The sequence below is a fragment of the Mugil cephalus genome, chromosome 3, assembly GCF_022458985.1.
Source record: "Mugil cephalus isolate CIBA_MC_2020 chromosome 3, CIBA_Mcephalus_1.1, whole genome shotgun sequence".
Classification (NCBI taxonomy): Eukaryota; Metazoa; Chordata; class Actinopteri; order Mugiliformes; family Mugilidae; genus Mugil; species Mugil cephalus.
The window spans coordinates 14,849,783-14,921,871 of record NC_061772.1 but is presented as its reverse complement, the minus strand read 5'-3'; the positions used below and the strand labels follow the sequence as shown (position 1 = coordinate 14,921,871).

The 72,089-nt window shown below is 42.5% G+C and overlaps 1 long non-coding RNA gene across 1 annotated transcript; it reads right to left on the bottom strand.

The window, feature by feature from the left end:
* Positions 1-16,753: 16,753 nt before the first annotated feature.
* Positions 16,754-69,823, bottom strand: LOC125005693. The gene is made up of 3 exons (XR_007112474.1): positions 69,685-69,823; positions 67,131-67,224; positions 16,754-19,349 (listed from the first exon to the last, which is right to left on the bottom strand). It is a non-coding gene; the product is annotated as an uncharacterized LOC125005693 (long non-coding RNA).
* Positions 69,824-72,089: the final 2,266 nt, after the last annotated feature.

Here is a 72,089-nt window from a genome sequence, read left to right as displayed (position 1 = left end):
CTGAAACTTTTCATCCGAGTCAAATAAATATCTCTATGCACCTGTCAGTGTGTGTGTGTGAGTGTGTGTGTGTGTGCGCGCGCTTTTGTTTATCGGACACAGGAGTTGACCTTTTTACTGCTGCCCCTTTACTTGCTGCAGACATTGAACATTTATTATCCCGCATCTCTGGTGCCAACAACCGAGTTTTTGAATCCTGAAATACTGATTCTTGTGACAAAACTACGTACATTGACTTCTGGCCTGCAAGCAGTCACGACATAAGCCAAGTGGATGACGACCAAAATGATAAATTAAAAAAATAAATTGATGTCTGTGCTTTTTTTTTTCTTTTCTTTTTTGGGTAAAAAAAAGAAAAATTGGATCATTTGAAAAGTTACATTAATGATGTGCGAAATCATCCAAATGTAAAAGTTCCTTTGGAGAAACAGGTAAACAAAACATGACAAGACCCAACACATAAGGGCCGACATGTCACGAAGCGCAAGTTTAACATTTGATGTGTTGCATTTTAGGCTTGTGTGTTTCTTTGCGCAGATCTTCATCTGCATAGCGACTAGAGAAAAAGTGTTTATATGCAAGATAAGTATTGAGATTTTATGGAAGAGAGTTGCAGAGGGAAAACATAATGCATGTATGTGTGTGAGTAATGGTGCAGGTAGTGTTTTGTCCCCCCTCAGCACCTGCAGGCTGTTCTGCTCTGACCAGATACCAGAGTGTTGTCAGCCCAGGGGCATTGTCTCTAGGTTAGCCTAGTTTCAGCCCACCATTATGTTGCTGCTGTCACTTAGAAACATGTCCAGGACATGTATGTCCACAGACCCACTGTGTATCTGTGTATACCTCATATTTACCTTTTTCACTCTCTCTTTTCTATATATATATATACTTTTGCATAATATGACCAAGGCACCTAGTCCACTCCACTAGTAGAGGTAAAGGGGGACATGGCTCAGTTGCAGCCTTCTGTCTCTCTGATGCATGTTGGTGTTCTGTGTTATACTGATGTCAGTCTTGTCTCAGCAAATGCCTTTCAAAACAAATTAAGAAGGCCTCATAACAACTAATAGGCCTTTTATTTCATCATTAAACCAGGCTGACTTCTTGCTTCCTTAATGAAGATACATAGATACGGAGACTTAGATTTTGAACGACATGTAGAAATTTCAAATTTATATAAGTGTTGCATAATGAAAAGAAGCTAAAAATAAAACGCTGTGATTTCCAAGATGACTAAGGCTCACTGGGCACTTGCTTAGCTTTCGGTCCTTAATAAACATCCACCTGTTGACAGCTTGATTGTGGTGTATTAAGAGTATGTCAGCCTAAAGAGACTCATTCAGTCGGACATGACTAAGCCCTCGATCTGACCCTTGTTTTGTTCAAATTGCTTGCGGCTTGGCACACGCTCACACACACCGAAAGACATAAATACATGCACGCATGCAAAGAAAAATGTTTAGTCTCCTCCAAATGTTCATGTGTTTATCCAAAAGCGAGAGGTAAACACGTTTAATTATCCCGTTCCACATAGGTTCCCCTGACAGTTTATGCTAACAGACTGGGAAGAGATGATAAAGGTGATGTGTGAGGGGCTCACCGTAGCGGAGGTATAGGTAAAAATAACTGCGCTCACGAAAAGAAAAAAAAAAAAAGAAAAAAAAAGACCAATAATAAATAGTTAGGCGGTGATGTCACAGCGCTAATTGGATACACATACATTTGTGGAGGGGAACTTAACGGGCCTTTAAATTATGCATTAATCAAACAAAGCTTAATATGAACTGACAAGAAGCCTAGCAATCTGGCAGCCATCTGGAAGACAGGCCTGTCAGTCACAGAGAGGTGAGAAAGAGGGATGGCTGAACTCTGGGTTAACCCCAGAGAGAGGGAGAAAGGAGGGAGAGGAAGACGGCGAGACAGAGACAGAGGCAGAGACGAGGAACGAGGCGAAGACACTGAGGTAGAGGTTGAGGAAGACAATGAGAGTGGCCGGGTGTAAAGGTCACACAGACAGATATGAAGAATACAGGAGCTGATTGGGACGCCGCTAAAGATGCGGGGTCAAGTATCTCTGACGCCAGCGCGAGGTCAGCGAGAGGGGCCCGTTTTTGACAGCTTCGTTGAAAAGCATAGTCAGGGTCATCATATGTCAACTTTACAAATAACCACATGTACACATGCAATGCTCGATGTGCAGCGCGACTAGACGGACAAACACAACCCTGCGCACACGGCTATCGACATTAGCACTCTCAAAAGTCCACCTAAGTCACTGAACCAGGCTACACACACATTCACCCTGTCTTTTTTAATCACACAACACAGACATTTGAATTCCAATGTGCACAAGCATGTAATACGCACTTCACTTAACCCAGAAAAGTAAACTTCACAATAAACTTGTCTGACTGCAGCCTGTTCATCATGAACCTTGTTGACAAGCAGTTATTGTTGAGCGTGTTGTTGGTCGCAGCCTCGCGCTGCGGGTGAAGACCAAAAACCTACAATCACCAATCAGTTCTCCGAATGGCAAAGTCATACCACGAGGCTGAAAGGCTGCCATCTGCAACAGTTTCATTCCGCAGATGGGGACACAGTAACGAGGCGAACAAGAAGAAAACTGACAAGACTGTGATACAAGCAACGAACGATACTCCTACCAGCTCTCGCTGCACTTTGATTCGCTCCCTCCAGTGGTTAGAGTGATTTTGATTTTACCCGCCTGCATTGTACTTACACTCTTCCTCCTTTAAAATCTGAATCCGATTCCACATTGTTCTTCACCTAAGTTATGTATGACAAACGCCTGGGGCCAAATCACCATCAAAGCGGCGCGGCGCAGGAACACGGCGCTTCCGAGATTCTCAGCGATGACAGATGTCACTTTTGAAGCGAGCGAGGGGATGAAAGTGGTGGGGATGTGACGGGCGGCGCGAGGACAGCTTCTCCACCGCGACCTGCCATCATCAGCGCCGCCGAGGTGTAATGGGGAGAGACTGGAGGGGCCTGGAGGCTTCGACGACCGTCTGGGGGTGTCTGTCTTAGTGCCCAACAGGGGCCAAGTCTTAAATGTCATACCCACCTACCCTGCGAGCAGCCAGCACCCAACCTGGCAGCCCGTCAGGCAGCCGGCAAGGCTGCTAGTCAGGCAGCCAGCCAGCCAGCCAGCCGGCAAGCCATCATACCTTCATACCTCTGCCACCCATTTGGGATGGAAGTGTCTCCCTCCGTTGCACTGGCTGTTCTGCCAGCAGATTCGTCGGGGTATAGAGAGAATAGCTAATCTGAGGGAACCAGCAGCCCAGAATCAAAGGGCCACTGGCTCCTCTCTTCCTTGTGTGCAGCAGCGCTCACCTGGGTACTATCCCCAGTGTGACAGAGAGAGCAGCAAGAGGACTTGGTAAACAAGGCAGAGCAATGCAACTTTCAAACAGAGAGGCAGCTAGTGCAGGGAAACCAAAACAAACTCTTAACTCAGGAAATTCACAGAGCGTTTTCCCCCTGCCTTCCCCACTGTTCCCTGTGTCTTTATTGTGGCTTGATATGTCACCACTGTCTATATCTCCTACTTACTCAGGACTTCAAGTGGCTGTCTCTATTTTGCTGGGCCATAAATTATTCAGTGCCGTGTGTCTTCTTAGTATCTGCGCTTTCCATTGGGTTGCTATCTTATCCCTTCTTCTGAAAGAGGGGATGGTGCTTTGAGACAGAGTTTGCAAAAGGTAACACAGGAACTTCAGCACCGACAACCACTTTCTTAGTAGGAGCTCTTGTCAAGTACATATATTTGTTCCAGCACAAGGAAAATATGAAAAAGAAAAAACAAGAAAAAAAGTTGTAGCTGAATACAACATGGAAACCAACAAGCTGCAGTGTTGCTACTACAACAACTTGGACTGGTATCTGAGCTAAAAATAATAATAACAGTATTCCACACAGGAGTGTGTTTTGTTTCTCCCAGTGCATGAGCACGAGTGTGTGTGTGTGTGTGTGGTGTGTGTGCGCTGGGAGCCCAGGGAGCCACTGTATGTAAATAGCCATATGAGACTGCATAGCATTACTGTCCAGACATTGAAGAGGTGACCTGATCCCAATTAATCACACAATCCCAGGGAGAACTGTCACATCCCATCTCCATCAGCAGTACCATCCTGTTCTGTCTCCCTCTCTCTTGTCATCCTCTGTTCCTCCATCTCTTTTCCTCTCCCTTTCTCCCCCTCGCGCACACACACACACACACACACACACACAACAGACGCCGCATGCATACCCTACCAGGCCCCATCATCCCCTCACCTCCCTGCTTTTATTCAAACACGCGGGGTCTAGAGCTGACAGGTCAGCTGGCATGGGCCATTCGGTCCCCACCTGTCCCCTACCTTCTTCCCCCAGAAGGCAAAGTGCCAAAAGAGCGAAGAAGAGGCACTTCTATCTTTACAGCTGCCAAAACAGGATGCAGCCTGAAGCCTCCCATCCCCCCAAAGAGACGGAGTGTCTGCACTGCGCCGGCTTCCGTGGAAGGAGAGCTTCTATTTTATGGTTTATCAGTCTCTTCTACGAGAGTACACCAAGGTGAGGATGGCGACGAAAGGAGTTGACACGTATGTGTAAGGCAGTGTTCGAATAAAATTCAACAGGATGGTATCGGTACTGGGATGTATTCTAAACAGCAATACGTAGAGTGACCCTTCTTTTAAATTTGCTATGAAAGCAAATCTTTACTGCTCCATTGACTGACACACAGGTGCTTTTAAGGCTCGTAGCGACGAAAGTGTTGCATGTCGCACGAATTCACGCACAAGAGCCTTGGCTCAAGTGCATCATCAAGAAAATAACAAGTGCCACTTTATATTTACTCAATCAGTTAATATGTTTAGCTGATCTACGGTGCAACAAAATTAACCCACAAAATGTTCCAGAGGACAGATGATTTAGTCTGACTCCTGTGTGACCTGAAACTCTAAGGACTGGTCTAATGAGCCTTGTCTGTCGAATCTATCAGCAACACTAAAATAAAACATATCCCCTCCCTTTTATTTTTTTTTCCCCCAGACGTTGATACAAGCGGAGATCAAAACACCAGGCATGTCTATGAACGTGGCATACTGGGTACAGGAGTCATGTCGTAGCTTTGTCTTGATTCATCCTGATATAACCATTTTGAGTATTCCCTTTGAAAAAGGGAGAAGTGGCATCTTGTGAAATCACAGAAGAAGTCAGGAGACTACGTATCACATGTCGTTAAAGTTACATTGTTTCACCCATCTGTTAGTAGACTTTTTCATTTCAGCTTGCCGAAGCTGCTCCCCATTGCGCTGATACAGCTACAGGACTGTGACACGAAATCAGAAGAGCGCGGAAACACAGGGCGAGGCGGGGCTTCCTGTCCTCTCTCAGATCATATATGACAGTTTTGAAAAGTTTGCGTTAAGAAATAAGTCCCCTTTTCAGCTGTTGCTTGGCAAAGTTTAAGTGTAATGAAATGCAGTATCAAACGGTGGGAGGCATGTAAACTCACTTTTGCCTCGGACTCAAAGAGGTTTTATGATTAGCTCAGAGTCTTTCCTCTCGCACTCTTCCTCGCTGTCTGAGCAGTCTCTTCTGTTGGCAGTATGGTTCCTCATTAGGAGTTGTGTCTGTGGATGATGACTATAATTGTAGTTGCTGTAAAAACCCGAGTGTGAGTGCAGGGAATAAGAGCTGAGAAGCAGGGGCCACTGCAGGGCCCATGGAGGAACCCACAGAGAGGAATACCTCATCTTGGGAATCATGATGGTTGGATGTGCATTCCCAAAACAACATCAACTCCCTTCCTCTAACACTGTCTTGTATACTCCACTCCCCGTTTCCTACCATCTCCTATTCTCACAATGACATAGAAAAATAGAAAAATGGGAAAAGAAAACTGAACTGTGAGATCAGTTTTTGTGAAGGTAATGAGGCCCCACGTGACCTCCACCCTCTTAACTATTGTTAACCATCAGGTGAATGTGGGGAATCCACAAAGGGCTGGGGCTAGCAAAGGTGCGTGCAACAATCAGAAACACATCACTGATGGAACCTAATATCAACAACAGTACCATGGAGACATTAACTTTTACCAGAGTGGGAAAACCATCCTCAGATCATACATCGTAACATCTCGTCATATAGGACGAGATGTTACGATCCCTTGTGCCATGATCTGAGGCAAAACTCCTTTAGAAGCCCAGTCCAACTGGACAACCAACCAGCAGACCAGTGGTCAGCTACTAACTAGCCTAGCCACCAGCAGTAGGTAAGAAATGATGGGAATGTAAGCACACTCCAACCAAACATTTCTTCCTTCTGCCTGTATCAGAAATGAGATACAACCAGACACCAGCTACGTAGCCTAGTCCACAACTAGAAAACACCAGCTAATTAGCCTAGCCACCAGCAGTAGGTAAGAAATGATGGGAATGTGACCACACTCCAACCAAACATTTCTTCCTTCTGCCTGTATCAGAAATAAGATGCAACAGAATAAAATGAACTGAATTTTTCTCTAAAGAAACACCTACTTAAAAGACTGCATTCACCGCAGATGCAAAAGGAGAATGTTTCTAATTAATCAAGAAAAGTGTCAAAGTTCAACACTTGATCACTTCAACATTTATGTATTCTGCAGCTAAAGAGATGACAAGACTGATCGTTGGTACTTCCTCGGATGCTACACGTTTAGCTTCCTGTTCCCAACCAGCCATCTATGTCACTTTCTTTTAAACATGACCACAATTATTCTTCAACCCAGGACTACTATTGTATTTTCTTTGTTGCTATGGCAAACCTTAGCCAAGTGCTTATTTTACCAAGCTATTTTCTTTTAAAGATTAATCTACAAATGCATTTTATCCATTTTTGGCCTACTGGCTTATTTCCTGTATTGAACCCTGCATGGTCCAGCTGCTTTGACATATCTACTGTAGACCCAGCCTGGGTAATTATGAGCTACAAAGCTCACTGACCTTGTCAAGATCTCTCTACCCTTTCCAAGCTAGCTCAATGTATGAGAGGAGGGGGTACATTCTGCTGTCTGGTTTTCCCCCAACACGCACACAAACACACCCACCTGGACCGTGGCTGTTTACCTGCCAGGTTAAAGGGTAGAATTCGGTGACAGAAGGAGATTTAACAAGGAAGCGAGGAAGGTGGAAGAGGATGAATATGCAGGAAGGGTAGAATGTAGAGGCAGAGGGGCAGAGAGGAGGGAGGGCGGAAAGAGAATGACAGCGCGAAGCAGAGGGAGGGGGTGAACGGGGGTCACAGAGTGATGAGGGGGTTAAATGCCACAAATGCCATGTCTCAAGGCCTCATAAAGACAAGCTCTGCATTGCTCCCAAGGTCAGGGCATGCACACATGCACCTGTCTGATAGTAGCGGTGGTTTTGTGGGTGGGTGGGTGGCTAAGGAAGCACGTGTGAGAGCTTCCATGTACAATGCACGGTCTAGCCTCTCGGTGCATACCGTCTGGGACAAATGGCCTTACAAAAATAAACTGCACACCAAACTTAATAGGATTATAGCGAAACGGATGCTTTCGGCCTCGGGTGCAACAATTGACAATGGCAATATTATTGGTGGTATGAGGGTCAGAGCAGGGGGATGAGAGGAACAGATGATCTAAATGAGAGGGATTTAAAAATCAGCAGCACAACATATTTTAGTCTCCCTGCAAAAAAAAAAAAAATAAAATGTATATCAATATGCATTGGAGTCAGAAGCAACCAGAAAAGGTCAGAGGCAGTCCGCCTCTCCAGTGTGAGACCACCAACTATCGTAGTTAATACACAGGGTATGGCAGTTAGTAATGCCATGCAAAAAGATTTGTATTTCCACCCCGTTAAAAAAGCAAGTTGTTTGGGATTTAAACAATGCGGTAAAACATAAAACTCGTCATGCGTAATAGGCGGTTTAGACTTTTGCGCCGATCTGACGTATTTGCTGTGGCGACAGCACAGAAATGTAACTACGCGCCTTGGCGATGCAGAGCGCAAGAGCTGTTACTGGTCCACTTGGTAGTAGCATGTTTCCGCTTTAGTATTTCCAACTGTTTCTCCATCTCTGCAAATTTTCAAAGTGATTGTATTGGATCAATACAGATGGAACACATTGAGGAAAGGTTAGCTGAGGGGGGTTGAAGATGCAAACATATGTATGACTCAGCTTTGGCCCAGACACAGCGCCAACTACTGTTTGGTTTTTACAGAGCAAGTGAGACTGATGCTGTACAAGTGTAAATGGCTCGCATTGATGGCGTTGGCGACGTGCGAAGGTTACGGAGTCAAAGTCCTGCAGTACTTTAAATGGGCCTTAATGTCTGAAAATTGTGGAGAACAATCTTCCCTCTTGTGTGTGGGTGTGCAAGATTTGTATTTCCACACCCATATATATATAACTCTTTATACTGTCTGAAAATGGTCAGTTGTATTCCAACACATAAACCCTTTAGAATTCTAAAAGATATAGGTTAAGGGTTTTTTTTTTTATTATTATTATTATTTCATGTTCAAGTAATGTAATCTTCACATTACTTGTCTCCACAGCATATGTTTCAGAGTTAATACACAAAATCATTTGAGACTGTGTTGGAATGCCCCTGCCAAAAGACGATAATGGACAAGCCAAGTGGCAGGCTCAACATGCCAGCGGCCAACCAGCATGAACCAAAGTCCCTCCAGCAAGCCAACGAGAACCCCAGATGGCCAGCCAAACTGTGGTCAATGAAGTCTGCAGCAGGCGGCATTAAAGCAATCCACGGTTATCAAAGTCACCATGATCACTATGGTAACTCGGAGTTGTGGAATCATCCGCAGAGCCAAGTCCTCAATTAGGGGAGGTGGGAAGCAAAACCTCAATATGGGCAATCTCCTGTCTAACAGGCTGGGCAGCAGTGAATCAGACAATGGACGCTCCATATATACTCGTACAGTAACTTCTCCGCTTAGACCCAAAAACAGAAACAAAGTCAGACAATGAAAGTGAAATGGTTAAGAGTCTGATCCTTTGATCACTCCCGATATCCAGTAACTTTGTCACCTAAACCATTATTGTCCCATGAACTTAACAGGCAGAGGCAGCCTTTGGCCAATTACAGGGTGGCATTAGTGTTAGGCAGGAGCGTGTGTTATATGAGACAACCAATTAAAATCACTTATGGGCAGGGTAATATCCAGTGATTTAGGCCTGAAAAAACGGCTTTGGTGGGATTATCCCCAGCGTAACCTGATCTCATTCTCTTCCATTCAAACTCACACACATATTCAGGAGCTGACACTGCAAGCTCTGTAAAACCTGCACATGGCAGATGACAAGACAACTGGGCCTTGGGCTGCATTCATGTAGATGACTTTGTCATTCCCAGACAGGCAATAATTAGGCAAATTCAGAACTACAGACAACAGACACGCGGGGCTGTTTGCTGAGCCACAACTGTAAAAGTAGACATTTCCACTTGCATTCCTAACATGCTAGTCTCCCTTTAATCCATCTGCATTCCTTTACACTAAAAAGAATTCTCAGTTGAGCTTTTATAATGAAAAACAATACAGGGACACGATAATCAAATTGTATTCTCATGCAGAAACATTTCTTTAAAGCAGAATAAGCCCCACATGCACAACCTGTCGGATGGACAATGGTCGACCATTGTCCATCCGATGTGTAGACAAAGATCCATAAAGTCGGAAATACAGTCTTGCTGATGCCACAAAATCTCAGGGGATTTACTCTGTATGCTGAGGCCTCCCATCTAATCCACAACAGGGTTGGTTTTCAGGACTCGCGTCTGTGGTTTAAAATGTTTTTTTTGCACTCTGGTTCGACAGGACAAATGCCAGTTCTGAGTAAATTAAAGGTTAAGTATTGATAATACAGCTGAGCTCACTGCCGACTTTAAACCCATTTATAACCTCAGCAATAAACCCATCAAATGACATCATCATGTACTCCAGCCCAGAAGAACTGAGACAATCTCTTTCATTCCTGTGGTCTGGATGGCAAACAGCTATCATCTTCTTACCATTTACGCACAGCCTGCTGCACAGCCTGGAGTTTGCTAATGAGCTAATGGCTAGGGCTATATAGCCATTTGACTGACATGGCCAATACAAGCTCTGTTTGCCTTTCACCTACTTGTGGCTTCTCTGTACTGTCAAAGCTCCCATTAATTCGTCCCATGGGCGTTTTTTTAAGACATCCGAAGAAAACCATCGAAACGCAACCTAAAACCTCAAATGGGCACGTCAGTGTAGGCTAAGTTTAAACTGGCACAGAGGAGTGTACTTTCCTGCACCTCGGGACCACTGAAGCTGACCTCGACATGCAGGGAGATGGTTTAAGGGATGTGTTCGCTGATGTGCCTTGGCTAGATGTGCCCACTAGATCACTAACTGTGAGGATATGTAGCATTGTCAGGTTGTTGTGGCGGGCTTTGTGGTGAGACCGGTCCCTCACTCAGCCCCATTTCTAGCCGCCGCAACTGCATCTTACCGAGGCTCAAGACAGGAAAAGAAATATATTTAAGTAAGAAAAACGAGAAACGCTTTTCCAGGAGCTTGTAAAATACCCATGTCTGGGGACAAATTGTTTGACTCAAATCAGGTTTGGATGAAGAGATTTTGGGAGGCGAAAGCAACCCAAAATTAGCTGACAAAGGAAGAGATCAGTAGTTGTAAACAGAAAAAGATAAAAATAAAAACAGCTGACTAGCACTAATCCTTTTAATCTTGCTGGTTTGGAAATATATATAGCATTTCTGGCAGTCATTTAAATTCATCAGCCTAAAACAAAATCACACACTCTGCCAAAATGTATGACACAGTCACTATCCATGAGAACATTAGTCCAGCAATTTGAAACCTTGCACTCACAAATCACCGTACAAAGCACCAGAGGGAACAAAGCAAAACTGACCTTTCAAATGATTAAGCTGAAACATTATCATCATGTTCCCTATTTTTTTTTCCCTCCCCTAGATCAGAACAACTGGTTTGCCAGGTCAGAGCTGGCAGGGGCAAAGCCCCATCTATGATTTCAGTTCAGAGCTGCTGGGCTAAGGGGCCAAGCTGGCCGGTGCCCATCTGGAGCGGGCCAAGTGTCTGTTCCACTCAGGCTCAATGCACAGTGGTGATTACTGCGATGGTGCGGTGGCGGTCATGGTGGTGTGGTTATAAATATAAGCCCTGGTCTGATCCCTCTTGTTCATAAACAGAGGTTTGGAGCTGCTGTGGGAACCGAGCACAAAGGCTTGTGGGCCTCTGAGGGCTAGTGAGCTCCACAGCCACTACACTACCTCAGGTTTGTCTGGCCAGCTGGTGTTGTCTCACCAGCTGAGGACAGCTGGGCAGCGAATGAGGGGACTGAACAACAGAAAAAAAGGAATCGAAGCAACGGTTGGCACCGGGATAGATAGTGGCAGAGATGAAGGTTGAGACATGGGAGCAGACAGAGGCCAGAGGGCAATGCTTCAAATTAACTGGTAGATTCTGCCGCACTGGGCAAAAGAAATGAGGCTTAAAGATTATTTATCATGGACTCAATCTGAGGGGACTGAGTAAAGACTGGAAGGAAATGACTATACCCTGTCCAAAGGAAAATTTAATATTCAGAAGTTGTGAGCTCAGTTGCCTTATCGGAAAAAAAACAAAAACAAAAACTGACCAGCGAAAGAGTAAACGTTTAAGTACAATAGCAGCCTTTAATTCCAAACACATGATAGTTCTTACCCTTTATCGCATAGCGCTGCAAGTGCTAAATCCAACTGGTGGCACTCTCCAGTGAACTACAATATCTCTGCCATGTCGCCCACCAATCAAAGCCTAGATCAGCTCACCACCAGCTCCCCGCCTTTCTCAACCCCTGCCTGCCAATGGTCATATGGCTCATAATGCTTCCTCCATGCCCAATCCTATATTAGCATTAGCATCAAGGGTTAAGCCGCTAATGCTGCCAGCTGTGCATGGCCGCCCCTCCACACCAATCCCTTTTGAACAATGGAGCGGCGTGGGGGAACAACAGTTGGGGCGGGGTGGCATCCCCAGGGGGTAAGCATGGCTGCAGTGCCCTCTTGTGCCAAGTACTTGGTATTCAAGAGACCACACTGCGAAAACGACTGAAATATCACAGCAACAAATTTATTTATCAGTCAAGACTAAATGATACAATGCAAATTATCAGTCTGATAAACATCTAACGGTTGCAAAGTGATCTAATGTTATGGCCAATCGACTACATTAGCAAAACTGGTAACATTTTCTTCGACGTTTTAACCTGTAAGAAAGAGCTGAACTGTGCTGAAGATATGTATTCAGCTTTCATTTTAATGGATGGGCCCCAAAGTAAATGAAACCCTTAATTCAGACAGTGCCAGCGCAACGCTTTAGTAAAGCACGTCAAGACAGTACATTGGTGTAGAGAACAGCAGAGAAGGGCATGGCTGAGTTGGCGACACTGCTTTCTCAGTTAAGCTGATAATTGCCCTTATTGATGTATAAAAGATATCCCACAGAGCCTTGTGAAACACCATTAGCAGGCAGTGGCTGAATTGTTCATGAGCAGACTCCAAATGAGGAAGAAGGGCAAGAGGAAAAAAAAAAAAAAAAAAAAACTCTGAAGATTAATAAGACTTCCCCTGGAGTGTGATAATAACATGGTGTATGTGTGTGTGGGCCCATGTGTGAATGTGTGTATTTTCAGCCCAGCCTCTGAAGAGTTTCCATTACGAAAAGACATTATTCGGAGAAACTAATCTATTTTAAATCTCAAATTGAGGGGAAAGGATGTAATGTCATTTAGAATACAGGAAGGCTGGTGGTCATTATCATAAGGACCCTACTCGTTTTGACTAAGGCTTCTAAAGCCTAAATTATGACACTTAAAATGCCCCCAGAGCTCCACAAAAATGAGATGCTCACAGCAAATGTATAATAGTGAGACGCTGTGTGGGGCCAAATTCTACATGCAAATGGGTCTATGGTGAATGACATGAAACTAAGCGGCTCCTAATAAGGTGGATCCTTGCTTCCGTGGGCTCCTGATGCCCATTATAGGAATAAACTCGGCTAACAAAGACCAGTGGGCACTATACTGTGCGATGATACCCACAGAGGTGACCTCCATAACCACTGAACGGAGAGGAGGTGCAGTGTGCATAAAGGCTGCTGTGAAACTTTACGAACACAGTTTTAAACCATGGACTGTAATTTTAACAATAAAACCTCCCATAGAACGAAAAGGGTTGACACCTAATATAAGTAGCCGGACAGCAACTTATGAACTCAGCTTAATTACTAACTTGTCACAGAGAGCTTCCCAGTTGCAGTATGCGATGCATTATATCAGAGGTGGATATGCTTAAACTTTCTGCGCCGCACATGTTATTGAGCAAGAGCTTGGAAAAGGTTGTTGAAGGAACCCATTACAAATATTCATGGGCTTAACTAAAAAAAAAAAAAAAAAAAGTAAATTTGTTAAATATTAAACAGAGCATTGCACACTGTATCTAACGATTCCCGAAGTTTCCGTCTATGTATTCAAATCCAAACCTCCTAATTATTCAGAGGCGGAAGCCACGGAAATTCTGACGGGGCTTATCAATGAGAAATGACATCTTGTTAAGTTAGGAATTCTCTTTGTGTTAGCAAGGTTTCTCTAGTTAATCTGGCACCTTTCTTGATCTGCACCGAGGCAATTGGAATGCACAGTGAGGAACGCCAGCCGTATTGAGCCAGCGAAGAACAATGAAAGAAATGGATATCACAACAGGCGTGTGCTTTCTAATCAATTCTCTGACTTACTGTTCAAAAAGTAGGATTGTACTTTTTTTAATGAGGACACAGGGTCTGAATTTTTTCTGGCTCTACCAACGTATCAAATTACGGCGCCAATGAATTAAACTTTCACTTTGACGTCACGCGGACTTAATTCTTTGTTGTGGAAACTGTTTGTTGTTGGTTTTCCAGACAAAAGCCAACAAATGCTGACTAGATCACCTATATCCATCAAACAGTTAAAAAATGTAGCAAAGCCCGACGCCGAGAGAAAGATCTTAAAGTTTGGTTAAAGCGAATCCTCGCTGTGTGAATCTACTTGACGAGGTATTATCATTATGCGCGTGTGCTCATTTATCTGCTCGCGGGTAAATGTGTGCTATCCAGTCATCACACCCCTGGTGCCCTGGCATTAAGCAGAAGGAGGGTTGAGAGGTCGGGTCAGGGGCAGCCGTGACCTCTCCGTCTCCACGGCGCAGTGTCATCCGTTGGGCAAGGCAAACAAACAGGCCTGGCCCCTGGGCAACGCGGGCTCAGCGGGGTGGCATTGCCAGGTCAGGATATAGCCTGGGACAGGACAGGGCTGGGATGGCAGGGCTCTGATAGATGCTGCTCATTATTTTCACCCCAGAAAACTGCGACAATTACAAACAGAGAGACGCCATGGCAACTAGGGTACGGGGTCACGGGCAGAGGGCTTTTCATCGCGGCGAACTCGACCGTGTTTGTCAACTCGGACCGCACAGGACTGCACGCTTGTGCGCTCGACAACACCGAAGCAAAGTTTTGAGCATTTGATTGAGCAGCGAACTTTTGTGGCACATTTTGCGCGATACAAAAAAAAGAAACTTTCGGCCAGTTAGACTCTTAATCTAAGTCAGCATTGGATATGCATTATATATTTAATACAGAAGAAAATCATGTGAGGAAAAAGAACATGAGCCAAAAAAGTATTTTTCAAAGAACAACATTAAGACCCAATTAGGACTGAGCCATTTTTTTTAAATTATGTGTATTGTAATACCACAGTTTTTGAATTGGCATATTTCCAAATTAAAGCATCCCTAAAGCTCAAGTGAACTTGTTCTGACCTTCTCACGAAACCTATAGGTGCCCCTATAAAGTGAAAACCCTCCAAAAACCAAATGCAACCAAGTCAGGGAACTGAATATGCCCACTTCTTTTCTGTGATTTCTTTGACCTGCATATTCTCCCAGGTTGTTTTGTATAATTTAAAGAGACTGTAAGAGAATGAGGGGTGTGTGTCATGATGTCTCTCTGAACTACATATATTTACTACTGAAAGTGAATTCTTTATGAGAGCGCAGATATCAAAGACAGCGGGATCAAAGAAGATTTAATAAGCTACCTACTGTTCTACGCAACCTGAACTTTCATGTCACGCATTTTCCTTGGCTTCTTCATTTTGGGCTTCAGGCCAAGAACCTGACACTAAAGGCAAGCAAGCAAGCATATGTAGTCACATTGTCATTCTTTATTCCTTTAATTTGTTAGTCTGTAAACCTTGTAGTAGAGAATGTCCCAGCGGCTGGCAAGTGCTGATTTTTTTTTTTTTTAAACAGTGTCAGTTTTATGCACCACGTCAACTATCTGCTCCTATTGGTTAGTGTGTGTGTGTTTATTTTTTTCTTCTTTTTTTTTGCTTTTGCTTTTAGTTGAGGTATTAATCGTGTATGTGTATATGCATGCACCTGCAGGCGGATACATTTTCTTGTTACAGAAGTTATTGTAGAGTGATTGGTGTCGAAACAGATTTTTGGAAAAGACATGATAGAGGCGTTTCATCATTTTCACACAGAACAAAGGAATTTTCAGGTCGGATTGATAACTTTGTAACCTCAAAACAGTTGACTTAAACGTGAGAGCAATTGTCATCATGAAAGTAAAATAGAGCAAATGGCAAAACAGTCACTTAACTTACTTAAGACATAGAAGTGGCAGCCTGATGGAATATGAGACTCACAATTAGGGCTGCACGATTCTGGAAAAAATGAGAATCACGATTATTTTGCTTAGAATTGAAATCACAATTCTTTGTCATGATTGTTTTTACAAAATGTTTATTGCACTGATGAATTTTAACAAAACAAAACAAGAAAAAAAATTACAAATAGTCATGCAAGTTGCCTTGCGGTGCTGCAACGAGGGCAGAACACACTTTGCACTGCACCTCAGGCCGTTTGTTATCATCTGGCTTAAATCCAAAATACTTCCACACCGCCGAATATGAACCTTTTTTAGGGCACGAGTTCGGTTCGGGTCTCTGGGTGACTCTCGCGACTACCACCAGGGGTTTCCTCGCAATCCATTTAACTCTCTTTACTGCTGACTTCTCTCTGCTTCTGCAGAGGCAGGCTTCCTCCACTGACGGAATCACGTGTTGTAAAGACGCTTTACTATAGGTCGAGGGAGGACCTGTGGTAAGCGCTTGAAAAAATGCGTAAAGAAATGGGAGCATTTGTTTGTGTTGCCGCTTGTGAAATAAAATGCTTAAGAATTGTTGTGTTTCGAAATGAGATCACGTGTATGTGTGAATCTAGATCGCGATTTTTTAACAATTTATCCTTTATCCATATGCAGCCCTATTCACAATCCAATGCTGTTATTAAAACCAGATTTGGATTTCAAAAAATGTGCTCGTTTGCCTTCTTGCCAAGGGTTAGACGAGACATTTGACTATGGCCAGGAGACAATTAACTTGCTTAGCTTCTCATAGTGACTGGATGGCCAACATATAGTGAATACAATTACAGATTTTTTTTTATTTAGTTATTTAAGGCAGTGAAGTGAGTATTAAGCCAAGAAACAGAAAAGTGTGTCAAAAATTATTCACAGCTTCAAAGCTTGAAGCATTCCTGTTATCGCTGTTCCGAGCAACCAGGAAGACTCCAGGAAGTCAATGAGCCAGGGCAAGACATAATCCAACACATGTCCTGTGTTATATTATTACATGAGGCAGAGCGAGTCAGTTAACGGTTTCTCACACCGGCCTTTCCTCAGATCTTTAACCGGTTAATTTTTACTGTATTGTGTGGAGGACATTTATTTCTTGACATTTATTCTCTTCTTTGTTATTCATTTATTTATTGCAATAGACGGGTGATTTCAGCTACAATATTAACTCATTTATATGTCTAGGATTTGCTAGTCTAGGGATAGTGACATAAAAACTGCTGCGATTTCATGCATTTATGCTGACAAGCAGAGAAGCACTGGGTTCAAGGGTTCATTGTATCTGAATAATTGTTTCAACTCCACAGATAAAAACACGCAAAAAAAAATGATTCACAAATGTTTAAGAGAGATATCGGGTCAAAAATATATAACCGGGAATGTGACCCATGTAAACAGATAGAGGCCAGAGCTGAAGCAGTCACTGAGAAAGAGCTTCAAAGGGGATGAAGAGAGGAGAAGAAAACAAGTAGAAAGGTCAACTATAGTTTTGAATTCTCATTTTTTAAAATACCAGTGCACACAGTTTAGTCTACGAGGCATTGTTGTAGAAAGGGGCCTTTGTAATTCAGCTGTGTAGACATGGCTTGTTATTAGGATATCCATGACAACGGACCACAGAACTTCACCTGCAATAACATCTCATTATCTTTCGCTGTTACATAAGAGACTTTATTTTCTCGCTGTAATTTGCCGTGGACCACATTGTTACGGTGATTACAGAATTGTGGCTCTGCAAAAAAATAAAAAAAACGGGTTTATTTATATTCATTTAGTGTGGATTTAAGAAGCTGTCATCGTCCCACTAAACGATTCCCTTATTTAAACTAAAGTACAAAGCAGTTCCACAGACGTGTGTCTCAGGTTAATTAGTGGTTCTAAATCGGCCATATGTGTGAACTGTCTCTCTGTCAGCCCTGTGATGGACTGAGTTTACTCTGCCTCCTGCCCATTGCCAACTTGGATAACATATGATATGTGTTTTCAAAACTTAGAATCATTGTAAAGATTCCACTATGCCTGCCTGCCAACAACAACAGGAGTGTATTTGACACTGTATACACTGTGTGTTTGTCACTCTGTATAATTTTAAGTCAGAACAGCAGAAAGCGTGTTTTTCTAAGTAAGACCGGTTTGGAAATCATCAGATGGCCAAAATTTCTATGTGGAAAGTACAGCACTCCCCTGGATGATGCACTTAATCTAATCTTTTGGGTCCCATGAGGTGGCGGCCCCCTGAGAAGGATCCTCGCAAGACACTCTGATGTCATCGAGTCCCAGCTCCGTGGCGCTGTGTGTTCAGCGCCCTCCTCCCAAGAGGATTACAGCGGCTCACCGTACTGCTGTGTGTGTCAACGCGTGTCTCGCGGCACCGACACATAGCCACCGCGCCGCAGCGCGCACACGGCACACTGTATTCATCATTATGCCGAGGATGCGCCGCGAGGAGGAGGCGACACTGCAGCACAATAATGCAGAGCAAGTTCTCCGAGGTGAGCTGCATATGCAGTGGCATGTGTTGACTTTAGAGCACAAAAGTGCAGCTGAAGTTGCGGTAATAAGCCTCCCCGCTGAGGACGCACGTGCTGCTCCGAGAAGTCAAAATGCTAATGTTTTCAACAAATATCTACACAACATGCAGGTTTCATGCTTTCCTCTCTCACGCGGTATCTTACGCGATTCGAAAAGCAACAGCCAATTACAAGGCGGACGTCCAGTATATGTAGAATATGCTGAAATACATTCTAACAACTTAGACGACAAGCTGGCCGGTTGCATGGGTGATTAACATTTAATGTTAATGGTAGGCTTAGGTTCAGGGCAACTGCTCTGGGGCTAAGTAATGATAATAGCAGAGTCGGCCGCACCACATATGTAATAACGCTGTCTGCAAAGCGTGATGTGATGATCGTGAAATTACTACTCTGCGCCGTTTACGGAACATTCAAACAGACAGTTTTACTGTCAAGCCACCTGGTCACATCGGCATGCGCACGCTGACGTCGTTCACAGGGAAATGGAGCCGAGTGTATGAAAGAATAAAAAAAATAAAAATACAATGACGTTACACAAAGAAAACATTGGCAAAAAGGGGGGATCCAGCAGCACAACAAATAAAAACAAGAGTGAAAATGTACAAGATGCTATTATTGTTTTGGAACAATGCTGAATTCAGTCTGAATCACCGAAGCTGTGGATGATCAGACGTGGTCTTCATTTATTAAGCGGTGTTTACTGAGACGATGAAACAACATCATCAATCATTCTTAAAGACGAGTGCTCCGATGGGGAGAATTAGAATGCATTACAGATGTCACGCATCATCAGGCTAAACATCTCATTTCCACCTCGCTGTGCGCCGTGTCTGCTCCGTGTCTGAGGCTTGGATCTAGCTCCGTCTGCGGAGCATTTGTGTGTGTGTGTCTCTGTGTGTTTACGGTTAAGTGCTCTTGTGGCCGTTTCTCCCTGGGGCAAGGTATCCATCACCGTCCAAGCAGCTTCTGACTGGGTATGGCTGAGGCCCTCAAGCTCACTCCGGTCCCCTCAATATCTCCCCTGGGGTACCTCTATGTCAAGGGATACCACCTGCACCAAACACACACACATGAACTCACAATACAAATCACTGTGACCCTAACACTCCTCTAATGCCCTCATTAGGTGATTAGTCCCAGAGGTGGGACTGAACTAACATTCCCCACTCCCAAATATCCAACTTTGCCTCTGGGTGTAAGGCTGGAATAAGATGGGGATACCACACACACAAACAGACAATAGGCTGGCATTTATATATTGTGGTTGCCCTGTCAAAGTGGCAGTCATTTGATATTGTTTCTATTTATTTGTTTTATATGTACGTATGCTGATATGCCACTGTGATGAGCTCCTGCAATTTTGTTGTATTACTAATACAATAAAGGCACATTCTGTTGTATTTTCTTATATTGTGTTGTACCGGGTAAACTGAGAGCAGCTCACTCCTGCTGCCTTGGTTTTCTCATCTACTGTGACATTAATAGCAGCTACACAGTGCGAATGATCGCTCTGGTGAAAGATTATTAGGTATACAAATTTAAAACGGTTATTATTCTATAACTAGGGACCCCTAGGGGTTCCGGGGACATAATGCAGGGGGAGGGGTCGCAAAATCTTTGGTTGATTAGACTTTTATTTTCATTTATTTATTTATTTGTTTTTTTAATTTTACCCCACAAATTTAAAGAGAGCCTATTCAGTTCCCAGATGAAATCCGATGTATGTATGAATGTATGTTTATGTCAACTATGTTTATGCTTACAGCAGCTGCATGGCCACCCTACTGTTGCACATGTTTAAAATTAAAAAAAAAATATATATATATATATATATTTGAGCCTGTGCATTAATTGAATAGCTTAATATTCAATGCTAAATTATGATAATATTGTGTATTTATAAATAGCACTAGTTTAATATAGAACACATATAGTAGGTAGGGGGTCCCTACTTAATCTTTCCATCAGTTTGGGGGTCCATGGAGTGAAAAACACTGAAGACCCCTGGTTTAAAATAACCAAATGCATGACTTGGAAATGACATGCATAACACATTTTGCAATGTATCGCTTAAAAAAACGCTCCAAAAAAACAAATTGTAGCCTATTTTAGGTATATTCTGGCTAAAGAAGCTAAAAGTTGAATTTTAAAAATGAAAAACAACGTCCTGCCCAAGTCATAGTATGAGGTAGAATTACCAGTAGGCTTTCGAACTAATCTCCCTATGTGTGTGCGCACGTGTCCATATATCTTTGCATGTGTGCTCAACTTCATGCATAGTGCATGCTTGGTTGGACAGGAGGAGCAGTTGGACTATCCATATCCCTCCATGGTTATTAATTCATCCGACATTCCTCCAGCCTGGTGTGTCACAAACAACAATAGGCTGTAGAAACCCACCACAAGCACCTCTCCAGGAATATTAAAGTCAGTGGCTTTGCCGTCATAATTAACTATGAAATATTGATGTCTATAACTTCTTCTGTGGTCCCTGTGAGCGAGCCTTTAAGACACGCTGGGAAATGGAGAAACTGTATGTGTCTGAGAGCTTGCAAACCTGAGTCACCGATGAATAATTGACAGCAACATAATTAGCTTGGTGCTCCATTGTGTTAGCACATTTTCCACACATCCTACAAGCATGTTCTGCTATGAAGAAAAATGTCAAACACCGGCACAGAGAGATCTCTGAAGATGTATAATTAAAATTATTTGAAAATAGCACAAATAGTACGATCAAATAATCATGATTAAATGGAGGTTGTTTTCAAACACAGCAGGAAGGACCATCTGTAGAAATGTGTGAACCTTGGGTTTCAACTCTTTCATGTATCCTCACTGAAGAGACAGTCTTACATTATGATAATTCCGTAACTCACATACTGTTTGATGCACTATACTAGGGTTGGGTATCGTTTAAAATTTTTGATACCAATACCCTTAAAATGATTTTTTTTTATTTTTTTACTTCATTCAATATTAATCATACAATTAGAAAGCAATCATTTGTTTAAATGTCACCACTCCTCCCCATTCAAAAGATTTTTACACAAATACATTTGAATGTGATCATTACTGTACAAACCTGTACTATAAAGTCTACTATAAACATCACAACCATGAACTAATATTCTCTAACATGATGAATCACCTCATCAAACACAGGGAATCTAGAGTTGATGATTAAGTAAAAATGAGTGAAAACCGCAGTGTCGATACTCTGTATTTGGTTGTTTTGAGTACTGATAGCCAGCTCTACACTATTATTTTGGATAAGTCAATTTATCTTTCACTTATCCAGGCTGATGCAGAGATGATGCAAGATGCAGAATCAAATGAATAAATAGCTAATCCAAACTGAAATACCATGACTGAAGTGGCTGTAGAGATTTTTTTTTCTGATATTGAGTGATGAATTCCTTTTCTCATTCTTATTTAGATTTAAGTCATTATTTTCTTGTTAATGATCCTTTCATGTGACCCCGCGTTGCAAAGCAATTTGTAAAGCCTGTTTCCATATCAGCCCTATAGATTAATCATTGATCACCCAACATTTTAAAATGATGATTGAGACATTACTGATGGTTTACAGGTACATGTGATTAATTAGTTGTGCAGGCACTGGATCAATCCATTTATTAATGACTGTGGGAGTGGACCTGACAATTATGCATTTGTGCCAGTTGCCACTAACTTATTTTGAGATTTATAAACAGAATCTGGTGCACGTGACATTCTATTGTTCTGCTCCTACGACGCACAGTTGGAAAACCAATGGCTGAAAGTAGCCAAAACCTTTGTTTGTCCAAGAGTATTTTCTCCACCAACGCCTTAACCATGCAAATCAGTGCAAATTATTGCATCCAGAGAGGTTACTTTTTTTAACATGTACTGTAGAAGTGGCCGTTAGCATGTAAAGAAGCTGTTTTCACAAGCCCATGCCATTTTTGCATTTGCCTGCCGTAATTACATTTACCAAACTCCATGATTATTTTGACAGCTGTGAAGTCAAACTTCTGTATATTCTTGTGTTACGGTTATTGCACATTATGCTTTGGGGATTGTTCCCCAAACAGTTTAATTTGAAACAGATCAAATCATTTACCAAATTTTATGCAGTCAATATTTCAATATCGGCATGAAATGTGTCGTTAAACCAGACACCAGGCTGTGCATATGACCATAGCGTCTGCGTACTCTTTCTAGAAAGGGGTATACTGGATAAAAACCAAGCTTTTTGGAGGCTGCGTCTTATCATAACATTTCATATACAAGAAAGTAAAGATAGCTTTACCATACCATCATACCATGTGATATTTATTTTATTATTTTTAGAGGAAAGTTAACGAAAATGGTTGCATCCGTCATAATGGAGCATCAACTGAGATACGATCAATTCTAATGATGACAGGATCGCCTAGTAATCTGAAAGAGGAAAATTTATGAAAAATCACAAGTGAGTCGCTGGAAGCCCATAGATCCGCAGCTAACCGAGAGCTGTCTGCTCAGTACCGTCCTCATGCCATGGAATAAAATAATCCCTCTCATCTGCTCGGACTTGTTAACAAAGCTGTCAGCTTGCTTTTACAACCAAACAGGCCTCAGTCAGACCCTCTCCCTGACAGTGGAGAAGGAGCAGAGTCTGTGCAATGCTTCAAACAGCAGCAGCAGTGCCCCCAGTACCAGCGCGCACACACTCACACACACACACACACACACACACACACACACACACACACACACACACACACACACACACACACACACACACACACACACACACACAAACCCCGCTTCCCGCTTTCTCTCTCGTGTCGACTAAATGTCAGTTCTTCTGACATACAGCCTTGTTTGCAGCCAATGATTACCTCATAGCTAATTAATCCTGATTCAATCAATGTGAACTGTTCCGATATTGTGTGTGCGTCTGTGTGTTTATGCTGCTTGTAAATGTGCGAGTGTGTGTGAGAGAGAGATGGAGTAATCAGAAGGGAGGACCAGTAGGTTAGATGATGATGGATGGCACTCAGTGAGAGGCCTGTTCTAATCAGCAGGACCTTTTCCCTGTGGTAGAAGAGGTGGCAGCAGAGAGGATGGGGAAGGCTGATTGACGGTGGATAAGTGTGTGTGTGTGTGTGTGTGTGTGTGTGTGTGTGTGTGTGTGTGTCTAGTCTTGTTTTTATTAAGTCATGGGGGTGAATTTTTCATGGAATACCAACAGTCTGGGGCAATTCTTCTTTTAGGGCCCTTTTTGGATGATCCCCACTACGTTTTGAGCTGGTTGAGGTGGTTATGGGGTAAAGATTACAATAAGGTTACGGTTGTGGTTAGGGTCTAGGGGGCTAGGGAATGCATTGTGTCAATGGATGTGTGTTCTTGTTTTTATAAAGTTATGTTTTTATTAACTTTTTGACGGTTAACACATTTTAAGACCTTGTTATAGAATGAGGTTAGAATTAGGTTAAGGCAGTGGTTTCCAAAATGGGGGCTTTGTCAGGAACCCAAATTCAAAAAATTATTGTTTTACATGCGACAGTAAAACGATATGAAACGCAATTATAACAAATACAACTGCACACAAGTCGTAAAGATAGGATACTGTATCATACGATTGCAGCAAAGAAATAGAAATAAGATAAAAAAGAAATCAAGTGGAACTGATGTGACATTCACTGTCCCCACCACGCCCCCCAGAGCGGGTCAAGTTGCAGATCAATTAGTGGCAAAACAAGAGAAGGAGAGAGAAATAAACACAAGTGACACAGAAAGAGAAAAAGAAAAGAGATAGGAAGCTTACAGGAAAAGATTAGGAACCAATGGGTTAGGATTAGGGTTAGAGGTGGGGTTGGGGTTGGGCACTTCCTAGAGATGCTTAGGATCCGGTTAATGGGCAAGAAAATGTATTACATCCATGGAAAGTAATTTTAAATATAGAAACCTTAAGAAACACATTTCAGAAATTTTGTATATTTAGAAAAATGACCAATCACACTCCGTATTTTAAAAGACACAATTAAGAAAGCAAAGTAAAGGTAAAGAAAACACAGATTTTTGTACAATGTTTGCCTTCTCATGAAAGTGAACGCCACGGATTAAGGCTCTGACGCCCCTTTCTGTCCCAATTCTCTCCAAAAGACCACGTGTCAAAGAGTTGCCGTTACTTTGGCATGCGTACTGAAGACAAGCTGCATCTAATAGCTGCTCCTTTTTATAGTTTCCCCTCTGCACTGCACCAAACCACAGAGGGTCCTGGCATACATCTTATATCAAACAGCCAAGGCCAGGAGAATTAAAGAAGAAAACATGTTTGTTGTCTCCCTTCCTCTGTTCATTAGCAGCACTCGAGGAACCGTCCCCAGGTAGTCTCAATTTGGCTGTTTTCTGGAGTGACTTTAGAGAAGTTTTACCGGTGGCATGTTTTAAAGATCATTTGTAGATATTCAACACAAACAAACCAGCCTCATTTAAAATGTTAGGGCACAGTCTATTTGCGGGTCTTGTTTGCATTTGAGGAAACATGGTGGCGTAAACATGTTATAAATATATGAGTGCACTTATTAATGTGGGATTTTCTAACATGATTAAAAGTAATTAGTTAACAAGCATTAATAAGTTAAGCAAAATCTGTCGCATTGCCTCTTTCACGTGACACTGAAGGGGGATAAAAGCCTGACCCAGATATACTGTAAATATTAAAAACTATCTTCTCAGACAACTTGTCAAATGTTACTGAGGGATGGACGGATGGAATTTGAAATGTCTGTCATTATTATGTATCATGGTGGCAACAGCATGATAAATAATTCCACAAGGTACAAAAATAATGACGATCCATAGAAAAAATGATTTTTGTCACACAGAGGAAGCTTTGTCTCTACCGTACTCAACATTTTGTCAGAAGAGGTTGTTAGAACAACAAAGAAGCGAAGTCAAGTAGTTCAAAATAGCAACATTTTACGTTCACAAAGGTTTAGCACACTACTTAAGATACATTACCCAAGTTAAAGTAACAAACACAAGAGCATAATTAATACATAGTTGGGTTTGCACCTTATTATTTAAAAAAAAAATGGCTTTTTTATCCCGTGATTCTAGTTACATGGACCCATCACACATGTAGTTTGTAAATTTCCCCAAGGTTACAAACGGTCCTAATTTGAATAGTGTTTTAGGTGGAAGTCATCATTGAGTCCATTTGGTGTCATGGTGTTTTATTTGACATTAGGAGTTAAGCAGTGGGGCAGTAGGTTATCTCACAGGTCTTGTCCCATCTGTGTTGAGTATCGCAAAATATGTTCAATGTGACATCTCATTTAAAAAGGACTCGACAGCCAATGACTTTGCGTAGACTCTAGATTTGCAATTTTAATAATATTCACCTCCAAGACACCGGCAATATAATTTATCCGTCAACTATTTAAGGAAGGTTGATTATTTCACTCTACACCAATTGATGCAAAGATACTATGGTTACTACTCGTTGTCCAAAATGCTGCTGTCTACCTGTATATTAAGAGAGTGAATGACTGAACATGAGAATAATTTTAGATTGAGCTCTACTTCTCTTGCAAAAAAAAATTACCCGATCAACATATATGATGGTTGACAGTATAAGATTCACTCACAGACAAGAAAACATTAAAAATCCATAAGTTTTTCTTTTTTATCTGATCATACACACTTTCTCATGTTACAATGCGTGTTCTAATTATTAACTTAAATAATAGTTTCACCATAGTTTAATGTAACATGCGTACTTTAGTATTCCTTTTGTATCTTCTGCTACAAAGAAACAGATACCAATAATTTATCGGATACCAATAATTTATCTATTAACCCGCTGTCTAAGAAAGTTTAACCTTTTATTCAAACATGATTTCATAACAGTTTCATATGAAATTTAAGAACGAAGGAAGCATTTCAATTATTAAGTTTTACTCATGACGATACTGTTCAACACAAAAGTTAAGATTCACCATCATTTGATGGACATTTTGTTTTTACTGTTAATATTAAGGCAGATTGAGACTCTTTTTTTAAGACTCATGACTAAACATCTAAGACAATCTGTGGTTACTGAGCTTCTGAAATGATCATGATCACTCTTCTCCTTGCGCGTACCCACTCTATTCTCTCTTTACTGAATACCCCTGCGGTCATCTGCCTGATGCATGATGACATATGTGGCAACAGAACAGAGTCTTGAAGAGTGTGAAGAATCTTTTTGGATCGGTGCGCATTTGCGGTAATGTGTCACAAACCGCGTTAGTGGCGCTTGTGTGTAGCATCACCGGGATCAAAGGAAGTGACACACACTGCCAGTGATGATCAGACTGTCGCAATTACCATTCATTAGGTAGAGTAAAAAGTACGGGGATGTTTCAACACCCGCTCTGCTCCCCATGGACCAGGTTCTGGAGGTGGCCGATTACGCGCACACGCACTAATCACCACGGTCCCAATGCTAACGCACGCAGAGGTCTACGCCCACGCGCAGCTATTTGCGCATATGCAAGCACACTGAAGCATCCACGAGCGTAGTACGAGAGCTGCACAGGTGGTGCCTCGCATGAGGTCTGCACTCCACATCAAAAAGACACCTCTGACATCTCAGATCGCTCACAAATGATGATGCACAAAGATCTTTTGCCACTACAAAGGCAGAACAAAAGAACTGACATGAAAGAGAAGTCAATAAACATAAGGCGTTTAATAAAACATTTTTTTTCCTGCTGAATTCACTACAAAGGTTTTTTTTTTTTTTTTTTTACCATTTTTTTCTCCTCTCACATGACAAAACAAAAAGAAGTGTTTCATATGACTGAGTCACATGACCTGCTGGAGTATGGCGGCAATCCAGTCTCTCTCCATCAGGACGGGCCTGTCCTGGTTTATACCAAGTGAAGTCAACACGGTCAACAAAGAGACATCAAAAACATTTATTTTTATCTAGGAGACAGTGGATAACATAAAAGCCTACATCACACACACGGGAAACTGAAATCTCCCTCTTCTACTGTAGCTGGCACTCCAGTTTGCTAATTTGTTTGCTCAAACAGTCATGTGACATGTGAGAATTCCCTGTTGCAATGACACATATGCACAGGCAGATACTGTGGCTCGTGGCTCGTACTAAATATGACCAGTGTGAAAGTATGCAGCACTCAATCTCAGAAGGAAATACACACACACAGACAGACACACACACACACACACACACACACACACACAAACTCACAGCAGCTGCACAGAGAGCATGTGTCCGATGCAGAGGCGGCTGAGTGAGTTGGAGCTGTGGCTTACAGATGTTCAGTGTCCCACAGCAGTTGTTGGAGCTACAGTGAAGTGTCAGCCCAGGAGGACGGAGAGCCGAGGCACAGCGGCACAGAAACAGAATGGAACATGAGGTCACTCTCAAAGCCTCGCAGCCCAGAGCACCTCAAACTTCTGGCAACGGCAACAGACTGCCAGCAAGCTTCAGTCACCACGAGGCACATAATCACTAATGCATGTGTAAGTTAAGTTATACCAGTTTGGCATACAAATACAAAATATTCTCATGAATAATCGTTCGCGTTCATCTAGTTGCTGCACGAGTCCTTTCAAACAAGTATTTCACAAAAGAAGTGCCCGCGCTGTAGATTTACATTAGAATCGTTCTCTATAACATAACGTATACGTTTAAAATGAACTCAGCTTAACATCTGGCTGCACAGGTGCCCACTGTAAATCTCTACAAATTCTGAGGTGTGTTTGAGAGTTGAGTGGCGGGAGAATTGCTCCTAAGTTAATGGGTGGGGGGGACATTAACTCGTTGCTTTTCCAGGTGGTCTGTGCCAAGGTGAAAATGGCTCGGGTCACAGGTCAGTCTAGGCTTGTTTTTTCTTCCCTCTGATGTGGCACTGTAAAATGCCTGTCGGCGTTTAGACACCTCTCAAAGCCTTTCCTGTTGGAGAGCCTCCACTACGTCCTTGTGTTCCGAGTCCTCTCGTGCTGGTTTTGGTCTTATACGCACAACCCTGACCGTATGAGTACCCCGAAGACAAATCCAGATAAAACTAATGGGTGATTTCCTCCAAGTTTCAACATGATGTGTAGCATTTCAAATATCTGACGTAATTCAAACATTTCTGATGTTCAAAATGACTAAGCTTGTTCCTTTTTTTCTCTCTCATTTCAAACATTCATCGGAGCTCCTCCAGCTTTTTCATGTTTGTATGTGCGCAAATGTATCCATAGCTCTGCGAGTGATGCGTTTGTCGGCGCGCACGAGCTCGTGTGTATGGCGGTGTGTGCTTGCGCCGAGTGAAGAATCACACACACACACACACACACTGTAGTCTAACATGAATATTCTGCTTTGGGTCTGACTGCCACGCTCTCCCTAGGTGTGGGGAACCGTGTAGTTGGAGGCGGGGGTGGGGAAGGGGTACACTCTCTAATGGGCTACCCAGGGACCTGACGCCACTCTCCAGAGACACATGGGCTCCATACATCCCAGCCTGCAGCCTTTGTCAAAATGCACACTTCCTCAGATATTCCTTTTCAAATCCATTAACTCCAAAGTAAAATCCACACCTAATTAGGCTAAGCAGGCCAACTTCATAGGAAGTCTATGAGATATGTGCCCTGAGAAGTTCTGATGTAGTGTATGCGGTCCCATGTATGTTTGCGAGTGAAAATGTAATTTCCATTAGAATATACATATATATAAATGTATATACACAGTCTATAATAATATAGATCTATATAAAGCCATGATTTGGAAACAAACAGAGAATTAATGCTAAAACTTAATAGAACTTTGTCTTTATTTTGTCTGAAGTTGTGATTCATTTTGATAATTATATTTTACAAGTGCGTATGTGTTCTGTGTATGTATCGGAGTGATTGTGCACTTGTATCTGTGTCATCATTTGCATGTGAGTGTGCGTGTGTGTGTGTGTGTGTGTGTGTGCTTCACCTTCCTCCGTGTCCACCACGGAGAGCGATGTGTGTCCTGGCCCCTCTTTAATCAGCGTGTCACAACGGCGAGGCTAAAGCCGCCTTATCTGTACACAATCAGATTAGAGAGGATTGCTGCTCTGCGAAGCAACGCAAAGTAAAGCACCCCACCTCTCGGATCAAGATGATTTGATTAATAATTCGCGATTGTATTATCCGTTAAGAAGCAGAAATTGTTTTATTTTTATTTATTTATTTATTTCCCTTTTGTCCCCGTGCTTTTTTTTTTTTTTTTTTCTTGTTTTCTTTCAAACAGTTCCTAAGGCTAAGCGGAGATTGAAGGATTATCTTCTTCACCTGAGCAAGCGTTCTCTCTTCCCCGTCTCCCTCAGTTCATTTCTCCCCTTCGCTTACTGCTGCTGGTGGTGGTGGTTATTAGTTGTTAGTTCTGCCAGTGACCAGATGGGGGTGCCATGCCTGCTGCACACAGCCGGGGCCTCCTCCACACCTAATCTCATCAAAATAAACATGCCAGCAGTTGTCAGCTTCTCCAGCAGCGAGAGGCAGGGAGGGAGGGTGCTATAGAAACAGGTCAGGCTAATCATGCATATAATTGCATTTTGACATTTTGGGCTACTGGGACCAGACCTTTGGATATCAGGTTATCCTCGAAGCACTTAAGTGATTAACAAATGAAAATGCGGCTCTGAAACTTAATTAGATATTATGTCTCGTCCATGCCTACAGGGTGGGGCTTTAAGGTAGCTGTTGTGGGTTGGTAGGCTGAAGAGGGGGGGGGGGGGGGGGGGGGGGGCATATTATACTTAAATAAATCAGTAAACATCAGGAGGCTAAAAAGGGAGGAAAAGGTTTTATATCTCACTAAAATGCAATCCCTGTGCAAATAATGAAAGCAAACATTTCCCAAATGCACTGCTTGAAAATTGGCATTATTATATAAATACTGTATTTAATTTCAGTCTGGGATTAAAGCATTGCTGATTTATTGTTTCCATACTACATGCATGACCCAGGTCACAGTCGTTATTAAACGCAAAGGAAGTGGGAGCCATTCGTCATTAGCTCGCTTTAACTTCCTTGTTTGCTCTTAGGAATAATTACAATTACCCTCCCTTGTGGCACGGTTAAGGAAAAGAAACATTTATACTCCGTTTTCATCAAAAAGCCGCTCTGGGCAGCGAGACGCCTGCCTCCCGCTCCCTCTCTCTCTCTCTCTTTCTCTCTCTCCCGTGCATACCCAAGAGTAAACTGTTCACATTAGGAAGGTGTAAACATCCTCAGGTTATCACCATAATGTTCTGCAAAATCAAAACGGAATGGCAAAGATGAAGTGACCCCGGGATTAAAAAGCCGGTCGGCAGGATTAACCAGCAGAAACTAGTTCTGAATTCAGCAAATCTTTAGGCAATGGATATCCTTGTCATAACAATCATTTCAAAGCAACAAAACAGTAGTAATTGAAACTGATTCTGCTTTATAACGCTGTGTGATCAGCAAAAAATATGAAAAATAAAAAGTCCTAAATCTGAGACTAAAACAGAGCTAACGTCAAATATTTAAATCTTCAAATAACACCAATAAAATAAGATGCAAAAACATACTATCCAGAGCAAAAGAGCATTTTAGAAAAGTCTCTTCAACCTTTGTTCCAAAACAACAACTTTATTGATAATGATGATTTAAAACTGTGATATAGAGCCTGATTTATTAACATCCCAAATAAGGGGGGCAAAATTGCGTGTGAAAACGTATAGATTGTGCGTGTTGTTGGTTTGGATGTTGCAGATGATCTACTAAGATTGCGTGCATAAAGCCATTGGAGGTGAATAAACATATTTTGGAGTTACAGCAAAGAACTATTAACATAACAGGCGTAACATGGGAGGCTATCTGTGACAAGCTCAATGTCGTGGGGAAAACAAGAACACTGGATGAAAATAAGAAAAGAATGTAAGACATAAGAGGAAGAACAAAGAAAAAAAAAACTGCTCATAATAAAACCCCAGTAAATAAAACAGGTGGCTCCAAAATGGCATTGCTGGTTTGGCGATATGTCTCAATTATTTTTCACTTTTGTCATTTCAAAAATGTTGACATGAGCAGAAGAGATTCGTTCTCTACGTTGCCTTTTGTTGTGCCTTCGCCTCCTCCTCACAACAATAACCGCAGCCATTTACGGGCACTGCTGTGCCCGTAACGACTTGGCTTTCAAACGCACTAAAGATAGGTGCAAAAAACAGTCACCACAACCAACTTCAACTTTGGTAAATCACTGCAAACGCTAATAATCTTCATCTGCATCTTCTCTGCCCAATATTCTGCATGTTCCGTCATAAATGCCCGTGTCTTCATATTCATTAAGCCAAACACAGTAAACGGACTGTGCACGCTATTTTTTTTTTTTGCTCGTTTGATATACGCAGCCCTCATTGTGCCCCTTCAGTAGATCAGCTTCGTTATTAGTTTGTACTGATGTTTGCATGTTTTTGCATGAGCAAACCTTTAGCAAACCAGGCCCATAGAGTTTCCCCCCGTGCAGCAAGACTCAAATGGAGCTTTCACTGGCCACTACCTACAGTAATGCTCTGCTCACCACTCATCCCCATGTTGCAACGAGGCCTTGAACACGATTAGCTACTTTTCCACTTTACTAATTCATGGGCGACTTGAGCCTCTGAAGACTAAGGGCACAATTCATCTCCTTCCCCGGCTTTATCATTTTCTACTATAGCCCCACGGCTTTTGTCCCAGGAAAACACAAACACAACTCCATGTGATTGTCCCCATTCCATGTCCAGCTTCTGCTCCAGAACATTTGGTCATCGGGTCACTCTTCGCAACAACAAAGTGCCACACTGCAATGCAGTATCTTCAGGATATCTTTCTCATTTAAATATTAAAATTCACTTTCAAAAATAGCTCTCTCTTTCTTTTTTTTAAATTTTGTTTCCTACAAATGATCAAAAATAAAACAACTAAACCTGTGGCAAATTACCAGAACTCTCACTTAGTTCATCAGTGGTAAATGATTTAGTATATCTCACTTGTCTACCTAAAGATAATGACAGCACCAACGGTGCCTAGTGAGATTTTCACAAGAGAATCCTATCAGTCAAAAAATATTTTCAACTTAACAATGACTTCCTAAATCACGGCAATCACAGTTCCAAACAAGGTGATAAATTTGTCCCTGACTATCTTGGGAGTATCCCAACATGTTAACTGTACCTATTATGGGAGATTATTTTTACACAGCACATTTTCAACAGAGAGATAACAAGACACAGTTCTTGCAACTTGGTACACGGATCGACTGAATAGACGCGAAGTTAATGAGCGAGATTAACATTTAATTTAATTCAGGGTCGTTGAAGGACAGGGATTCAAAGTGCGTCTGCGTGTAAGCATCAGTAGAACTGAGTGTGAAGTGGACATGTGGGTGCTATAGCTGTCAGCCCCCTTCACCCTGTTCCGTTCAGAGCACATCATCAGCGCAAACACTGTGATGAAGACGTGGCTGCCGGCAGACGTCCTGGACCATGTCTGTGTCTGTGTCTGCGCCCGCGCTTCGCGGGACAACACGAGCCATCAGTCAGAGAGGGTGGGCGGGGAGAGGGAGGGATGCTCTTGTGGGGGGTGGGGGTTGGGGGGGGGGGGGGGGTGGAGGGTTGAGGTTTGGGAAGGTGGACAAGGGAAGACTGGGCCTCAGCTGTCAGCTCTGTGTGCTCACATATGGCTCAGTGTCCTAGTGGCACTATGTTAAATGACAAAGAGCCCTCCCTCTCCATCATCACATTTTTTTTTTTTGTCAGGCCGTAGATGAGCACGCATGTAGATGGGTGCGCACACACACACACATTTTCAGATATGCATGATACAACCACACAACCATACTTACATACATGCAAGTATGCACACAAAAAACATGCACAAAGCACATTCACAGGCAGGCATACTCATCTCCTGCATTTTGCATAGGTGACACTTTTCATTATTCAAAGCATCTTTCTGGGGATGTGGTGTGCACATCGGGAGGTGACATGCACTCTCTCCAAACAAGGTACACCTTAATTATGCATGCTCAGACTGCAGGCATTGCATTTTGGGGTGCGTGTGTGCGTCTATATGTGTGCTTTGCGTTTATTTGCCTAATTGTGGTTGATTTTATACGTGGGGGCACACGCATGCGTTTTATGATTAAGCATCTTCAGTAAAATCTCTGCGCTCCTGAACTACTGCGCAATAAGCTGCAACGTCTTCATTTATGCCCTTACCGGCGCACGAGTCTGGTTTCACACATGCGATTCTCCCCGAAGTCGTCATTTCCAAGCAGTCCCTTCAGCGGAGCGGTTTGCTGTGTGTGCAAAGCTTGGGATATTAGCTAAGCCCGTTCGGTGTGAAAAGATGAGATGCGGTGTGTCAGAAAGGGCTCCCACCTGACCCGGCCCTCATCAGAGCCAACTTCCGCTGCGAGCTTTCGACAAAACATATTTGTATTGTTGTTGCTTGCTTAGTCTCTTTATCCGCCTGACAGGGTTTCAGACTCGCACGCCTCTCCCCGAAGAGACAGCAGTGATGAAACGCGCTGAAAGATGGCGGCTCCTGACGTTCACTCGGCAGCACAGCTCGCTGTGAAACGCACAAGTAGGCTTTCATTTAGGCGATTACACCAGATTAGAATTCCCATTAATGTTGGGGAGAGCGCGTTGCTTCAGAAGAGGCCTCCACTTTGAGTGTCGACACAACGGCACATTAGAACAGTGAGCATCACATTAACCGGCAGCACTGGCAGCTCAGAGGTGCCGCAAGACGGGGATTTTCAGCTTGATTGGGTTTTCATCTTGGAGTAAAGGAATGAATTATTTATTCTCCAACTTGAATGTCTGTGTGAGTGAGAGTATACAAAAGAGTGTGCGTGCGTGCGTGCGTGTTTGTGATGGATGAAAAAGCCAAGCCTAGGTAAATACTTTAAAACATTCTACCTTTTCTCTTGATGCAGAAAAACAACAAGCTTTAGGGTCAAAGTGCAACATTCCCAAAAGTGAAATTCCAGCAATTATTCACGGGAGATCCACAGTGGGTGCTCAGGGCAACATGTCCGCACCCTTGAGTGGGCAGAGGAGACTGACAGGCCCATTATAAAACGGCCCACGTGACAGATAAATATTTCAGACACAAATAAATAAAGGATGCCCGGCGTTTTCCCTCTGAATGACTTTTCACAGCCGAATGCCCACGGCCGCTTGCCCCGGGATCTCCTGACGGCACCCTTCACCCTCCCTCCCTATCACCCCACTACCTATTCCACCTCAGGGTCTGTGCGACACCCCAAAACAGGCCTCCGAATCCCCCCCCTCTCGAATAAACACACACAACTGCAGCGCTGATCCTCCCCTGCACATATCCCCTGGGCCGAAAGCCCCCGGCAGCAGCATGCAGGTGAAGGCACTGCTCCTCCATTTCTGGGTACAAAGAAGCAATTAATCTACGTGTCTGAGACAGGGCGTCTAGGAAGGCCTTCCCATTGTGTTTGTGGATCTCTTTCTGTCAAGCTAACTCAGGGAGCAAGGGCCCACTGTTGCCTTGTAATTACTATAATGTGTAGAATGCATGTTGAATTGTAATGACATAGCTTTTTTTTTTTTTTTTTTTAACCTATGAGATTTCAGAAAATTGTTTTTTGTAGAAGGGCCTCACGGGATGTGTTTAAAAAATATTACAAAATCTAATTTAATAATAGATGAAATGTGTTAAATGTCCACGGCTATAGCAGGCGCGGCTAAGTGTCTCTCCTGTCCTTCCCCTCTAGTTACTTATGGATTACCTTGCACCACTTCATTAGGGCAACGCGACGTCCCAGAGGAGCGCGACGTGATAATTCAATTAGGGGGAATATTGTATCTATCTAACAGAGGACAGATGGGAATCTCGCTGCTATCCTTTGCTACGCCTCTAAGAAAAGAGAAATGACAGGGAGAGAGTGAAGAGAAAGACAGATGAAGCGCGAAAAAGGCTGTGTCCATCTTCGCTGTTGTCTCCATGGGATATCTTGGGGGAAAGTATGAGACAAGGATGAGATGATCAGAGTATATGACGGGAAACCTCAGATCAGCTTCCTCAAAAAAAAAAAAAAAAGAACAGTATCCTTTGTTAGCACTACATTTGTAGCAAAGTTTCCGACAGTTGAAATCCCAGAAACGAACACTGCAAAGAACGACTATTGCATTACTACTGCATGAAAAACCATGTAAATATCAGCACTGACAAGAACTGTAGTTTAGGTATCAGACAAGCACCGTATCTGGCTAGAATGCAATCGTACTGACAGGTTTGCCTGTGTTGGACTCGTTCAGATATTTCGACTGTGTGTACAGTAGTTTGGATATCAGGTCTTTTCTTTGATGTCCTGCTGGGCGGCACAGAGAAAGCAGCGCTTCTACCAATGGGACTATTACACCAGACAAGTTGAAATCCTGAGAACACAAGGTCTTTCTCGCTGTCTTTTTGTCTGTCTCTCCTTCGTTCGCTTTTCCCCCTCTCCATCTCTCCCAATATTTCTTTTTCACCTTCTCCCTAACAAAAATCGTGTTGAGCGGTGTTAGCATTGAGATAAAAAGAACGTTAAAATATTAATGGAGGTGTGCTTTGTTCTGGTGAGCACAGAGACGTTGAGATGGAGTTCTTCTGACTGATAGAAACCAGGTCTGATTCATTAGCTGGGGTGTCTGTGTAAGGAGGTCCACAGAGGCCTGCCACATCCGCTGAGAATGCTGGGTAGGCCCACCCCCCCACCACCACCACCACCACCATTCCCCCTTCCAATCAAGCCCTCCCATGCACTCACGCTGTCTCTCTCCTCCTTCCTCTTCGTTCCCTCCATCATTATCCCCCACCTCCTTATTCTCTCTGTAATTCTTTCAAATTCCCTCAAAACCGCGCTTTGCCGCATTGTGAATTCTTCTCATATTATCCTTGCATCTTCCTCCTCATCTTCTACGGTGATAAGGTTTCAGTTACCTCCCCCCCCCAACCCTCGTGTACGCACGTTGTTTGTTCTTTCTAATGCATCTCCAGATGTGTGAGTGAAAGGGAACCGAGAAAAGAAAAAGAAAGAAAAAAAAAAAAGATCGTCTCCTAGCTCTACTCAACATTAGATTTTGGGGCAAATAAGCCAGAGACATGAGAGCTGGGATCTGGTGTTACACTTTACCCTCAGTGACTGCTTTTGAGAGGTAAAAACACTACGTATTCATACAAATATTTGAATTGTGCTGCGCTGCGCCAGGGAAGACAGTACCACCGGGAGAGTCCATCTTCTTTTTTACCGTCTCTCATCTTTTCCTCTGGCTTACTTTCCCCTTCCCCTGTGAGACGGAGATGATCAAACCACACTGAATGGACACAGTCCCTCCACGAAATGGAAGAGAAAACCTAGAGAGAGTAACAGAGAAAGAGATGGAAACTACAGACTCCTCCAAAACTCCTTTCTTCCACAATCCCTTAAAACAATGAGCTGCTTCCCCAATGGAAAGGGACCAGCTCATTGGGATAGTCTGAGAACAAGGCTGAGGATTTCTGGGATATGTTTTATCTTTGTTATGCTCATTGAGGAAAAAAAAAATCAATACAGCGACAAGAGGATAAAAAGGCAAAGATAACAATGAGGCTAGATAAAGTAAAGTTTTCACACATGATACTTGTTAAGAAAAGTACTACACTTGTGACTTTGTTTCAGGATTAAAACTTATTACATTGGTTTTCTGTGTAAGAAAACTCTCGAACAATAGCGACTCACCAAAACATTATGCAGGAACCAGTGTATGACGGCTTCTCCATTAATAGGTCGGAATTCATAACATATGTACACAAGCTGTAAAGTCTGCTGAGGTTTCCGCACATCGCGGTTTGCTTCTCGCTGTTTCTGTTCAAATGGCTTGTAGCAGTCCGGTGGGAGGCTGGTGAAATACGGGGACACTTGTTCTGCTTGTTCTCCGTGTAAACAAGTCTTGACAACCTCACCTGACAGAAAAAGAGGGATAACGTTCCGCGCAACAGACACGCAACTCGTGAGATGCCTTATCAACCAAAAATAAGTTCCACATCCTCCTCGCAGCCAGCACGGGTTTGTTTCCTTTTGTTTGCGACGTTAAAATCATAAACTATGTTAAACAATATATATTTTATGTTTGGATGCGCGCAGTAGATTGCATTTTGTTATGTGCAAAGACTCCGAGACCAAGACGCGAACGCGCAAGCACACACCACGCACATGGACGCACTACACACACATTTACCCTCTCACACACGCAAATCACTCTCTTTCTCTCGCACACAAGCACCCGGCAAGCAAACAAGCACACAGATGAGGCACTACAAGCTCAAAATCCCTTTATTACCTCTCGTTGTGGAGAGGATGCAGAAGTGGCCCACCAAGTGCTCCCCTCTGTGTATATAAACCCTTAAAGCCTTGTCTCACACCCAATGAAAGGCCACTGCAATCTGTAAGCAACCCTGTTCCCATATGGGCCAGCCTGCCATGGGCCTCGTTTGCCTTTGTCCTGTGGCTCTCTGAGGGCCAAGCCCTGCACGCCCCAGCCTAGCTCCAGGCATTTATTAAATATGCACCTTCCAGTCGCTGTGAAGAAAGATCCCAACCAGCTAATCTCATCACAGGCTGGGGACCCTCCACATATGTAAATCTACATCTGTTCCCCTTCAAAGAGAGAGATTCTCCAGGATTATCCCGCACACAGGCCCAGACGCATGCACGTACACACATGGAAATGCGTTCACACGCAAACACACACATAAGCACTCTTTCTCCCACATGGCCTGTGCCAATCAAGAAGTACGCCCTCTGCCACATGCACTTGTCTGCCGTCCCCAGACTCCAAACATGCCCTCCTTTCTCAATTAGCTTGATGACAATCGATGGCCAAGAAATTGCTCTCGGTGTCACTGCTTTGTATTTTCCTCGGTGGGAAGTGACAAGGCAAAGCCTTACAAAACCTGTCTCTCGCCTAAAGGCTACGGCTGGCATTTGGATGTTGGGGCTGAGCCAGGGCCCATAAAGAGTAGCGCTAGCAGTCCAGGAAGCTGGCACCATACCGAGAGGAACATCCTATAGCGCCCTGGGATATCATTATACATCCCTGAAACACAGGATTAGCTCGCTCCCTGGCTGGGAGGTGCCATTTCACAGTCTACGGGACAGACAGCTTCATCAGGCATCCCTGACTGACTGACAGACACATGACAGCAGGAACAGATAAATATAAGACTCGACTATACACCACAAAGACTGTAAGGAAATCCACGGTATTAACATAGTTCAACAATTAGAGGTAGAGAGTTGAGAAAGATGTATGAAACGAGGGGACAGAGACTTTATAGAACTTAAAGTAACTACAATTACTCCCTCATAGTTATATGCTTTTGTCAAAGATTTGTCCATGTCCATAATTAGTACATTCATTCTTGAATTATGGCCAAAAAGGCGTTTTGTGAGGTTACTTTGACCTTGACAGTATAATCAGCTTATCCTTGACTCCAAGTGAACATCGGTGCCAAGATTGAAGAGGAAAAAAAAATATCCCTTAAGGCGTTCCTGAGATATGGCATTCATAAGAATGGGACAGACAACCAAACACATCGCCTCTGGACACGGTTGTCACCGGGGCAGAAGCATAACAACATGCTTAGTATCTATTATACATTAAACACACATGAGGCCGTACACAAAAGGCATTCATGTACTTTTTCACTTTGGTGTCACATATCTTGTATTGACTTGTTTTCCTATTGATTGTACTAGGCCATTTAAACAGAGATCCATGTTTAACATAGGGCATGTAGTAAGTGTATCTCCAAATTATAACAGAAATATATTTGATTACTTGAAATATAGATTAACTAATTCATGAGGCAATTTTGTTTTCCTGTTGTGATCACAGTATCTAAAATTTGGAGCACGGGACAGAGATTGGAAGCGACAGATAATGGGATCTAAACTGTCTGCTTTGTCTGATCCAATAGCTGAATTTAAAATGTACTTCGGCTCTGACGCAGCCCCCACTGTCTCGGTGTCCTGCCCACAGAATTATTTACAATGGCTATATAGTATCACAAGAAAACAGTTAACAATGAACTCCTATTTGATGGGGGATGTGGGAAAGTGCAACGCAATGAGATGGACCTGTACTATAAGTCAAGAGAGACTGCTGATACAAGTTTAACACAAACCATATTGTCCAGCAGTAGATTGCGAGGGTGAAGCTATCCACGGTATTAAATGTAAGTCTACAATTTTGTTACGGAGATACAGTTCAGCTCGGTGGGTCGATGAGTGAAGACAAGGGGCGACAGATGTATTGCTTAACCCCTGGTGAAATACTTCTCGTCATGCCAGCATAGCAGCCATTACATGCTTGAGGTAACTGTAGCACTGACATAAGGTGCTTATACATGAATATTACTGTTGACAGATGAATATGTGAGCTCACTTTATAGCCGTAGCACTGTGTGGTTGCAGACTTTGAGCTATTATAATCTTGAAATACTAGTGACGTACAGCTGCTGTTAAAACTCACTCTACTGCACGCTACTTGCGCTAATAAAAATTAGGGCTTCAATAAACGATTAGTTTTTCAATCAATCCATCTATCGATTAGTTTTTGAATTAATGCATCGACTGTTTTCTGCGGAGTTAATTATAGCACCAAAATATAACAGAACTTTTCCTTAAGTGCTATTCAAACATAATTATGACAAATTCAAATAAGATATTTGTAAATGAGGAACCCATTTTAAACTTTTAGAATTAAGGTTTTGCCATTTGAAACCATTCAACACAGTGGTGTTTTCATGCAGTAGTAATGCAGTAGTCACTGCCTGCACTGCAGATGGGTGAAGCTTGAAATATATCGCAATGATGATGTTTCTTTAACCAGTCACATTTCAAGTTTGTATTCTTAGGCCTTCGGTAGCGTCTGCACTTTCACATCCTCTGACTGGATGGCCAGAGAGCCGCTCTGTTTAAGCAAAGCTAGCAGTTCATGTTGATCTGTTACGAACTGCATCAGCGTCGACATTTTGATTGAACCCACGATGGGAGAAGGAGAAGACTTGGTTGCAGATCTTCTTAGAAAGACATTTTCACGAAGACTTTGAAGGAAAGACTCGATATTGTGAGGAAAGGCCCAACCCCGTAGCTAGCCAGCCTGACCCAGCTGGCGAAATGGTGTGTCTGCCACTTTCAGGTCAGCAGCTATGAGCGGTATGTGGAGAACATTTTCTTGATGTTAATGCTTGTGCTAGATTTGATGTATGCTGCAGGAGAGTGAGGAGGCTTTTTGAATTGTTCTAAGCGAGTTTCTTGCTTTAGTAATGGTACTCATATCACTATATGAGATACCTTTCTACGATGCAACGTCCTGCTTTATTGCGTATCTGTATGATGTTGTACTGTATGACTTCAATAGCAGCGGTATCATAACAGTCGTATTACGAGGTGTTTTGAATAAGGTTGGGGGCACTGAAGGAAGAGGTGGAAAATGCACAACCCACCAATGATTCAACAGAAGTTCAGGCAAGAACACTCATGGAAATCGATGTTGTTTAAATGTTTTTGTCTTTGTGCAGAAACAGAAACTGTGCACAACTTGTGAATGGACTGGATGGTAGCGCTGACATGCTAGCGATTAGCATCCTGGTTAGCAATAGTGCAAATGTTTAGCGGTTCAGCTACAGTTAGGAGTCGTTTCAGTTTTAGTAGGCGTGCAACCACCACTAGCCATAACACTGTCCCCTGCAGGATAAAGGTATTAACAAGGAGAAACCTTCAAGTGCATGGCCGTTACATTAATTTCCTCTCTTGACATTTGGATAAACATTGCAGTATTCCATGTATCAAAGTATTCCATGCAAATCTGCAAATAAGTAGTCCAGGTAATCGATAACGTCAATGAGCTGTTGCAGCTCATTGAATCTAAATACAATACTGTCTGCAGTGCATCTCAAGTCAAATTAAAACTCTACGCATCTGCTGAATAACAAAACATATATGACAATATATGTGGGTTAAACTGATGAAAGGAATTAAGCAACCACTCCTCTATCAACAACAGGTAGAAGAACGATGAAAATAAAATCTGACAGGAGTAATATTGAAACTTGTGTCATTAATGATTGATTTTGACGTGTGCCCTTTCAACACTGACCAGCACTATAGTACTATGCATAAACTGTTTCACCAAAATCAATCAGCTACACAGTGTGTTAAACTTAATTCACCTTGAGATGAAACAGCATGTTCACATGAGCTGGCAGTGTATAATTAGATTTTTTTTTCTTCTTCTTTTTTTTCTTTTTTCAAAAAAGGCTCAAACACAAAGAAAAACCATCTGACACGACATAACAGCTACACAGAGAATGGTTGTTAAGACGTGTTCGATAGATCCGATTTGCATGTTTAATTAAGCTATCAGCTCAGTACAACAGAGACCCAAAACCTAAAGCCGCAGAGTCAACAGCCCCTGTAATAACACCTCCCTCTGGTCAGAAGGGCTGAGGAGAAGTGCAGGGAGGAGGAGGAGGAGGAGGAGGAGGAGGAGGAGGAGGAGGAGGAGAGGAGGAGGCAGGCAAAAGGCTGGTGGGGGGGCAGTCAGTCACTAATACACTGAAAGAGAAAGCGCAAAGCTTTTCATTAACACCCTGTGAAAGGCACATTCACACTCCAGCCCACTAATTAAGTCAGGCCTCACTCACTAGGGACCAGGAGTAAAGGGGAGAGAGGAAGAGAAAGGGGAGAAGAGTTGGGAAAAAGAGAGCGAAAAACGAGGAGACGCGGAAAATTGAAAGGAGCGATGCCGCAAAAGGTGGAAAGACGGAAGGGAGAGGCAGACGGAGTGATGGGGCCAGAGGAGGAGGGAAGCGCAGAGGCAATATCAGTGCCTCTAATCAGGTTGATTTTAAAGTCACTCGTTGCCAGTCCACCGCAAGCCTCATTAACTCGCCCCTGGCTGGCATCATTGTTCAGGCAGCGTTTGAAATCCACCAAAGGAATGGAGATTTGCTTTAATCCGGGCCCATCAAAGGTAACACTGATGCTGCGGTGACGCTGTGCCTCTGGATTAGGCCAAGCTCGAGGGGAGAGAGGGAAGAGAGCGGAGTGGAACAAGAGAGACAGACCCATCCTCAAAATTTAACCATTTCAAATTCAGTAGGTGACAGGTCTCAAGAGCCTCACCGGCACTGAAGATGACACTTCCAGACTGCATTTGAATAATCTGGATGGTCTAGGTTACATAATTATGCCATGACAATTTGGGCACATATGTCAGAGTACAGTCTGGCAGCCAGCATGTCAGTGCGGGGAAGCTTACAGGGGTAGGGATAAGCACCACACTGTCCCTGCATTTACTCTCCACCACCGCGCTCTGCTAGGTGCCGATTTGGGGAAATTTGCAATTCAAAACAACTTTTTGAAAAGAATATTTTTTCCTCTCATGAATACAGAATTTGGGAGGCAGGGTTTAAATTGCACACAGAAACAACGGGCGACCATTTTGTGTTTTAGTGCACCGCTGGCTGTGTCAAAAGATGAGGACTAAAGACTGGGTGCGTATCTGGGAAATGATATTACCGCGGTACCGTGGGCTTTTCCTCATGTTCAGTGTTTGATTTGTCATCGGGGAAGCTCGGTTCGAGCCAACAGGACGTTCTACATGCTCCGAAAGGACAGCCCATCTGGATTACTACCAACTCAGATGATAAGGTTGCGCTGGGGAAAAAAATACCAGTGCAAGAAGGGCAAATACCACAGATGAGCTTTAGCCCCATACAGTGAATGATGATGCTTGACAGCGGCGATAAAAGGCAAACTGAAATACATACTTTTATCACTTTCTAAGTGTATCTCGAAAAACATGTTCTCTGAAAGAGTAGCCTCCTCTCACAGAGAGAGCACTCTCCTGTCTGGGAGACCTCTGAGTCCCGAGTTTTAAAACATCTCATCTTTATTCATGAGAAAAGACACAACAGTGGATATTCAGCATCAAGTTTTTAAAACACCAAAGAAGGCGGACCTGCCCTGTGAGGATACGTTCTTGAATTTCTACATTTGATGAGTGCTACATTTGAAGTGCGAACAAGACAGCCCGTTCATTCTAAGAATGCCAGCTCTTCACACGGTGTTTAGACACGTGACGTGTTCCGTGCTGATGTTTTATGCCGATTCCTTGCATGCTTATGGCATGTTAAACCTGACTTTCAGGTGTCGTAGACCGCGCCCCAGCATGTCTCGCCACAGTCAAACCCTAGCGATTCTGAGGATGCTCAGGGGATGTGATGGTGAGACAGAGGCGGGGGTAAGTAGGAGTGGCGAAGAGGAGAGAGATTGTGGGCATGAGGGCCCTGGGCTCATGGGGGAGCCAGGTTAAGCCAGTTAAGGGCATTAGACCTCCCAACTGATGAAAAAGGGTCCTCCTAGCTCAAATTGAAGTAAATCTAGCCTAAATCCACCGGACAATAGGAGTTTAGACTTCGGCATTGTAAAGGCCAGAGTAAACAGGGGGTCCTTGGGTAAGCCTCCCTTCACATGGGACAAAAGCAGAGAGTAGAGGAGCTGATCTTACCCCAGTAGGCCAATGTTAGCACACAGATCACAGGGTTAGACACACTCAAACCTATCAGCTGCTACACAGGCCTCTATGGTCACAACACTCTCCTAAGCCTTAAACAAGCTATAAGTTCTCCACCGGCTCTGACACTCCAGCATGCCTCCTGTGACTGCTCACATTTCGCCCTGAAGACAGGAGGGGAGATAACTTTGCGTTCAGTCGCAAGCTCTGGAACAGACACCTCAAAGGACAGTTTCCTCACACTCACGGCTGTTTCACACATCCTGGCATTTCTCTTTAAAGGACTAAAAGGATTGTTGCTGCATTGTGTCTCCACGACAACTGACGAATCAAGCCTTCATCGTCCATTTCGTCAAAGCATGCGAGGATATTCCCAGAAGGCCGGCGGGTACTGGTGCTTTGAAAGCTGAGAAAGAAAAACTCATCATTCACTAAAAAAAAAACACTTTCCAAGTGAGGCAAGCACAATAATCATCCTGTTAATGGTTCTAATTGAGGCATCATCATACCCGTCACACTCCAGCTGAACCTAGCACAATAAATATGTGTTCAATTAGGATCCATCAAAAGCTTCTAGCCACCACTGCTGGAAAAACAAAGAGGGCCCCTGGCCCATGGGCCTCGTTCAATCCACCTGGCAATCATATTATGATGCTCTCATTTTTTGACCTGCTTCAAATTATCTGTGGGAAAACAAAACCCTTCTCCTATCCACTTCAGCCAAGACAATTGTTCTTCCTCTCCTGAGTCAAAAACTTTGGCAGATTATAGCCTCTTTGAGTTGAAAGGTACCAAAGTAGGTGTCAGGTACTATTACAGTCAAGGGCTACACAAACATTCATTCACACACAACCACACAAAGGCTAGAGGCCCAGCAGGTGTTTGTGTGAGCTCAAAAAAAAAAAACTACGACGTTGCTTCAGTAATTATCAACCAAGGAAACCATGGCAGTGTTCACACAACAGAAGAATAGAAAAACAAAGGAGCCATTCAGTAGCGGCAACACCCAAGGTGTTTGCATAGCGACGGCCATCTTGTCAGATGACACAATCAGCAGAATGAAATGAAAGATAACCACCGCAGGCGACCAGGTGCTTCTTCCATTTCCCAGGAGTCTATTCACAGCACAATGAGAATGGCTGTGTGTGAACACGCACATGCTTATTTGCAACTTAGACAAATGAACAAAATGAAAAGACTGTTCTTCATAACCGATAGCGAAAACAAATCCGGTAAAATAATAACTTTTTACTGTCACTCCTTCCTTCTAGCTACTAACAATTTAAAAGAAACCAGTTAGATTTACATGTGAAAGATGAAGCCAAAAAAGCAGCGAATTTATACCACATGGCCGTGTTTCAGCACACAGGCTTGTACAAGTTCGCAGGCTCCAAATGAGCAGGAGGAGGGTAGAGGGCCTGTCACGAGCCTGGCTATAGGAGATGATAAATAATCCAGCTGAAGTCAGCCATAAGGAGAGTCTGCCTGTCAGTCCCCTTACCCTAGAACAGCCTGGGGTTATCGTGACGTGCCAGCACATTTGGTGTGAGCGTTTGACTGCTTCACCTCCTAATCGCGACTCCTCTGGGCAGCGCTCTCCGGGGAGACCTCCAAACCTCGACTCTTCCTGCTTCCCCTGTTTCAGCAGACTCTGCGCCGTAACGCTCAATAGTCACATAGCTGTGGACGGCGGATGCTTGAACAGCGTGGGGTTTCCAATAGTGCACGTCCTTTTGGACTGTTCTCCAGAAGACTGTGTTTTTACAGCAGCTATTACTCTTATTGTGTGGGCTAATAAAGTCTATTTTTGTTTTTGTCACTTTGACAAATTATGCGTTTTCTCACAAATTTTGCCACTATTTTTACAATGGAGTTCTGTTCTCCCATGTACACTCCAGCTAAACCAGACATAGGACGGAGAATTATCTTAACACAGTACAATAAGCACTGTAAATGTCTTGTCCGTTGTACATATGACATTTTTCTGATTCCCAGCCAAAAACAGGAATACATAAATACGGATATAAACTATGGAATATTTTGTGACCCTTCTGTATCACAAAATGCAGCAACTACAACAACAGCTGTGACCTGTACCTCTGTAGCTCCAAGTGGTTGGGTAATAAACTAGTGATAAATAGTGATTGGTAACAGGGTCGATCATTTTCAAAAACCACGTCCCTGTAGCTTCAATACGTCTTCTCCTTTTTCAGTTTTAATGGTGATTGGTTAAAGCTGCCAAAAAAAATCAGGTGACTAAACTTGTCTGCTGTGTGGAAGTACTTAACTCTAGAAAAGGAAGTCAGCCAGAAAGCAAATTGTAAATTATGCAATGTGGATGTTTCGCAAGGTATTAGTAGGAGATCACTGGACTTTACATTTAAAAGAAGAGAAACATTTCGCCAAGACAAGGTCAAAACCAAAACCCCAAGACCAGCCCATTTCTGTAGTAGAGAACACAGGCTTTCACTGTGTGTTGGAGTTTCTGGAGCTGCTCCCCGTTTAACACTACAATTACTTCGATAGCCCTATTAATATAGACGCGTGGTGCACACGCGATCTAGGACAATACAAGATAAGAAAAGCCTTTATTAATCTTCAGGGTAGAAAATTTTGTTCATTTAATATCGGATGTGGACTCTGATCAGCTGATACTGAATACGAGAAGATTGGTATCAGATCAGGGGACGAAAAAACGTAATTAGGACATCCCTAATAAAAACATCATCAGGCCTGGCAGGACAAATTACTATCAGCTTAGCGTGGCTTAGCAGGACTCAACTCTTATCGGAATGTGAGTCTGGTGACTTGGATTTGAATGTTTTCATTATGTGGCGTGTTGCAGCTGAGAGAAAAAAAAATACCTCTGCATGCAAGTGGACAGTCATACAGTGTTTCCTCCACATTCATTTCAAAGTGGTGGGCTGCCATTCCTAAATCCAAGCCGTGGCTCCTACAAATTTCTTTTTTTTTTTTTTCTCCATACAACCAATAAAAGCATTTGCTTTGTGCATGGTCACTGTTACTCCATCGCTGTATGAAGCCAAATTATTTGATTGGTCCAGATTTTTAAAGGGACATAATCAGTTCTTAAGATTGTATTGTAAATCTTATCACTGATAGCAATATACTAATAGCATCAAGGCCTACAGGATATTTAGTGAAATAAGTACAGCTAAGAAAAGTCTCAATACTTCACTGAGCATAATTTCCATTCCAAGCTTCATTGTCTCACTGGATGTAATAATATTCTAAATGGTTAAGATTTCTGATCTGCAGGCTTGGTGAGTAACAGATTACATTTAACTGTAACTGTAATCTACTACAGGGGAAAAAATGTAATCAGATTACTGGTATACTTTGTACTAAGAGGGGTTACTGGCCAGGGTCACATTTTTCAAAACAAATATGCAACAAGCAGAAGACACGACAGTGCACGCGCAATCCATGCCTGTGTGATCATGGCATGATGTGCCCACCCTGCCACCTTTGAAGAGCGTATGGACACAGCAGAAAAAACGTAATTCGCCAGACGGGAATTTCGTCACCATTTCAAGTTTTCATCAAGTATCTGCATCAACATAAAATAAATAAACATAAAATGCTTTCTGCATCAAGAGACTCTACTTCGAATTTAAAGAAACATTTACAGGTAGAAAAACAACAAAAAATGGCTAAAAATAAAAAATTCCACAGCCCACCTTTAAAGCCAACTGCTTCTGTGTGCAATGGAAATCAGTATCAGCAGATGTGTAGGAGCAGATGATCATGATCACCATGAGCACATTTTATGTTTGCTTTTAAAAAGCATATGTTGTTTCTGTTATGGTTTTGAAATGAGTACCATGAGTTGATGGCATATCTTCTCTACGCTTTTGTCTTTATTTGATGTTTGGGATTAAAGTAAATAAAAGTAATGAGGTACATTACTTTTATATAGTGATACTTGGAATAAGTTACTGATTACAGCAGGTAACATGTAATTGTACTGTATTTATAAATTATAATTGACGTATGCATAAAGACCTATAACTGTATTTTTCTTATTATCACATGACGCTAATCACGATCAGATGATCTGCGAAGCTAAATGATGCCCGTCAATATTACGATACTGCTAAAGCAGCAAAGATAGCGCCAGCTAGTATGAGAAGATTGAAACACTGCAAAACCATTTCCAGCTCTATTTATTGTGATAGTGTCACTACCATTTTCTTTCCCCATGTAAGCATCTATTTCCGTGGCGAAGGCAGGCTGTTTGTATGTGGCCAGTGTAGGCCGCATCATCCTCTGCGGCTTGTTGTTCAGTGCATTTCTGAACCCACCCATTTATTTTGGTTTGTCTTAAACTATATTTATCTTTTTCCCCTCTGACAAGCAGGACTTGAAAAAGAACAGCGTAAAAAAGCAAAGCCCCAACAGTGTACCGTCTCTGGCTTCCTCTCCGAGTCGGGAATTACTGTAAATTTGCAGTATATACAGTTCTGCCACTCTGCCGGCCAACACAAGCATGTTACCGCAATTCAAAGAGGGTTTTTGGCTAATTTGCTGACAAAGACATGCAATGAATATGTGGCCTGATGTCTAACAAAGCACACATTTACAAAAACAGTGGAAACCGAGATAACAAAAAAAGTAGGCAGTGGACGCCGTTTCTCAAAACCTTGGAACCATCAGAATGTTTTGAACTGTAAACCAAATGTAAGAAAAGTCAGCCAAATAGCACTGGCTTTCATCGCCACAAACTTTAACTTTGTTCTCACGTTTAATCCCCTATTTAGGCCCTATCTCCATGTCAGTGCTTTAATGTGATTGCAGACCGTTTACAGACTCAATCAGATTTCAGGGAGGCACAGGTTTAGAGCCGTGTCTTGGAACAGTCATAAGCTGATCGCAGACCGGGCTTACGTGGACTCTTGTTGCTCTTTAAAGGAGCATGCTGACTAAAAGAAAACAGACACCCCTGTCCACCCACGCAAACTTCTCTCTTACGCTAAAAATGTTGACAGCTCTACTCCAAAGAGCATCGCGTAGACTGAGCGAATAAGCCACAGCCAGAGCTCGGAGGCTTAAATGATGCAAGAGGGTGGGCAGCTACTCAGGAGGATGAATCAGAATTTCTCAGTGCATGGGTATACACTCTAAATATGAATTATTAAGTGGCTATCATACCCCCATAGTATGAAAATAAATCCAGGGGTGGATGGAATGAGAAGGGGCTGAGGTAGTGGACCTGAATACTGATGTGTAAAGAGATCCCGGAGGATACACATGTACTAAAAGGATGCCAGGAAGCTTCCTTGGATCATCTGCTGCAAGTGTCTAATCATACCTTTTAACCTGTGACACTCCAGACCACAACACATTGTGGCAGTCGGTCCTCTGACATCTAACTGGGCGTTTGAGTTTTCCTGAAGAGTTTAAAGTTTCTCTGACTCAAACAACTCAGTAGGGGAATTCATTTTGGCCAATGAAATCACTGGGATTGGCTTTACACAGTGATGCGCAGAAGAGTAACGGTGACATAATCATAAACATCATCTCAGCGCTGATATCTTGATTTTGTTTATAACAAAATTGCTGCTGTTGGAGAAGGAAGATATCCTGTCTGTTGTAGAAGATGGAAATTAAGGGATTTGATGACAAGAATACATTGCATAATTCGTTTGGTCTGATTGGTTGCAGGACTATCTAATTGTTTGTTTGTTTTTTGTTTTTTTTCTAAAGCATCGGTGGAAACACACCCCATAATGAAATCCAAATGGAATGCTACCAGAGTTAAATTCTGACAAGTATTTAGTCTGGCCTCAGAAATGAGACTAATTCCAAGAATTACTAATCCAATCAACTAGGGCAGACCTAACTCAATGTAAAGCATTATAAAACTAAACAGAATTTAATCGCAACAGTATTGGGAAAGCTAAGGTCCTACTGAAAGTATTACAGTTAATCCTGAGTTAACTATGAAACCAAAAAATAGTTAATATTAGGGATAAAAAAATGTTTATCGAAACATTTCCCTGGAGATGCTGTATTGCCTGCGAAGTCATTCAGAATGACTTCAGAAGAAGTGTTGTCATCTTTCTGTAGCACAACTAACCACAACTGCACCATCTCAGAAATGTTTTTTGACATTGTGATAATAAACTATTCTCTCCGTACTGCAACTCTGTGACATTACTCAACTCTTCTCCAGAAACTACTTTCCAACAGTGAAATGTTTAACAATTAATCACAGAGTCAATTACAAGTATATGGTATGAGAAGCATTTTTTTTTATATATTTGTGAAACTATATTGGAACAATGAGTGAGATTTCTATTACACATAAGACACAGATCTATCGCTATCTATCTGATTCTAATGTTGTCAGACACTTATAAATCCAATGTGATCCTGGCAGCAGCAAATCGAGGGCTCTTCTCAGGACTTCAAACGAATGCCCCATATGGTTGTCAGTTGTAGCGTTCTTGTTGATCAAATAAATATAAAAAGATGCGACAAATGTCCATTTTCACAATAACTGGGACTATCCTTCAAAGGAAGGCTGAATCTCAGAATCATTGTGGTCATGCCTGAGTGTCAGGTCAATCTGGAAACACAAGCCAACTTTTAATGTTCATTTATCTGCAGTGCCAACAAAACAACTTCAAATGAGTCTTACATTAAATATTACTCATGATCAACACTATATCACTCAAAAACACTTTTGATATCCGAGTCAGTCTTCTGTAGTGTCAGCGAGCAGCGTGGATGTAAAATAAAGTATGCCAGCAGGGAATTACAGTGAAATGCTTCCTATTTATACTCAGATCACATCCGATAAAACAACAGTGAGATTGCTGCTCACTATTGATGTAGTTGCAGCGTATGATAGATATGAGGTTTGACTCTATGGAAGAAAATGTAATTGAGTGTTTCACCACAAGATGGGGTCTGTCTGAGAGGTCTTGTCTTCATACATGCTCTTGTGGCTCGGGAACACCATGCCTTGGGACTGTCACAAACCAGAATTACATAGCAACACAGTTTGTGTCTGCACATGTTCACATCACAGTCCCTAAATAAACCCACTCCTACACAGAGTTAGACTGGCCTTGTTACACAGCCACCGCATTTCGGGACAATGGTTGGTTTGGGACAAGTGTTAAAATAGGCCTTTCCATATTTTTGTTCCTAAACTCCTCCTCCTATTGACTGCATGGGATTTCAGCACATACACACAATGTTTCAGTTTAAAATTATCTTGCAGTTATTTCAGGAAAATTGCATTTGAATACAACTGAAAAAAGTGTAGTGGCAAAGAAAAGATGTATATGTTATATATATTTTTAACTGATAAATTACTTTATCAAACATTATTCAAAAGCAATGGATTCTGACCTTTTGTAGGAAAGACATGGTAATCTTGTGTAGCAGGCTAATTTAAGGTCAACATCTGGACGACTGTTACTCAACAATGGACTATTCACATAAACTGTGATTTTAAAGAAATGGAATGAAAAGTAGAGCAAAGCTAAAAAGGTATTTCATGGTCCTAGGTCACACTAGTTCTATGCTGTAACATCTTAACACATCACAACTGATGGGACGGCTTTACGGCTATAACCCCGGCATGGTTCCCCCATAGAAAGATCTACCAGACTGAACCTCTGGGAATAAAGCCAAAACACAACCATGTGTGTAGCTGCATTCAGCCAAGCAACATCATACGATTGTAGCTGATGCAAGTTGTTTTTCAGATAATGATCGCGTTTAATCTCGGCAGTACTGTAGCAACCCGAAAGTACACATACTGGTCCCGGTGAAAGGCGGAAGCATCCCCAAATCTAGGTTTGATATGAAGAGGATTCCTCTTATAATTTTTTAAAAACCGAGCTAAAATAAAGGATGTGACTCAGACAGTAGAGCGGGTTGCTCATAAATCACAAGGTAGGCGGTTTGATCATCAGCCCCTCCACATGCCGAAGTGATCTTGGGCATGAAACTAAATTTGGAGCAAGAAGCACGACCACTATCAGTGCGTTTGTGTGTGTGTGTGGATCAGAAAGTTGTTATGCGAACCAATAATGTTGAAAAGACCTTTAGATGTGCAGAGCATTTACAATATATGAGTTAGTCTGAAGCTATGTAATACAGTACATACTTTTTAGTCTTTAAATACGCCAACAAAAAAGTAACGGAGCAAAAAAGCCTCTTAAATACTAAATAAACATCACACGCAGCACTTTGTCTCATAGACAAAATGATGATGGCAGATTTGTGATTTTGTCAAGAATCACACAATTGCTGCTCTCTCAATTTCTAGTTATTGCTGCAATTGAATCAGTAAGCCGCCAATACATGTATTTCAACTAGATAAAAATAGGAGAAAAAGAGAGAGACCAGTTGTTGCTTGTCTGACCGTTTATCGGCCCTATAATTCAGTCTTTATGTGGTAATGTCTTAAAATGGGATTTTACAGTCACTGCTTTTATTTCCACATAAAACAGAGTCTTAAATAAGCCTGTTAAGAGAGTATCCAACAGTATCTTGCAAGCTTGGCCCCAAAGCACCAACACAACAAAAAGTATAAAGCTTGTATTCGGGCCAGAGTCTGACCGTTCGTTTTCACTCTCACATCTGTTCTTCTCTCTATCGCTCTTCATCCCCACCTTGTCCACACAAGGAGGAGAATGAAGACGGGAAAAGTCCAAGTAGGGAAGAAAGGGTTTTCTACACTCTACCTTTTATCTCATATACTGTATGTGGCAAGCAGAGGGTAGGAGGAGAACAGAGCAACAAAGTGTAAGAGAAAATTAGAGATGAGAGCTGAGGGAGGGAATGCATAAGGGGGAAAAGGGAGCAGCTGAGGAGAAGAAAAAGAGTGGGACCATACTTCTTTTCTTCAGAATATATTTCATGTTCTCTGATCTGAGGAAGAAATGTTAAAAAGTCATCCCAGAGAGACATAGAGAGCACAGATGCAGCTTTCAGTCTGACTTCAAGCTTTGAGTACTGTCTGAAGCACCCACTATTACAGGCTTTCGGATTAATTACTTTCCTGGTTCTACAACAACACACAAAAATACTATCCTATTTGAGATACTATTATTGCAGCATATTATAATATGAGCTTAGCGTTGCCTCACAAACTTAGCAACAAATGTGGACAAAAACTTACACACTACAAAAGCCCTCTTCTTAATTCACATGACTGTATTTTATTTATTTATTTATTCTCTGCATTTGTCCTCACAGTTTAAAACCACAGGGTATCAAGATTATATGAGATTAATGCAGATATAGTCTTACAGTTAAATATTTTATTGTTTCAGCGTGTGTGTGTGTGTGACCATCACCAGCACTCCCCGGGAGCTAGTTTGTTGATCTTTATTGAGTGTAATAACCTTGCGTGGCAGAGAGGGCAGTGCTATACCTCAGTGAATAGAGGGGGGAATAAAGGACAGAGAAGATGCAGAAGGATGGACATGGGGAAGGGAGGCTTGTGTGCTTTTCCTGTCACCTCACTCAGGATTAAAGAAGTCCAGAGGGTTTCTGTGTGGATCTCTGGAGAGATGGGAGCGCAGGTAGGTAAAGGTGTCCCAACAGAGGAGCCGAGTCAAAGATAGGGCACAGAGGGAAGGAATGAAAGAATTGCTCAGCCCATTTTAGGCAGGATGCATCAATTCTTCATGATGTGACCCAACCTGGGCTGGCAAGTGACACCACACACACACACACACATATATATCCCTAGATATTGGTGAGACCGTCACCAGGGCTCAGAGTCTGGTCAGAGGCCCCGGCTCCCCACGCCCACCACCACGGTGCGGGAGTAAATGCAGTACCCAGCCCAGAGAGCCACCGCAGCCCCCAGTGCTCAACGTGGGCAAGCGCTACCGGACCGCCCAAGCAAGCGCATGTCGGAGCAGGGCAGGAGGGCCTCCCAATTCGCACGACTGTGGAAGTATGTCTTTATTACCACGGACTGTTATTAGCTTCTGTCACTCACAAGCTACCCTTGTCCTGCTGGAAAAGCACATGCGATGGACTGCGAGAGAACCTGGTGCAACAGCTATCTGGCATAGACACCGCAATAAACTGCTCAGGAGAGTCCCACAATCACATCAGAGTGAGTGATAATACGCTTTCGAGTGGAAGAGTTTTGAAGCCTGTCGAGTGCTGCTGGCTGTGCTGTTGAGTGCTATGAGGAGAGGCAGATTCCCTGTTGTCTCTATATCACTTGACAAGTGAAGACAGGGGAGGGAGAAAATGTGGTTTGGGTCTCTCCAATGGCGCATCAGCGTGGCAACCAATGAGAGTGACTGATGTGCGGCTTATTGACTCGCCTGGTTTGATGGGCACTCAGTGGCTGACACCGCTCCATGCAGCATCCTTCAATGCTGAACTAAATGGCCGTGCATGATCAAATCCTTTGCTGGCTAACCTCTTTACACCAAGATACTCTTGAGATTACTCCAACCTGCCTTCTCCACTCACCTCCCCCGATGGCAGCGGGAAACAAGGCATTATGGAGATCGATGCCACATCCACAATTTTCATCTTTCCTTGAAAGTAGGTCACAGGAGGACATCCAAAAACAGCCATTCAAATTCTGTCTACCTGTCGTAGAACAATCCTGGCAAGAACCTCCCTGTGTCACTGTCTCTCTTTGAGCATAAACGGTTTGCTCATTGCCTTTGTACTAAAAAAAAAAGAAGTTCCTACATTTTCACAATAACAAACGTTTAAGATTTGAAACATAAGGTGGCGCACATGCATTTAGAAAATTCACAGAGGACATTAATTAACACAGTTGCTGGATTCTTTGGTCAACGTGGGAATGTAATCAAATCTTATTCAAAAAACATTTCCCAGGACACTCATATGATCACATTCACACCTCTACATACACTGGGCTTTCTTTGCGAACAGAAACCCATGCTCTCTTCTTATCACTAATGTCTCCGCCCCAAGGTAAAGTAATCATGTTGAGGACAGAACTGTAGAATAGCGAGGTTCCCTCTCCAGACAGACAGTAAATTGAGATGAACTCGCTTGAGATGAACTTCTAATCTGCCGCCAGACACACACAATCTCTCTGATGACCGGTGAAGGGAATTCATTGGAGAGGAGTTTAACATCATTGCGTCTGATTGACTGGGTTCTCAGCCGTCCTGGGTTAAGGGGGCTCCTGGGGTTAGCTTGGTCAGACAGTACACGAGGGGGCAGGAGAGAGGGAGAGAGATGTAGAAAAGGAGAGAGAGGGGGCCTTCAGTAAATAGGCAGTCCACAGAGAGCTGAGCAGCAGTCTAATGGAGCCTCTCCTGGCCAGTCTGTCAGTCAGTCAGGTGAAACAAGGTCTAACGGTGTCCTAATGAAGACAGCTTCACACCAACTTGTCTTGAAACTGCCCGGCTAAAAAGCAGACACACTTATTATCCATCTTCCATACTGTGGAATATAGCCCACTCAAAGTCACTAACAAGAACAAAGGTGGATCCAACTTTAAGTCCAAGGCAGCCAACAACATATTGTGTTCATTCTCTCTGGAATGAACACAGTTGAGAAACAGCAGCATACTGTTGCACTGCAGCACTATAACTCAGATGTCTGCAGGCCAGATGCTGAAGATAATTACAGTTGTACTGAGACATCCAGTGCACAGAGAAATACACATGCAGTACTTTATAAGCAATGTCCCAATCTTGTCACACTGTATATCAGCACTCATGAAAGGCCTTTTAACCCAATTTATAATAAATTTAATAACCTGTCACACAGATTCCTGCAACACTCCTAATGTAAGTGCATTATTATTTTGTTTTCTTTGGTATTTTACTATGTTGTATTCGTATTGCATGGTGGGCACTGAATTTATAAACTGCAGCAGTTGGCAAATGCATTCATAATACACAACTATGACATTTCTTAAGAGCGGTATTAAATATGCATTTGCACATTGGGATACAGAGTTTCCAAAACATTCCTCACTTGATCTTCCTAGAAGAAATTCTCAACAGACCAAGCAGGAATTTGGGAGATATTAAGAAAACAACGTGCAAGTAAATTAAACATATGTGCCTTCTTCTTGTAAATTCAATAGCAGTATATCCTCTACAAATCAAGGTAACTACAATCAAAGTACTTTTCACTCATCTTGGTAGTATAAAAGTTGAATCCAACATTGTAACACTACCAAGGTTTCCTAACGACACACTGAAACCACCACTACTTCAGGATGTTTTGGTGTGAAGATAGAAGTCCTTTGTAGTGTTTCCCTGATGCTGTCTGATGCCCACTGTAGGCAAAAAAAATAGGAAATGCTTTTAGGCTGGTCTACTGTAGAAAGAGTAAATAAGCTGGAGAGGCAATCATCTCCTCACTGTCCATCCCATCCCGGTAGCATCGCCTCAGGACACAGCCTCTGGGTGGCCCTGAACCAGGCCTTGCCGGCTGTCTCTATGATAAGTGCTCAGTCACGAGGCTGCCAGGGGCTACAGCATATGCCACCGAATCCCTGGCGTATCCCCTATGGTAAACAGAGGCCCTGCTAATGGAGGAACAGTTCTCTGAAGGTACTGGATGCATAGCTGTCTGTCTGTGCCTCAGAGTGACCTTCAGCTGGTACACTCCTACTTTTCAACAGCAAATGGATTCACGGCTGGATGACACCACACTGCCAGACTTGCTACATGCGGGAAATAAAGAGAAATGGGTAAGACTGAGACAAACACAGCTAGACCACCTTAGCTTTCCTTGGCTCCGGGCTTCAAACAAAGACAGCACCGGCTCTGAAAAGCCAGAATACACCAACACAAGTGTGATAAGTTCACCTGTATAATCAGTACAGTAACTGTACACATGCATCTGTCTATATATACAGTCAAACAATTACACACACACAAAACTACACAAATCATCCGATCAAAAGTAGCATTGCATCCGTATCGTACTCTGTTTGGGTACTTAAAACATATTTGTCACTCATGTCGCATGTGTATTGTGACACTGTTAACATGTAAATGGTAATACAAGGCCTGGGATACCACTGTTGATGGAGCTACAGAACAAAATCGGTTACATTGCCAGTGTTATGATCATGCGTTGTAATCATGGATGCTGTACTTTCATTGTTTAACGTATAAACTCAACCTTTACGCATAATCACAGACTTCTAAGCAAACCACCTACGTGTAAACAGTGTGGAAGGACTGTTGACTGGAAACTACTGCACTATGGAGCCCATTAGGATTGGCAAAAAAAAAAAAAAAAAAAACCTTTCCATGTATTTATCTTGACTTTGTTAGGACTGCATGTCTACTACCAGTCAAGCATGCCATGTCCCACACTGTAACCCATATACTCTGGCAAAATAAAAAAGTAAAAAAGCTTTAAGAGACGTTTCATACTTCTTACCCTCACAATGGCTAGAGCCCCAGTGTGTGTCTGGCATTCTGTGGGCATCTAACATAATTACAGGGCTTTGTAGGTTTGTATAAGAGTATTGGATCTAGATAAAGCCATCATTACTGTACACATTCAATGTCGACACACAACCCCAGCGCTGGGTACAAAGCAATCACTACAACTGTATTATCTTTCCTGTACAAGTCTATAATTAGTTTTCCCCTTGTTACAAAGTGGGCATATGTTTCATGGAAGAATGAAAAGAAACAGATTACTTCAAACCTTAACCCTGTCCTACTTCTCTGAGATAGTTTTATAGCAGGCACAGATAAGAGGAGAGCTACAGGGAGGAACTTTATAATGTGTCTCAGTATCAGGAGTACGTGGGGAGTTCAGAGACAGAGTGGAATGAAGAGCCTGGGGCTTACGTCTTCAAATCACAGCTTTCCCAAGCACTTTCTCAGGTTTTATAACCAAGATGCTAGAGGGACAGGAATTAGTTTTGACAATGTACATTCATAGATGCTGTTACTATACGTGTGCTGGTGTGCTCTTAACACACAGTCAATAATAATATGAAATCATTACCAACTCAAAATGGCTTCTCTGGTGGCTTCTGTCCAATGAGGTGCAATTAGTTTACAACACAGTTCAACCCTCATATCTACGCAGTACTTTAAGAGTGAAGGGGTTTATGCTGAAATCCATAAAACATAAAGGGGTCACATTAAATTGTAACAGAGAGAGAGGAGATCAGACTTTATGGCCTGGCAGAATTTTCCTTTTTAAAACTTGAGCGGGTCCTGCACTCTGTTGGCCAGTGGGCATGTATCTGTGACAACTACAATTCCCCTGTCAACAAAAGTAATATACTCACACGATGTATATACGTTCATTCTATTCTCATGGACCCAGCGCCACAGGTGCAACGGGCACATGCTCATATTTGTCGCTCTTTCTTATGTTCTCCAGTCCGCCTGGTTTATGACTACTTCATCTTTTAAAGTAAGAAGGTGGAAAAACCTGGGACATGAAGCCAGTCGGGGGGAAGAAGAGGCCATTGGAGAACGAAGACGAAAGGAAAAAAAAAAAGACAGATAAATTGAGTGAAAAACCAAAGAACAGAGAAGAGGCCAGGAGAGTGGTGCCATGGGAGCAAAGAGCGGCTAGTGCCATGCTATTGAGCGCCTGGAAGAACACGGCCTCTGATTTCTTCCCTTTCTGCTTTTTTTCCCTTTCAAAGAGCACTTGAAAGCTCTTCTGTGGTATTGAGCAGGTGGGAGTGTACACCGAGGCGGACTGGGGCCACGAATGGGCAGGGCCGGGTAAAGCAGCTCCATCTTTCTCTATCCAATGCACAGAAGTGGAGGACTCAGAGGTCCAAAGGCCCAGTGGCTCAGAGCTCCAGCCAAGCATCTCTGAGGAGCCTTCAGCCGGGCTGAGGTGGAAATTGGAGGCGTGAGGCTGGGCACCTAGAATGAACCACAAAAGCTGCCTAAAAAGGATTCGCACTTCAAAAAAGCAGAGCAACGCTGATACATATTTCAAGAGATACTTGGACATGTGACACCTATTGTTTCCATTAAAACTGCGAAACATTTGAAGATGATGTCATTTTTACTACGACTATACGCATTCCAAGAATTAACTTTGGGAAGCCTCACATGATTCCTATTATAGAGCATGTAACCTTTTTTAATACTGACAATGTGAAGCACCTAAACATATACCAGTCACTACTTTATGATGTACACAATGATGTCTTTATCTGTAAAAACACACTAATGTACTAACCCGTTGAATGTCAATGATCTCCTTAATTTGAGCCATTATGACACTTAATGATCTCACGGAAACCTGTACAACACAGCTTTATTCAAATGCTGCTGAAGACAGTATTGATGCAATCCAGATTTTTTTTTAAGTTTGCACTTTAATATAATTGATCAAAACAGCAGCCAGCCTTTGAACGCTTGGTCCTCTGGGAGAAACTTCAAACAGTATCAATTATAGAAATCGGCTCGGAGGAGTGGAGTCAATTCCCTATCAATAAAGTATTCAGTGGCAATCGCCAGGAGATTAGGGGAGAGATGAGCCGAGTGCAAACCCACAGGACTGCCTAAATCTACTGCATAGTGAACGCCGCAGTAAACTAAGCAGCTGCAGATGATCAAACAGGAGGTATTCGAATCAAACACCGCACAGCTCCATTAGCACAAGCAGATAATACAGTGTTAACCTTTAGAGGACTGTATTCAAGCCTCGGCTCATAGGTGTGAACAGAGATGTGGCACCGTACAGTAGTTTTACAAGTTGTCCAAGTAAATATCAATTGTGTTTACTATGGCCACCACATTAACTTTTGCCGTTTGCTGTTAAAAGATTAGGAGTTGCGTTACTTTCTTATGTTTTATTGTCCACAGAAAGCAAACACACAAATCTGACACATAATCTGTATTCAGAGATTTGTAAAAGTGTTATTTTTCTAAACTTGTCTAGTCACAGAGACTCTTCTAAAAGGAAAATGTAAATAATTATATAAAGTATGTTTTTGAAGCAGTTACTGTTTAATTAAATTAATTTAAAATATTATTCGTTATTCTCCTTCACAAACCCTATTTTGTAATGAAATAAATTATTTTAAGGTGAAATAATGTGAACATTTGGAATAATATATGAAACAAATTAAATTAAAAAAAAAAAGGTAATATTCCTATCACTGGTTTTACTTACGTGTTTCTTAACTCTTCTCCGCTGTATTCATTTATTGACTGAGCTCCACTCTGCCCTCTAATTTGTTTCTCCCCTCACAGTGGTTAATAAGAAGATATCCACACATTTCATTATAATTTTCACAATAAATTCTCAGCTTGAAAACATCTTGCTTTATTCAGATAATCAAAAGGAAAGTACTTGATTTTTCTGCTGACACAAAGACATAAATGCATTAATCTTAAGCTCATACACGCTGTTATAAAATTGTCTACGGTGATCTTTTGCATGTTCATAAAACTACATACAAATATATATACACACATGCATATACACTTATATGCACCCCATACAGAGTAAGCATACCTCCACTCTTCCACAGTATCAGTGCTACACTGTATGGATCTATTGACAGAGCCATGCCATATCAATGACACCTTCAATCTTTACAGGCTCGTCTCCCTGAAAGCCTCTGTTGCGACACAATCATTACAAATTGATTGCAAAATAGCTAACAATCATGATTAAATCATTAAATTCTTGTCTACGCTTCAGAGAATGGGGAGAAAATTAACTTCCCACCAACCTCATTTTTTTCCAAACACGAAATAATGATTTTCTGCCAGTCTAATTACAAAGCCAACATCTGATCAAGCCCGCATCCAGAGGGGATTATCACATGCACTAGTATTAGACCTCATTACCAGCCTGAGTGCAGAATTATTACATCTTGTAATTGGATGGTGAGATTTATATACAGATCAGGCTGGTTTCTGTAAGATTGTAATTACAGGCTCCGTTGGTTAGCTACTTATCACTCAGCAGTGGAGTGCAGGAAATCAGCGCGTGGAAGAGCGTTTCATTAACCCCTCACCCTGACAGCGGGGGGGAAACGACGTACCTTCCGTGTCTGTTTTAGGGACAACGGCATCACCCGCGCATAAAATAATTTATCACGCTCTCCTTTGGCCCACACCTGATCAAATAACTCTTTACTAACGGGAGCTCATCAATGAAGAACCGCAGGAAATTTGTCACAATAAACTATCCATTTTTACTGTTCACTGGGTCCCATTTCCTAATTACCCGAGATAAGTACGTAGACTACGCCCTTAACAGAGACTTCACGAAACACCTTGCGACTGAATTAGCTGGCTAGGGTTAACAGACTAAACGCTTATTATGCCACGGCCGGGGAGGAGTGTGTACCTGTGTGTGCACAGAAGTGTTTGTATATGCTTTTGGCTTCACTAACGTATACTGCTGCTAAGAGATGATCAGTGCCTTTCTCCTCTCTCCGTGGGCAAAAGCTGCTCTAGCCGCCTTTAGCTCATGTAAATTATTGAACACACTTTCTCCCTTTTTCTTTCCTGAGGAGGCCCTTAATTAATGGACCGGGACGCTTGTTAAACACCTTACTTCGCTGGCACGAATCTGCCAAGTGTGATTAGACAGGGCCAGCATGCTCCAGTTCATCAGTGGAGCAAAGGAAGTAAGATAGAAAGGCTTCTGCAGCCATCATCATCCTTCCACATCGCAACCGGAGCGACGACTGCTCTACTTACAAACAGGTCACTCACGGTAAACCAAAGTAAATCCGCTCCGACGGTGTCAAACCCTGACACCTTTTACGCACGGTAATAAATTGGAAGCCGGACTCAGGCAAATCTAAAGGCAAATGAAATGAAAAATGACAGAGGGAGGAAAAAACAAGAAATGTGTGCTGTAACGCGAAGCCGACGGAACACAACTCATTTGCCGTTTGCCAGCCTGCAACTCAGCAAGAAAACGCCTTGATCCCCACGTCAGGGTGACACCGGCGGGGAAGAAAAGAGAGCATCAGCACCTCTCCGCAGTTAACACCCTTACAACTTACTTTCTCTCTGCATATCACAGAGCCCTCCCCTGTAACAATCAATACAGGCCTACATTTTATGAGACAAGGAGTTAACTTGTTCAATTATGCCACAGACAGCTCTATTCTTTTGTAACAAGTAATCTGGGTAGTGAAATCAATACTGACAGGCTCACGGCACGCTAGCTAATTTCATATTACCTCCAGCCAATGGCGGAGCAGCTCGTAATGGAGCTGTAGTTCCACTTCATTATAAGAAAGGAGGGGGGGATCAATACTAGCGCAGACGCACACACGCCCACGTTAACACACACACACACACGCGCGCAAAAGGTCTGATTTTCCACACATCGACTAACACAAACATGTACGGGCAAAGAGGGCAATTCTGCTACTTCAGAGCCCCCAAGGGGTTGCATGGAGCTGTCTGACGCAGGGCAGATGGGGTGGGTGGAGGATGGGGGTCCCGGGTCATAACCCCCCAAAATAAATTACACTTCCAATTCACAGCACACACACACACACACACACACACCAACACAAGCGCCCGAGTCCACACCTCTCTCTCTCTCTCTTTTTTTTTCCAAACTGTCAAACAATCATGAGGAAAATATCCCAGTTCTTATTCACTGATCTTCAACAAAGCACACACACACACACACAAACACACATGCGCACAATTAACACTTGGCTTCTTCACAGCAAGGTCATAATCTGATTAAGAGGTTGTCTGCTCAGAGAGAAAGGGAAAAAGAGGAAGGGAGGGGAAAAAAAATAAAAAAATAAAAAATACGGGAGGATAACCTTCAGATGGCGGATCAAGTCTTTGACCTCTGTAGCTAATTACAAATTAAACTCCATATCTTCTTTTGTTAAAAAATATCTCCATTCTTTTTTTCCCATTATTGTTATCACTGGGTAGGATTAGCTGGGGACTAAGGGGATGATGTTGTCTAAGCCGATGTCAACTGTACAATTACTCGACTCATCCATCCCTTTCCAAGAAAAATAAGACACTGTAGATTAAGATAAGCCGTTTTGAGAAAGAAAGGAGATGTAAAGCCTTTGACAATTACTAAGCACACATGGTACAGGGAGACGATAGCTCTTTGTAAACAAACTAAATACTCATTAGACTTAACTCCGACATTCCTTTTTTTCATAACTTCCTATTATGCAATTTGGATTTATTGCACCCATTAATAATCTTTACCAGGTTATGCGACAAACACCGTGACAGCAGTATCATTTAGCTTCAGTGAAGGGCACCCGCACAACCGACAGCTACGCGACAACACATCTCGACAGCGTCGCGCGAGGACCCAATTAAATGCATTTTAATCTAAATATCCCTCAATATGCTTTATTGTCCTCCTCTAATTTCCCTGCCACTATTCCATATGGAGCGCCAGTTATCAAGTAGACAGGGTTTATGAGCCTGACAGTGTTGTGCAACACTGGCGCTCATCAGTCCTGAGCCATTAACAGCCTGGTTATGTCTCAGCAATAGGGGGCACGGGCCTATAACAAATGCCTGGCTCTTGGTGGGAACGCATTACGGACTCAGCAATTCACTGGAGATATCCAACATTTATTAACAATTAAGGTGTACGCAGCAGCCATCAGACACTGCAATGAGAGTTTGTATTGTTTAAGTTTTAATGTGTGCGTCTCATTGTTTTATTTCCCTTATTAAGACCAGAGGCAATCTTCCAGTTGCTGCCGTTCTCCTCATCGGTGTGGATTGCAGATGTTCAGGTCGAGCCTTTCACAATATCTTATTCGGCTGTTGCTGCATAACCTTCCTTTTCGGTAAATTAGCATTTCGTTTTCCTCATCTTCATCTTGTCGCTGCAGTGGCTGTGCCTGTTCAGCTTGAGATATGACTTTTAGCAAAAGAACACTGGGATGTAGCTGCTTCTGCGGGAAAGCTGGAGGTTATATTTCAGGACTCGGAGGTCATATATTTTATTATTTACCAGTTTAATTAAATTCAGATTTTTGATACCTTATGTACAAATGATTTATAAATTGACATTTGGCAGCTTTTTGGAACTGATTATGCTCCAAAAAGGATCCGATCGGCCAATGAAGTTTGAAATTTAAGCCATTTTCTTATTTACTCTTTCCACAATCCCTTGGCAGAAATTTAAATCCATCATCAAATATTTCTTGCAACAAGGTCAAAAAATATTCTGCAATAAGTCACTCATTCTCTGCCTGGTTGAGCTCGCATTTTATACGGTGCCTGTACTACCTGCAAAAGTTTCTCAACAAACTCTTAAAAAACTATTATTTTTTCATGGTTATGTAAATTTGGAAACAGAGGTAAGTGCAGTAAAATAGCTGTAATTCCTACATCTTTCCTCCGATTGTGTTTCAAGCACTTAAAGCTGCAGAACTACATAGGTTTCCATATAAATAACATTAACGTGTAAAACAGAAATGTACAGACCTAACAACACATTACAAAAAGAAATGTAATCTGAATGAAAAAAAACTAAAACAGATATTCACTACACAAGTCTAATAAAGTAAAGTGTTTGTAGTTATGGTCATAAAGTGGCTCCTATTGGTTGTGGTATTGTTAAAGTGTATTGCACTATGATCACTAGTGTTTATATTGTGATGTTACACCATTTACATCAATGATTGTAGACTAAATAATAGATGCAAATCTTTTTATAGAGCTTCACATTGAAACTGTGGCCATGCTGCTCGGCCCTACCAGGAGGACAGGATGCATGTGGCAGTTCAAAGTGCATCCTGCAACCTTTCCACACAGGAACCCAATCTAAACAGGTGGAGTCACAGGTGCAACAACGTGGGCACGATCCCTCACCACCTTTCCACCGGCAAATGCTGTCAACTGGGTGAAACCTTAGTCCAGCCTTAAAGACACAACACTGTAACGTCTTTCTTCCACATTACTCGTGAGACAAGTGCCCCCAATTTCAAAATGTTATGACTAAGCAATGTAATACATGGCAACAAAAAAAAATGTATAATAGTTGTTTTAAAACTAAAAACTTGACATTCATCAGTAGTTATATAATAATCTATTTATTTTTTATCATCTCACAGGTCATATGTAAATATCAGGCAACATGAATACTAGAATAAATATTAAATAGAGTAAATAATATACGTGCAGACAACAAGCTTCTACAGAGACACAGAAAACAGAGAGCAGGCACTGAGATAAAGGCAGAGCAAGACTCACTCTTGCCCATTTTCACCTCCCATTATCTGATTAGCCTCCCATTTCTTCCCCATCAGTGCGGTGACCTGGATTTCGGAAGTATGGTGATGGTCAGCCAGGGCGGGGGCCGGTGAGAAGGGCCAAACCATTTGGGGGCAGCGGAACCATAAATCAGCAGCAGCGGGAGAGAGGAGTGAGGGGGATTTATAAAGATGTTGTGCTCGGCCAGCCCACTTGTGGACACTGTGATGAATTCACAAGAACATTGCCAAGGCAAACTACTTCATTATACTATGGCCCAGTGGTCATTAATCTCCATGGGAGGCCAGCATCCTGGGGGATCGCCAGACCAGAGAATTTATTCAGGCCTGGAGGTACCCATTTCATTAGCCATTCAATCTGTTCAGCCCCCCTCATCATCCCTCTCTCAGTTTCTCCCCTCCATCACTGTAGTTTATGTTGGCTTATAAACAGTAGCTCACTTTTCTTTTGTTATGTGTGTAATCTTTGTTAAAACATTTTTCCACATTGTCATTTGAATCCATCATTTACTCTATTAAACGTGTGTGTTTTTTTTTTTTTTAAATAAAAAAAACAAGTTGGCTTTGGTTGTATCACGCGTGTTTATAAGCACCAATGAATTGTAGCCTTGACAACAATGCACCGTGTGCATCTTGCTGATGGTTTTTAGAGTGAGAATGGGGGGAAAAAAAACTATTATGCAGTTTTGATACTGGACCAAAAGTACAGGTGCAACAGGCAACACTCCAGCCGCTATCACAGGGAGCTGAGGTAGAACGGGGAAGGAGAACAGATTCCCAGAGGTAAAGTCTCTGGTAAACTGGTTACTTCGGCCCTGTAATGGTGTCATTACTGGGGGCAAGTGCTGCTGGTCCGACATGCTATGGGAGAACCAACATCCAGCGATTACTTATTAATGCTGGAACTCCTTATTCCACGTATGGAGCGAGAAAACAAATATACCATTCCCTCTGTCGATTACTGTGATCAAACAAATGCACATGGACACAGAAACACGGTTGCACACACACACACACAAGCTACAAGGTGAATCAGGGTAACCTGTGACATTGTGAATTCTGTTGGATCAATTATTATCTTTGCGATGCTTGCTAAACAACTAAAGTAACCTGCAGTTGCAGTGTGAAGAACAGTCGATTGGCTGACAGTGTGCCAGACACAAACACTAACGCTTGCGTGGATATTATTTATGTCGGACACACGCAGATAGAGCCGTCTTTCTGTTTCTTCCACAGACGGCCAAGGAAAACCTACATCACACACATATCGCAGGGATTTCCTCCCATGTTGTGGGGTTTGCAGTACCACCATGTCAGCCCAGCAGACTTACACCCTCGGTCTGTTATCATGTGATCAGACCGTGCATCTAAAATGTAACGAAGTTTTCATCTTTCTATCTCCCTTTGCTCCTCTCCCTGAAGGATTTAGCCATATATATATGTGGAATAATTTCATCAACCATGCTCCGTCCCGATGGACCCCTTCCACTTTAAACACTTAACGGGCTAAATAAATAATGACGGCTTGCACAGTGAGTGTGTGTGTTAACGTCACTAGCCCCGGGTCCCACAGCAGCAGGAGTCCTTAAAGCGAATAATTTGCTTCCGTTCAGGCCGCTACGCTGTAACCATTCGCCAAGCAGATTATGGGCCTTTAAGTAGCAGCCAGGTCTGAAATGTGACTCTAGGGCCCACAGGCTGTCGGGGGGGGGAGAAAAAGCGGCATGGGGACAGAGAGGGAAGGCGACTGGCAGAAGAGTGAAAATATAAAAAGAAATGACAAATATGAATGGAGGTGAAAGATGGAAGTAGAGTTGAGGTATGCGCTTAAAGTAATAAACACAGGGACCCAGATAAATCTCTTACTATGAAGTTAATATTGACAAATAAAATTCCAAACTAATCATGTGCAAAGTGAAAAACTTCCAGGTTTCCTTAGCAGTGCCTACTACAAGAAACTGATCGAAATCTGTGACGTGGGCTCGGCATGAATGTCATGGATGACACAGTGAGAGAAGTTGCTTACCTTTGATGACATGTCACGGTTCCAAATTCACCCGAGCTGAAGCACCTCTTCACGTAACCAGTTCTCTGTGATCATTCCGCTCTTACGGTTCAGTCTTTAACAAAGCAAAACAAGCAGAATTTCACTTAATGATTTTAATTCAGTGAGAAAAAATTACCATCAATATTCACATGATACCACTTGTCACAGTGAACATGGATTGGAGTCGGCAGAGAGAAAACATATTAAGAGGCATTCAGTATAGTGTGTCTCAATACCTCTTCTTTGCATCTGTACTGGGGCCAATCAAGGGATATTTTTAAATTACTGGATTGGATTTAGCACTTTGCCCAACCCAATCTTTTGAATTTGTTTCACAGCTGCCCTAAACCAAAACCAAACTCGAACATGGTCTTTGAGGGAGTGGGCCTCGTGTGTAACGTAAGTGAATTTGCAGATGTTGGCAAATGAGCGAGAGAAAACACTGCAAAAAGTTAGCCTTAGCATGAAACCAACACCGCCTGCACAACGTCTACGAACGTGACAAAAAGCGGCAACACTGTTTTACGTTGAGCAGCTTATCAAAGGCAGTGTGCCAACCTAACGGTCTGTGAAGGAAAAAGAAAAGGCTCGGTTCACAAAAGTTTGAGGCAATGAGGCGTTTTGTCCAACCAAAAGTGAGTTAACGGCAACAAGAAACCAGACCAGACCTAACCTTCCTGCGATACGCAGGTACTGGGAAGGTAACAAGTGGAAAAAAATGAAGTCGGGCAGCGATTTGGAAATTGTGTAATGCTGATGTTTGGCGAGGCAGTCGTAATAGAGTGAAACATCCGCAGCATGAGTTCAGCAGGTCTCGTACAGCTCTATAGCTTCAAGTTAAGATATACACCACAGAGCTATTTGTACAGATATCGAGTGTTTTTTTGTGGCAAGCATAATTTAAGTTTCTTTCCTGTTGCTTATTCTGTATAATGAAGAGGGTTGTACCCTCAAGCTATCCCCTAGGAATAGCTAGGAGGCAGGTACTGTTTCTAAAAGCACTGCAGAGCTATTCAAAACTTGATCCTAACTCCTGTATATTCAACCTTATCTAACTAGCTCTACCAAGCTTCTGCAATACTCCCTTCAACCCATCTAATCAACCCATCACCTCCATTATGTTAGAATTATTAGAAACTAAATAAATATGCAAAAAATATTATTTACTACAACAGAAGATGTCAATTTTTATACTTGCTACTAGGAATAAAAACAGCGCTCCGAGATACACAGTAACTTCTGTACTGATCAAATAGCCAGATGAAGTGTTTGTGCGTGAGCCGTCATCTGCCTGTGATAATGTCTGTTCAAAACCCTCATCCGGGCTTTGGAGCTTACACTGATAACCCCATGAAGATATCAAGCTTTAATTCAAACTGCTCTCCTGACAAAAACAACAATCGATATTAGCACGTTTACCTAAACTCATTTCTTCTTCATTCAATCTTTATAATCTCAGCACGTTTTGAATTCAGCTTTACATCCTGGATTTCGCTCCAAACCGTGGCAAGCTCTGGTAAAACCCCGGAGAGAGCGAAGAGACGCCATCAGTTGATCTATCATAACATCTCCTCACTGAAGAGAGGACAGAAACATCAAATCCCCCCCGAAATGACATCTGAACATCAATACATGGTCCCCGCCCCTCCGATGTGACAGTAAAAGCCGTATTGATTTCCGCCCAGATTAAGGATACTGCAGGGAGCAATTTAAACATACAAGCTGAAGTGTCCCGGCCCAGTCATGAGTGATGTCTTTCAATGTGTATAATCATGTCAGCGCGTTGCATATTTAGAGGGGCAAGAGTCTGGATTATAGGTTGTATATAAACTATATCTGATACAGTATAAAATAGCATATACTATATCTTAAATGCCTCCACCTCTCATTACATCTTCATATACAGTCTATGGTGTGGATCATAAAAAAAACTTTAAGAGGTGGAATGACCTCATGTCAAGATCTAAAAGGTAAATGAGGACAGCAGGGTTTATACACTCACTTCCTATTCAATAGGTAAACTAATGGAAACACAATAAAGTGTTTCTGTTATGTAGCCCAGCCCGCTGGCTCAAACGGGGTTGTCAAAATAATAGAAAGTGTTGGTTCAACACAATACAATTCAATAATACTGCAAACAGCCTCCAAAATGAAAACACGGTTTCCCAATAATAACAATAATAATAACAACAACAATTACAATAATAACGCTGAATAAAATAATTTCCACGAAACTGATTTTTTAATCCAGGACTGTAGCTAATGAACGGTTGATTGAATAAAGTTAATAAAGAACAAACGTTACTATTTAACAGTAAGTTAGACTGAGGCAGAGCTTTATTTTAATTTATTTTACTTTATTTTATTTTAACCTAGGTAGTACCTACCAAGGTAAAAGCTGAAACATCTTAGATGTAAATTGTGGACGTTTAGTTGGCGCTGCAGCTACCTAGCTAGCTTGCACCTGCTGCTGTGGGTGAAGCTGGACACTTATCAGTAAATAAATTTTCGTCTAAGTGGTGTAGTTACAGACCTCTGGCACACAGACTTCACGTACGACGCCAAACTTCGCACAGGGGTGCACCTCATACGCTGCCCATACCCTGCTCGTACCTAACTAGTAGGAGGCTAGGCTAAAGGACGAGTTTGGTTTGCGTCCCGCGCGATTCGCTTCCAGATTAAGGGCAGGTGGCAACAACATCATCTGTATTACTGCCACCTGCTGGTAAATGCACTACAGTGCTCATTCCGAAGAAGCAAAACGCGGGCAATCTTCTTCTCGCGAGAAGAATGCAAAGCAGTCCCCGATTTCCGAGGACAAGTCCCCGCTTTGGATGACCTGTCCCCCGCATAAACCTGTCATGTTTGCATCCATTTTAAAACATTTTTTTTAAAAAAATGGGTGTTTTTTTGTGATTATTTTTTTATTATTATAAGTTTTTTCCCTAAAGAGCATAAACTGCAGGGCATATCCAAGAGTTTCCAGCAGATTCATAAATTCTACTCCAAGCAGCGTGTGTCTCCTTCTGCCTTTGAGGTAACTGCAAGCAACACCTTAACCATCATTCATGACCCCTCATATTTACACTTCCGAGACAGATGCACACAGGCACCTACAGATGTGCAAGCAAACACGTGCGCGCATTCACATCCATTCACTTCCTCCAGATCTTCCTTCCCCCAGCTGTGCCGCAGTGCTGAGGCCATGTATCCTGATGGCACTGATGGTGCTTCATGCAGCCCTCTGGTCTCTGAAGGTTAACTCCCTGACCTCTGCGGTTTCCTGGCTGAGGGTTGATGTGATAAATAGGCCGGCACACAGATAGATTGCTCAACAGAGATATTAGCGTATTCCAAACACCGATTCACATCCAACATCACATGGAACTCAATTGTTGCACAGCCTACTGGCGGTTCATGCTTATCTCCAAGTACAGCGTGGTAAGGCGACCCCCATCAGTAAAACCTAAAGATTCTTCCACATATGCACCTTGTAACACCCGTTCAATGCCCAGTAATCAGCCCTTATTTTTAGTGCAGAAATATTGATTCCAGTGGATTTATTATGTGTTACATATGCACACGCGTGATCTTAATACACAGTGCAGTACGTACTTTCTGTGTTATATAAATTATTTTGCTGCTGACATGGAAAAATCATTATTAAGAAATCCATAATTTTATTGCACAGGCTTGATGTTTAATTTCAGTTTCAGTGTATTCCGATTTTATTCTTTGCTATTATGCCATGCACAAAACCAAACGCCGACTGTAATAAGTTTGAAAATATTTTAACCTATGTCGTCTATTCTGTTGTGCACACGCGTTCTTTAATGAGCAGGATTTCCTTCTTTTTAGGATCAAACAGTCTGCTAGGCATTTTTACACAATGTCCCAACTATGAATCCAGGTAAACGAGGAGAAGAAGGAAGAGGAAAAACAGTGGGGGATGCAAAAGTGGGCACGATGCTTAAGAAAAAGAAGAACAAAACATAGGGTTGAGACACAGATAAAAGCCTGCGAGGAAATCTGCGAGAGAATATATGTTTCCGGACAAAAGTGACATCACATTCAGTACTGCAAAGCGATCAAAGCCGATGTGAGACCTGAACACGCGTGCACTTGAACTTGGCTAAATGTTGCTCCTGAACGTGTGATAGGTGCCGGGGGAAAAAAAACAAAAAAACAAAGCCATTAGAGCGGGTTCAGGTAAACAAAATAGGACTCCAGCAGGAACAAGCAACACTGACGGGTTGGGTGGGTGGGTTCGCGCCTTTGAAGTGGCTCCGAGTATTCCCCTGACACTCTTGAGATATTTATTTGAATAATGTGCAGATTCACACCCAAGTGAGCAGAGATCTGTACGGTGGGTGGGAAGATGACAGGGTTTAATTTCCAACTCTACTGAGGAGCACTGAGAGCGAAGGAGGAAGAGAGGGGAAAGAGAGACAGGGGAATTAAAGACAAAGAGAGAGCGAGAGAGAGGGGGAGAGAAATAAAGAGGTAGAGATGAGATGGGGAAGGCAGATGGAGGTATATCGGATTCCCTAAAAACATTTTGACATTTTAAACCTAAGGCAGTTTTCAGGCAGTAAATAAAGGGAAGGGAATCAATAGCAGTCAGTGATACGGGGATAAAGCAGCTAAATATGAAATACAGCCTAACAAAATGGTATGGATTTCCAATGGGGCCACGTGACACAAGCTGCTTTGAAATGCAAATAGTAACTTATGCACATTGTCCTTCCCAGGCCCGGCCACCTATTGATCGGCTAAAACAAACTCTATTGATCATTGAATATTTAATGGCCATAATTAAATCTCTCATGGAGGTACTTACACCCCATTTCCAGTTTTCATCGCCTTACTCAGGAGACCTGCCTTTGACTCACTAAAGCTTCGGGACTGCTCTGTGAAGAATAGCGCGCAGCTAATTGC